This window comes from Alosa sapidissima, chromosome 4 (genome assembly GCF_018492685.1).
Source record: "Alosa sapidissima isolate fAloSap1 chromosome 4, fAloSap1.pri, whole genome shotgun sequence".
NCBI lineage: Eukaryota > Metazoa > Chordata > Actinopteri > Clupeiformes > Clupeidae > Alosa > Alosa sapidissima.
In genome coordinates this window covers 27,288,985-27,360,770 of record NC_055960.1, presented here as the reverse complement: position 1 = coordinate 27,360,770, position 71,786 = coordinate 27,288,985, and the positions used below count along the sequence as shown (strand labels likewise).

The following is a 71,786-nucleotide window of genomic DNA, read 5'->3' as shown; positions in this document are numbered from 1 at the left end:
CCCCATTAGAACTTCAGGATCAAGCTGCACATGCTATTGGTTACTGAAGATTCACACCATTGAACAGCACCTGAATGACATCAGGCAATCAACATACACAGTCATTAGTTGCCAAGAATCAGAACGCCGAGACACTCTGACATTTAGGGGAACTTCTTTGTTCATTATTTTTCCTTCATCATTAAGTCTATCATATTTATATTTCATCCATTAGTGTTCTTCTCTACAAATGTCTAATTGCCCCAGAATTTCAAAAAGATTTCAGGTGTACTCTTTTAGGAAAGCCCTTCATTTTATTGTCAAATGTATGCTTGGAGTTTTTCTTGTGTGTTTACCAACACACATTTTCACCATTTGAATGTGACTGCCCAATGTGTATGATTGTTAGTGGCTCAGTGGGATAATGCCTTGTACTGGTGTTTCTTAGGTTGAGTGTTCGAATCCCCATTAGAACTTCAGGATCAAGCTGCACATGCTATTGGTTATTGAAGATTCACACCATTGAACAGCACCTGAATGACATCAGCCAATCAACATTCACACTCATCAGTTGTCAAGAATCACAATGCCGAGACACTCTATGACATTCAGGGGAACTTCTTTGTTTACTATTTTTCCTTCATCATAAAGTCTATCATATTTATATTTCATCCATTAGTATTCTTCTCTACAAATGTCTTATTGCCCCAGAATTTCAAAAAGTTTTCAGGTGTACTCTTTTAGGAAAGCCCTTCATTTTATTGTCAAATGTATGCTTAGAGTTTTTCTTGTTGTGTGTTTACCAATACACATTTTCACCATGTGAATGTGACTGGCCAACATGTAGGATTGACAGTGGCTCAGTGAGATAATGCCTTGTACTGGTGATCCTTAGGTTGAGAGTTCAAATCCCGCTTGAAGCATTAATGTTAGAATACTGTTGGGTTGTGGATGTTAGCATACTACAATAGAATGCTGTTGGGTTGTGGAGGTTAACACACTATTACATTACAGCTACTTGTCAATATGGACTTGTAGTGTAACTGTATAATTATAGGCTGTTTTTCTTATTGACTCCGACACAGCTGTAGCCTATAATTATTTGTTATTCTTATAATATTTGTCATTTCTTATACATATTTAGTCGGCTCTTCCACTTGACAGAACAACTCTGTATCGGTTAAGGATGTCACGCATGAAACAATGCTGCAGAAACACGAAAATACGACTTTGAGTTTAGTAGGCTATAATTTTTCAGTTCCTGTTTATCTATTGCACGATGGGTAATAATTTAAAGGAATCGTGTTGCAGTCTTGTAAATAGTGACCCTGCAAGATCCCTAGTCATTGCAAAATCATAGTCTGTGACTTAAAACTCTACTACTTGTCTTTAGATGTGAGAGGGTCTGAGACTGTAGTCTTTCAAAAATCTTTTCCAAATCTTTGCAAATCTTTCCAAAGTCTGTCAGTGTAAGGAGGTGCTGTGGAGAAATTGCTGGATTGTTTGGCTCTGTCACCAAACCACACCCAGTTTACCTGCTGGGAAACCCTGTAGCTCCGGAGCAGGGGCTCAGACCAGGATAAATTGTTTGCTCGCCCTCAGTTCACTCTTTTGTTCATCTCAACCCAGCACTCCAGTGTGTCCTGCTTTGTGTGCGTCTTTGAGTTAACGTAAGTCATCACTTTAATGACCCTCACTATGACTTTTGTGATGTTTATCAGTTTGTAGAGTAGCTCTGCCATCATGTGTATAGTTAAGGTCTTTGTTTGTTGGTTTGGTGTGTTGGAGTCCCATGTGAGAGATGATTAGGTGATGTTGGTTGACTTGGGATGTCAAGTATTGTTTAGTTGTACCTTATATAGCCATATGATTTCAGTTTATTGTTCAAATGTCAATTGGTTTGTTTGTGAGTTGGAATCTGTACTGATTTACCCCATTTCACTGATTACTCCATTTTCTGTTTGTTTCCTCTTTGATGCAGCACACATACAAGTAAAGAACAAAAGAACAGATGAATTGAAACTCAAATAAAGTTCACTTGTGTTGCACCGAAACCTGCCATCTCCGTGTCATCACTTCATACCATTGAGCCTTCTGACCGAGGCTCTGCCTGCTCGCCACACACTCACTCTACCTCGACCCACATCGCCCCCTACAGTTCCTTCAGCTGGGTTGTGGAGGTTAGCATACTAGAATAGAATACTGTTAAGAATACTGTTGGGTTGTGGAGGTTAGCACACTATAACGTTACAGCTACTTGTCAGGACTTGTCGTGCAAGGCAAGTATAACTGCATAATTATAGGCTGTTCATCTTATTGACTCCAACACAGAACCCACCCCCACCCCCCTTCACCTACCACCACAAATACAATTCCATTCTGTGGGAAACACTGCCTTCCATTAACAGATAGCATAGTCCTGTAGAATAGAGTATTGTTAGAATACTATTGAGTTGTGGAGATTAGCGCACTAGAATACTACTGTTAGAATACTGTTGGGTTGTGGAGGTTAGCACACTAGAATAGGGTATTGTTAGAATACTATTAGGTTGTGGAGGTTAGCACACTATAACGTTACAGCACAGGGTAATCCTAATTTTATGCATCAAATTTATTCCAATCCAACTCAAAAGTTTTGAACAACACAAAGTGAAGGTTTTATCCAGATCAAAATCAAGAATAGATTATGTGATCTAATCCAATTTCAGGATCCTTGTTTCCCTTTGAACAAGCCATTTTCAAGATTTGATCCAATCCGATAGCCGAAATCCGGTAACTGAAATCCGATAACCGAAATCCAATCGCGTTTCTTTTGAACAATTGGGCCCAAACAATCAAAGCATATGTAAAACTAAAAAGCTATGCTACCTCATGTTCGTTTTGCTCGGACCCCGTAAATCACCGCTTGCGGTTATATTTATTATTATTATTACTATGAAGCAAGTCTGAATGAAAGCTATTGCTATTGTTTGCTATTGTTAGGGTGGAGAGAAAAGCAGCGTGAATCACCCAGTCAGAATATGTAGTTGAATACCTTCTTCTTTATTGTTTGGTGCCCTTGATGTAGCCTCTGTGTATCATCTCTGTGACATGCCGGCTCAATGCATGAAACATGAATGGGGAGACCACACACTGATTCCGTAATAATAAAGATAATTTATTAAATAAAGGTAAATTTAACAGAGACTAAATGATAACGTGGTGTAGTGCAAGTCAGTATAATGGAAGGAAACCAAAAGTGTCATGCAAAATCAGTCTAGGGGTTTAACAGCCAAAAGACAACGAAAGCCAAATGCCAGGAGGAGGAAGCCGCCCTCGCTGTTGTGGATGCAGGCGATTTATAATCCTGCCAATCAGGCACACCTGAGCACCAACACCTACTCAACAGGAACAGAGAAAGAGGGGTAGAGAGCACAGGCACACCAAACAGGGTGGGGTCTAAGACCTGCCAATATCCGTCACATCTCTCATAACAGTCTGTTTAGCTTTTGAATCATTGTAGATCTCCCCAGATCCCACAATGCAGTGCAGTTGAAGTGCAATTAAAAATGTACAGTAGGTTGTTGTATTGTAATTGTATAGGTTGTAATTGTATAGGTTGGATATCAGTAGGCTAAAATTCAGTAAACATTTTTATTGTGAAATAATCCTGAATACCTGAAATGTTTCAAATGCATGATGACACAAGGTTATACTTTGCATGGACACCGCCCTCTAACAGCTTTGCTAGCGCCAATAGGCTCATTCAACTTGTAGGCGGGTCAATATAGGGTTCAACGTCAAAAAAATTGATACAAAAGTTTTTTTTATGGATTCTGGTACTGTTGGACATGCTAAATAACATACTAAAAATCTAGTAAAATCTGACCTTGAGAAAGGGGTCATTTTCAAAATGGCCGCCAAAATGGCTGTCAAGAGGTTAGAATAGCTATATCTCAATTACTATTCAGCCTACAGGGGTGAAATTGATATCAAATGATGGTCAAATTAAACAAGAATAGGATTTTAAATGTTAAAATTGAAAATGTTTCAATGCTCTACCTTTTTCAGCCATAAATTAAAATCAATGCGTTTTAATACAGAGCAAATGCAATACAGGATTATTAACCATCTCCATGGCATAGAGGAAGATGGGACATGTCTTAACTAGTGTTATATCTCATCTGCAGGTTATATGCTTTCAGAAAATATGTAGTTTAGGATGTTTAATCTGTTTTTCCTGGACAAAAGAGGCCAACATGTATCCGCTTTACACTAGATTCGCCTATACAGAATAGAGGGCAATGTATTGTGCATTCATGGAGGAAGATGGGACATGTTTTAAATGGTGTTATATCTTATCTACAGATTATATGCTTTCAGAAAATATATATTTTAGGGTGTTTAATTTGTTTTCCCTGGACTTAACATGCCAACATATATCCCTTTTACACTAGATTCGCCTATACAGAATAGAGGGCATTGTATTGTGCATTCATGGAGGAAGATGGGACATGTTTTAAATGGTGCTATGTCTTATCTTCATATGCTTTCAGAAAATATATATTTTAGTGTGTTTAATTTCTTTTTCCTGGACTGTACATGCCAACATATATCCCCTTTACACTAGATTCGCCTATACATTATAGAGGGCTTTGTATTGTGCATTCACGGAGGAAGATGGGACATGTTTTAAATTGTGCTATATTTTATCTACAGATTATATGCTTTCAGAAAATATATATTTTAGGGTGTTTAATTTGTTTTCCCTGGACTTAAGGAATACTTTATGTACTATATAGGCATACATTGTATATTTGTGTAGATCAATAATTGTTGGCATCTATCATTAGGGGGGAGCTAATTAAACTGAATCTTAAACTATATGCATAAGTAGATCAGAAATAATTATTATATCATTATTCATCATCCTCTGACTCCTCTGAAAGGAACTTGTGTGGATTGTCACATTGTTCATTTTGACACGTTCCACAGGCAGCATTGCAAGGTAATCCATATCTTCTACACGAACAGCGGAGTGTCTTGCAGAAATGCACACAATTAAGAACAGTTGACTGTCTCTGTACTTGGATCTAACATGAAAGAGTATTTGATTGAGGTTGATTCCATTCCATTAATCAGTATCTGAAAGCTAAACTGAGGGAGCGGTACGGGAATGAATAATGCTTCAGATATAGTCAAAATTAGCCTCTGGTGTCTTTGAAAATGATGATCTGATACTTTAGTGTGACATATATGACTCAGTGACCGCTAAATCTGATTAAACATGAAAAACACTTTCCTAGGCTGAATAAAGCTTCATAGCCAAAATTAGCTTCTGGTGGCCATCTTGGATGCCATCTTGAAAATGACAAGTCTTTGAAAATGATGAACTGATACTTTAGTCTGACGTATATGAATCAGTGACCTCTAAATCTGATTAAACACGAAAAAAACACTTTCCTAGGCTGAATAATGTGTCAGATATAGCCAAAATTAGCTTCTGGTGGCCATCTTGGACGCCATCTTGAAAATTATAAGTCTTTGAAAATTATGAACTGATACTTTAGTGTGACATATATGAATCAGTGACCTCTAAATCTGATTAAACACGAAAAACACTTTCCTAGGCTGATTAATGCTTCAGATATCCCAAATTAGCTTCTGGTGGCCATCTTGGACGCCATCTTGAAAATGACCCCTTTACTGGGGTCAGATTTTACTAGATTTTTAATATGTTATTAAGTACATCTAAAGGTATCATAATCAGTTGAAAAACCTTTTGTATTAATTTTTTTGAGGTTAGGTGTTTTTTTTTTCATATATTGACCCGCCTATTGATGCAGATCTGACTTGATGTGACACATGCTGAGTTGAAAGCAATGCATACTGGGATGGACGCAATGCATACTGGTTAGAAATACTTGGCTCATTCAACTTGATGCAGATCTGACTTAATGTGATGCATGCTGGGTTGAAAGCAATGCATACTGGGATGGACGCAATGCATACTGGTTAGAAATACTGTCTGACTTCTGGCAGCCGGAGAGGAACTTACCACCGTGTCACCATGTCACATGACCTTATAATATAGTCTGCACCTATATCCAGTTCTTGCAGTTGTCTTTCCACGAACTGCACAAGTTGAAACCTGCTCTGATGACGTCAGTTCAAAGACGTGATAGGGCCATTTGGAAGGATTCTCCCTATGACGATTATGACAGGTTCCTCATTCTGTTTCCTTATGTTAGAATGTGCGAAAATGAACAGAAATCGAGGGAATACCTTCTTATATGTGATTTCTGCAAAAATGGTAGGCTAGCCTACTGAAAACGTTTGGATATTCTGTTATTTATGCTGTTGGTTAAATAGATAGACACGTATACGAAAAACACTTGATATTGAATTTATGGGCTACAATGCAGGCCTGTTAACTGTAGTTTATTTAAACTCATAGTCATCATAGCAATTTCAATTTAATTTATCAGTCATCATGCTCATTTTAATGAGTAAGAAGGAAAGTTCAACTTTGCACACAAAATTCTGCGATATCTCCTGCAATGTCTCCCACCAGTCACCTCAGGTAGACTGCAGCTGATCTGTTCAGGACAAGCTGCCGTCTGTTGTAGCTCCTCCCATCTAGCATTTGAAGTTTGCGTTGACGTATGAAGTCAGCCAGTCAGTCGCAACTCATCTCGAATGAGCCTAACCCCTTGCTGCGCTGTAGCCTTTGTAAGGATTTTGCATACCCCTCCCCCTTCGGAGGGGGCTACCCTATATAACGGCAGCAATCAGAACAATCAGAAGAATTGAAGTTGTAAAACTTGCCCTGGTTTGATTTTGGACCTTCATGTCCAGTGCTTCATCTGCTTTGGAGCAAAACAGTCTTGCGATGTGCTGGCTCCCCAGCCAGGCTGCGGATGTGTGCAGCTCTCTCCCTTCTAAATAGATGGGAGAGGGCTGCACACTTTGACGGCAAAATCCGTTTTGAGCAGGCACTCAGTGAAGTACTGGAGGCAGTCTCTGTTGGAGAGGTACCACATTGTTTTTAGTCAAGGTGAAGGCGACAGTTGCCAATATGACAGTGTTATCGTGGGGTAAGTCCAGCTATATGAAGTTATTATTTTGCTGTCACTTCGTCTTTTTTATAACCCAGAATGATGTACTTGGTATCAAATGATAGCTCTGTGTCTCCTTTTTTCATCTGACATGCGTGGCATATCTATCCGATCACGGGTCCGCGAGTAATTTAAACGAGAGTAATGGGTGTGCAGCGTTGGCTTGTGTACATGACGTTATTATTTTGCAGTCACTTCGTCTGTTTTTATAAGCCAGAAGAATCGATAAACATGGTACCAATGGATAGCCCTGTGTCCCCTCTTTCATCTGACATGCTTGCCATATCGATGCGATCACGGGTTCGCGAGTAATTCAAACAAGTAATGGGTGCGCAGGTGAACGCAGAGAAGTATAGACTGTAAATTTAATTTCATGATTTCTTTTCATTTTCATACTTGATCATTCAGACAAGTGTGTCTGAACTTTGGAAAGCCCCACTTCTGCTCTGTCATGCACTAAAGGTTTCATCTCGCTGCGATGAACGGTTCCGGAGCAATGTAACAGAGAAGAAAGAGTGTGTTTTTTGACGCACTTTGCGTCAATCGGATTCTAAGGGTTAAGTAGATAACAAACATATACAAACAACACTTATATTGAATGCAGGTACTACAATACAGGCCTGCAGGCTCATTTTAATGATTAAGAAGGAAAGTTAAACTTTGCACACAAAATTCTGCGATATCTCCTGCAATGTCTCCCACCAGTCACCTCAGGTAGACTGCAGCTGATCTGTTCAGGACAAGCTGCCGTCTGTTGTAGCTCCTCCCATCTAGCATTTGAAGTTTGCGTTGACGAATGAAGTCAGCCAGTCAGTCGCAACTCATCTCGAATGAGCCTAACCCCTTGCTGCGCTGTAGCCTTTGTAAGGATTTTGCATACCCCTCCCCCTTCGGAAGGGGCTACCCTATATAACGGCAGCGCACCCCACAATCAGAAGAATTGAAGTTGGAATTCTCCAGCCACCTCCCCAGTGGTCCTGGCGAGAAATTTTGCAAGTTGTAAAACTTGCCCTGGTTTGATTTTGGACCTTCATGTCCAGTGCTTCATCTGCTTTGGAGCAAAACACTCTTGTGATGCGCTGGCTCCCCAGCCAGGCTGCGGATGTGTGCAGCTCTCTCCCTTCTAGATCGGATATTTCAGGCAGTAAATGCTCCCGTTAAGAACCAAACCAGATTTTGTTCAAATCTACTGTACACACCTATGGCTACTGAAAAATGTAAGGTTCATTTAGCAAATGTTATTTTGAAGTGTTAAAAAACATTGTTGTTTTAGAATTCCGAACAAAAGTGGTAATAATTGGGGGTGTTACGATACTTTGTTCGAATTTGTCCATTTCTTTCCAACTTGACTGAAGTCATCCATACACTTGCGCAGACACCTGCACTATTGTCCAGCAGCAATTATCATTGATGTTCTGTCTCTGACTTGTTTCTAATGGTGGCTGGTATTGTTATGCCTGTCTCTCTACTGTATTCAACACTGCAGGGGTCAATCTACAGTTTTGTTAGCATAGATATATTGATATCAGAAGCAGCTGCCATTGAAACTTTCTTTGTCAACAGTGAGTTTTAAATTATACATTTACACACCTCAAGCATGTCTTGACTCTTTATAAACTCTTTGGGGGCAGCAGTGGCCTACTGGTTAGCGCATCGGACTTGTAACCGGAGGGTTGCCGGTTCGAACCCTGACCAGTAGGAACGGCTGAAGAGCCCTTGAACAAGGCACCTAACCGAACAAGGCTGCTCCCCGAGCGCCGCTGTAGCAGGCAGCTTACTGCGTCGAGATTAGTGTGTGCTTCACCTCACTGTGTGCTGACTGTTACACTAATTCACAGATTGGGATAAATGCAGAGACCGAATTTCCCTCACAGGATCAAAAGAGTATATATACTTATACTTAAACAAAACTCAGAGCAAAAGTAACATTTTGTTACGTCAATTCTTTGTTATGCTATGTGATGACACATCATATTACTGTAGGTCGTTCGATATTCAGTCCACCTTGCTTACATTTTCAAACTCGAAGATTTGTTTGTGTTCTTTCTGGATTTAAATGGCATGATGAACCGGGATGAACTTTACATATCAGCCTGTTATGATGAATGATAAGTTCTTTAAGGAATTTTGTGGCCACTGAAGGGCATCGGTAAGAATGCACTCTTGAAGATGTTCAAGGGGGGTCTTGGGTATTTATTAAATAATAAATCAGTAATTACATTATAATTGTATCTATTGGTGTGGGTGTGTGTGGTTTAGTTCTGGACGCAGACAAGACACAAGATGCATGAAATAACTACAAACTAAGCATGTGGATTCAACAGTGAAACATGGCGACCTCTCCCCAAACTTTCTGGAATATTACTGTACACGCTTCATTCACATGCGTGCACGGGAGGAGGCGCTCTCTGATTGGCTGATTCTATTATTACTAAATGTCAATCTGGCACTCATGTCAGACCCTTTGTCACAGCCGCCCCCAAATTTGTCCCATCAAATTTGTCACTTGCGGAGGGGCTGATAAGTGTCAGGAAGGTCAGGAAGAGCGACGAGGCGTGCCACGGGCCTGGTGTAGGTCTTCTCCTTCACCTTGATGACAGCGGTGCGGACTCGTCCGTCGGTCCCTGGGATGACGCTGGTGACCCGACCAACAGGCCAGAGGGCCCTTGGCAGTTGCGGGTCCACCACCATCACGACGGCTCCCGGCTGCAGCTGCGATGGGTCCTTGTGCCACTTGGACCTGGTCTGCAGTGACGGGAGGTAGCGCTGGATGAAGTGGCTCCAGAACTGATCTGCTAACACCTGAGCATGCCTCCAGCGGCGGCGGCTCAGCAGATCAGACTCTGTGTAGATGGCTTGAGGGAGTGAGGGATCCAGCCGCCCCATGAGGAGCAGATTGGGTGTCACGGGGTCCACATCAGCTACATCTGTGGAGACGTAGCCTAAAGGTTTCGAGTTTAAAACCCCCTCCACTTCTATCAGCACTGTCCTCAGGACCTCTTCAGGGACAGGCTGAGTCTGAATAGTGGTGTACAGTGCGGCCTTGACAGATTTCACTTCCTGCTCCCACACGCCCCCGAAATGTGGAGCACTTGGAGGGTTGAACTGGAATTGGATCTGGTACTTTACGAGGTGATCCTGGAGGGTGGGATGCATGGCTTTGAAGGCTTCTTGCAGCTCTCTAGAACCACCACGGAAGTTAGTTCCTTGATCCGATAGGAGCTCTGCAGGTTTGCCTCTCCGTGCAATGAACCTGCGGAGGGCCATTAGGAAGGAGTCTGTGTCGAGGCTGGACAGAATGTCCAGGTGCACTGCCCGGGTTGTGAGGCATTTAAACAGGATGCCCCACCGCTTTTCATGACGACGACCCACTTTCACTGTAAATGGGCCAAAGCAGTCCATTCCCGTTGAGAAGAATGGGGGCTTCATCAGCCGTAGCCTTGCTGGTGGGAGGTCTGCCATTTTGGGCACGGAAGGCATAGCTCTCCACATCTGGCAATCTGTGCAGGCATGCTGATGGCGCTTGACAGCTTCACGGCCTTGCAAGATCCAGTACTTGCGACGCAGCTCCGCAAACAGGCGCTCTGACCCTGGGTGGCGTAGACACTCGTCGACATCCTGGATGATGAGCCGGGTGACTTTGTGCTGAGGGTCCAGGACCACTGGGTGGATGGCATCCAGGTCCAGTTGGTCGCTGCGATGAAGCCTCCCTCCAACACGGATAAGACACACAGTGTCATCGTACTCTGGGGCTAGAGCACGTAGCCGGCTGGTCGTTGACACTGGCTTGCCGGCACGTAGCAGGTCAAACTCCTCCGGGAAGCTCTCCTGCTGGGCTTGTCTCAGAACTTCTCGCTCCGCATCCCTGTAGTCCTCGGCCGAGACACTGGCCTGGTCGGTGGCCGCCCCGTGGCGGGATCGCACAACAGCTTCGACCATGTCTTTGAGGGAGGAGAACTGGTGAGCAGTAGGAGACGATGAGCTCTGAGTAGTCGTGTTGAGGCAGCAGACTGTAGGTTTACGCAGCTCAGCAGTGTCCTCCAGCTCCACTGTGGCAGGTGTCATAGGCCAGAACTCTGGTGATTGCTGCAGGAACCCTGGGCCTTTGTTCCACCTACTGTCGTGGCTCAACTCTAGCAGTGTCTTGCCTCGTGTGATGTCGTCAGCTGGGTTATTAGCCGAATCCACGTACCTCCACGCATGGACATCAGTCAGGTCCTGGATCTCGGCGACTCGTGTCCCGACAAATACTTTATAGCGGCAGGAGTCAGAACGGAGCCAGGTAAGGACTGTGGTGGAATCGGTCCACAGCATGACTTCACTGATGGGCAAGGTGAGCTCTCGCTGCAGAAGGGAAGCCAGCTGGGCTCCTGTCAGTGCAGCGCACAACTCGAGCCTGGGCATTGACAGCTGCTTCTTTGGGGCCACTCGCGATCTTGCAGATAAGAAGGACACCTCTACCCGGCTGTCGGGACTCTTAGTTCTGAGGTAGGCTACAGAACTGTAAGCCTTTTCGGACGCATCTGCAAAGACGTGCAGGTCTCTCTTGCAGCTTGAGATGTCCAGCTCATGGCTCACGTAGCACCGGGGTAGGGAGATCTCTGAGAGATGCTGCAGCTCCTCTTCCCATTCCAGCCAGGGTTGCAGCACATCCTCAGGAAGTGAGGGATCATCCCACTATCTCCGCTTGTCCCACAAGTGCTGCACTAGGACTTTGGCTCGGGTCGTGAAAGGGACAATGAATCCCAAGGGATCGTACAAGCGGGCCAGGACTCTGTAAATGTTCCTCATGGTGGGTATAGGATGGTCTGGCATCCGGTACTTGTACCTCAAGGTGTCCGAGTTGCAGAGCCAACGGAGCCCTAGAGCTAGCTCCTGTGGGTCAGCACTGGACTCGTTGAGCCATAGCTCGCTGCTCTCTGACCTGGCTTCCTTTTGCAAATGGCTGATTGAGTCAGGGATGTTGCTGGCCCATTGACGCAGCTCGAATCCTCCAGATGCCAGGAGTAAGGTGAACCGTCGAGCTTCGTCCACAGAGGAGAGACTCTGGAGGCAGTTATCGACATAGAACGACCTCTCTATGGCCACCCGTACATCCTCATCTTGCTGGCTGTGGTCAACAACGTGTTTCTGTAGCGCGAAGGTAGCACAGCAGGGGCTACATGTTGTGCCGAATGGCAAGACCTGCCAGTCGTAGGTGTTTGGTGGTTTCTCTGTCTCCATGTTGCGCCACAGAAAGCGAAGCAAGGGCCTGTCTTCGGGGAGTAGCCTCACCTGATGGAACATGCCCTTGATATCGCTGCTTACTGCAACGGCATGTTCTCTGAAGCGCAGTAGGACACCGATGAGGCTGGAACTCAGAGTAGGGCCTGGCAGCAACAGCTCGTTCAGGTTGTCTCCTTTGTACACGAATGAGCAGTTAAAGACAATCCTGTTCTTGCCATTGTGGGACACCATGTGGTGTGGGATGTACCAGGATTCTGCTGCACTCTTGAGCTCCTCTTCTGGCACCTTGACTGCATAGCCGGCCTTCTCCAGCTTGTTAATCTCTGCACAGTACGCTACTGTGCGCTCTGGATCTTTGGAGAGGCGTCTCTCTGTGCTGCGGAGGTTAGCCAACACAGCCTCTTTGGGTGCATTCAGCTGTGGCATATTCTTCACCCGTAGGAGTGGAGTAGCGTATCGCTGGATACCATCTACGTCGATGCGTGTGGTCTTCTCTTCCAACAGGTGGATAGCATCCTGATCCTGCCTGGAACGAGTGACCAGCTTCTCACTCCTATAGGGGAGAACATCCAGCTGCCACAATCTCTCCACACTCTGCAGGAGCTCCGCAGTCGGGGAGAAGGTTGACAGGTGCATGCAACTCTGTTCAGTGGTCTGTGACTTCCTCTGCACAACTGGCCCTTGTAGTGTCCAGCCTAACCTCGTCTTCACCGCTGCTGGAGTCCCGGGGGGTCCCAGGCGCACTGGTTCCACTGGTGTGACGAGGTGAGGGTGGTCAGACCCAATCAAGAGCAGAGGGCGCTCACCATCTAGATCCTTGAGCGGGATCCCTCTCAGGTGTTTGTGCTTCCTTTGAAGCGCCTTCACTGGGTATGAGTGTTCGGCCAGACTCAACTGCTCGGCTGTAAAAGCCCGCAGTATCTTGAAGGACTTCTTCGGCTGGTCCACTGGCGAGATGGAGAACGACACAGTAGTGCCATGTAGGACTCTCCTCTCCGAACCATCATCTAGGATGGCATACGTCTCTAGGGCATGAGGGCCATTCCGCAGCAACACTCTGCTCACTTTCAGGAGTACCTGATTGCAGCCTGACCGCCTGTCCAAGTACAAGACGTCGTTGACGGTGGGTGTGCTCACAAAGCAGGCTAGGTTCTCTGTGGCAGGCTTCGCATTCCCATCATGCGGGGCAGACTTGGCGTTCACGTCATGCAGTGCCTGCAGGTGTTTGCCTTTGCACTTGTGACACAGCATCTTCAGACGACACTGGGCGGCCTGGTGCAGTCTGCTGCAACACCAGCATCTTTTGTTCGTCTTGATCCACGCCGTCTTCTGCTCCACTGTGAGCAACTTGAAGTTAGCACAATGGTCAAAGAAGTGCTGGTTGTTGTTGCAGTAGGGGCAATAGGCGGTTTTCTCGGCCTGCTTGGCATTGGAGGTTGGCGTGGCTGCTGCTGGGGCATTCTCAGGCTGATCCGTGGTGTGTAAGATGCTAGTGACTTTGGCACCCTTGCTGTCTTGGCGACGGTCAGTCCTGGACTTTGCCTTGCCCTTCTCCTCATGTTCCCGAGGCTCACACATTGACTGCTGCATCTTCAACTCGTAATTGAGCCAGTCAGAGAAGTGCAGGAGGGTTGGTATAGTGATGCGCTGCGGGTACAGGAACCTCTTGAACTCCGCCCTCATGTCGTGAGGCAACTTAGACAGAAGCCTGGATACATGTGAGCCACAGCAGAGTTCGGTCTGTCCGCTCGTCCCAAGCTGATTCAACAGGCCCACCAGTGATCTTACTTGAAGTGCGAACCTCTTGAAGCCTTTGGTGTCGCCATGTGCAACGCTCTGGGCATCCATCAGGTCCGCGATGTGCCTGAGAGCCAGCTGGTGTGGCTGTCCGTAGTGCTCTGTTAGGCTATCCATAGTATCCGTGTAAGGCTGAGGGGAGTTGGTGTATGAATCGGCGATGAGCAGAGCGTCTTCATGCTTTAAGTGATCGACCAGTATCTGGAACTTAAAACGCTCCGTTGCGTCCTTTGGCAGCAGATTCTCCAGTGCATCCTTCAACCTCGCGAACTCCCTTGGGTCACCTTTAGTGAATGGAGGGATTTTTGCCTTTGGCCCACGGTACACAGTCTCCCTCTGGGGGGCAGATATTGGCTCACCAAACTCTGACTCTGATGGAGTGTATGGTTGACAATACCCTGGGGTTGGTACCCTGGGTACTGGCGGTGGAGGTTGAGGCAGCACTGGACGCGACTGAACGGGGTGCATTTCCCTCAGGCGCGTCGTAAGCTCTTCAATTAAGTCCTTTGCCGGAGGGGCTAGCTGCTCCGCTTCCTCTGTTATCGGAGGTGGAGGCAGGGCTCGAAATTAACGATGTCCCGACGTCCCGGGGACCATAAAAAATGCTTCCGGGACACAATAGAATGATGTCTGGGACAACTCTGGGACAGTAGAAAAAATGGCAAAGCAAATTTCAAAATAGGTACTTTTTTCCTAAACTGTTCACATGGGAATCTAAACGTATCTTTCTCGTCTGGATAAAATGATACAACATTTGACCTGGCGTAACGGACAGCTGGCAAAAGCAGCGTCAGCCAGCTGATCTGTAAATAAGTGGTTTTGTAGCCTACACGCAGCCTTACAACACTGTTTAGGCTACTGCTCTTCAAATCATGGTAGGCTACAATGTTATTTTTGGTACAAATATAGTAAGATACCCAAATGGGCTGGGTGCTTGCGTTTCCTTAGGAATCCGCCATTTAATTGGTTAAATGAATATTAAGTGACGGCGGTAGGCCTAATGGGTCACTTTCCGATATAGAGGTTAACTTACCTAACTAGCAGGCAGGTAAATGGCATTTGTTTTCATGACAGACGAGATGACAGTCCTCTCTGACTAAAACGCTGCGTGTTTTCTGTCAGTGACAGACAAACGTCACCAATATCATGCTGAGCTAAATAGCCTACTGCAACTGCGATTTGACAAAACGATAGTGTTGCAAGGTAGCCTATAACAATGATTTTATTGTTATAACAGTTATTTAAGTTAGCATTTGACATTTCGCTGTGGCAGTTCTAAGGCTAGGGGTGTCCAAACTGCGGCCCGCCACGCACTTTAATCCGGCCCACCGAGCATTTATTAGTTTATCATAGATCCGGCCCGCCACGCACTTTAATCTGGCCTGCCGAGCATTTAGGTTATCATAGACTGCTCGCTATGTTTTCCATCAATAGACGACGTTGTGGCTACTGCAAACTGCTTTACACTCTTCTTAGAGAACGTTTACAATGTCAAAACAGCTTGTTACATCGGGATAGTTGCAGCAGATCTAACTCCGCTTTGCTACTTTATTTAATTGGGAACGCATTTGAGTGTGCACAAGAGGGTGAGAGCACGGCAGGAGAGTAGCCTATCTGACAGCTTCGTGGTAATTTCCCACGCTAATTGTTTTCACTGAGATCTGTGGCCATGACATCACACCAAACTGACATTGAAATTAAAGACACGTGAAAATAGATTATTGACGTAATGTTTTACAACCCTGTCAGTCAAAACGATGGACAATGAGAACGTCTAGTGCAACCTCAAAAAAGAGCCAAAAGCGCAATCTCTGAAAATGAGTGTTGTGTGAAACAGCAGATGATTAATGTTAATAAAATGGTGTTTAATAAATTGTTCAGATCTGACATGGTGGACCAGAACGAGTTAATTAAGTGATGCAAGTTACTGATTATTATACTGTTTATTATGTAGAATGGGAAAAAAACAAGAACTTGAATTTGGGACACTGGTGGTTAAGTCCGGGACAGTGCCAAGTAGAATTCGGGACAGCTTCGGGACACTGAGAAAAAAAGTTAATTTCGAGCCCTGGGTGGAGGCAGGGGCCAGTCACCGTCATCTCCTGGAGGCAACACATATGCACTGGGTTGAGCAGGCGGTGGTGGTGGCGGTCCAAAGGACTGGGACCAATCATTTTCCTGCTTAATAGGACGTAGTGTTGGATGTGGGGCAGACCACTGAAGAGAAGGAGGAGGAGCAGATGGCCATTGAGGCGGTAAGTGCGGCAGTGCAGTGCTGGCGTCGAGGCGCCGGTGCAGGTCCAACATCTGTTGCTGCATTCGCTGGTTATCCTCCACTATTCTATGCAGGAAAGTCATGACGTCAGGAACAGCTTCAATGATGGGCTGACTTTGTGGCGCCGCAGGTGTGCTCTGGTAAAGGGGGGCAGCTGGTTCAGGTAAGTAGACAGAGTGCTGTATTCTTGATGCCTGTGCTGCGCCACACTCTTCATCCAGAGCTGGAGGTGTGAGAGGCGTCATCCTGGCGAATCTCTCTGAAGCTCCCTCCATGCTATGATAGCGCTGTTGCCCTGGTACGTAAGCTGCATCATGAGGGGGGTAGTTGGACCGCTGTAGGGCTGGAAGGGAGACAGCATAATCCTCCATCCAGGCTGGCTGCCTTACTGTACGGCGGGGACGCACATCTGCAGGCGGCGGGCTCCTTCTCTGGACTGGAAACATCTTCAATAATCCTCGGTGACCACACTATCCTCGCTGGAGCCTCCAATTTGTTATGATGAATGATACGTTCTTTAAGGAATTTTGTGGCCACTGAAGGGCATCGGTAAGAATGCACTCTTGAAGATGTTCAAGGGGGGTCTTGGGTATTTATTAAATAATAAATCAGTAATTACATTATAATTGTATCTATTGGTGTGGGTGTGTGTGGTTTAGTTCTGGACGCAGACAAGACACAAGATGCATGAAATAACTACAAACTAAGCATGTGGATTCAACAGTGAAACATGGCGACCTCTCCCCAAACTTTCTGGAATATTACTGTACACACTTCATTCACATGCGTGCACAGGAGGAGGCGCTCTCTGATTGGCTGATTCTATTATTACTAAATGTCAATCTGGCACTCATGTCAGACCCTTTGTCACACAGCCTTTGCCATTGGTCTGTGTGAGTATATGTGGAAATGGGTAAGTGTCAGAAGAACCCTTAAAGCAACACCAAAGAACTTTTCCTCTGTCGCATGCACTATTTGTTTATCCAACACCGGCTTTGCAAAAAACAATGTCCACAGACAAGGTAGAATATGTTGCATGATTTTATGAAGGTACGATGTATTGCGACATCAGATGCATATCAAATTTGTAGTTTCTTATGTCTCATTCCACCGAACTACAGATCCGCTACCCGATCTGGCAAACTAGTGCGGTTATAGCTGATAGAGGGCCGCGAAGCGAATGCAGAAGTGCCGTTCACCCTGTTACAAGTTGATGAACCACTGAAACGATTTTGGAAATATTATTTTAAGGTACAAAAAACTCTTTATTGTTGCTTTAACTTGAAAAGCGATGCAGTCCAAAATGCATTCCTTATTATTCTAAACTAGAGATTCATCAGACTTAATATTTCACTTGAAATAGATTAGTCTTGATCTATTGTGTCAATAGTTTTAAGCTCATCACATGTGTTTCTCTTAGGGTTACTGCTGTGATCATGTCCTGGTGTCTGGCTGCTCTTTGATACTTCTATTTCACCTTTGCACAGAATGAACCTTGTCTTTATAGCATCTCGTATACGCTGGATCTTGAGGGCGTATATGATTGGGTTAAGGGCCGAGTTGATTTGTGAAACTAGGACTCCCACATAGAACACCTGGCGGGGAATTGTCGACTTTGTCCCATAAAAAGTAATTATGTTCATTAACTGAATTGGGAGCCAGCAGATGGCAAACAAAACCAGAACAAGAACGAGGGACCGGGCCAGCTTCTGCTCCTTGTGATAGTAGGAGTGGGACACTACACTGATGGTACTTCTCAGCTGACGGTGGATAAGTGTGAAAATGCTGCAGTACAGCACGGTCATAACCAGCATGGGGACAAGGAAGAGGGTATAAAAGCTGAAGTAGACCAGGTAGGACATGGACATGACGTTAAGGAACTGGCACTGGGTCCTGTTCTGGGTCATGGTGGTGCGGTTGTTCCAGCCCATGAGGGGAGTGAAGCCAACTGTAGCAGCCGTGAGCCAGCATGCAGTCACCACCCACCAGCAGCGTGAAAGGGTCACCGTGGTCTTGTACCTGTAACAGTCATACAAGAGTGTAAACTTTACTGCACACAAGGAACTATGCAACAAACACATTAGATTCAGGGAGCAACCCCTAAAGACCCTCAGAAGGTTTTACATTTAGAGAACATTTGTATAACATTCTCTAAATGTTTCATTTTGTGGAACCTTTAGCGGACGTTCCTAGAACAATCGGTAACACTTTACTTGAAGGTATCTACATAAGAGTGATATGACACTGTCACTTTCATGACACATGAACCCTAACCCTAACATGTCATGACAAAAACCAAATGACACTTAATGACAGAAGCATTATGTCATAAACGTTTATGGCTTGTTTATAATGTTTGACAGTGTCATGTCACTCTAATGTGGATACCTTAAGTAAAGTGTAACCGAACAATCTCTGAAAGTTGCTTTGTGGAACTTCCAGACAACCATATAGGCAATGTTACCTGAATGTTCTATTACTTACAGGGAAGCTACACCGGGCGCGTAACTGAAGCGTTTCTTTTACGTTGCTACTGCTGCAACAATTAGCTTCCACTATAATCAATGGAAGTAGCTACAGTACACCAGACATGATAGCGGCGCGCACATTAGGGGAAAAAATAGACCAGAGTTATGCGCCCAGTGTAGCTTCCCTGTTAAGGTAACATTTTTGGAACCTTTAACAAATGCTTTATGAATAGAACCATATAGTGGCACCTATAGTTACAGCACAATTGGCACAAATGCCTGTGATATTTTTGCTTTCCAGCATGCATTGCAAGATTTAGTTGCCTCAAATATTTCAGTCTTAGTTTGGCTTTTAAAACACATTTTCCTTGTTTTCTACTCATGGCATTTTGAACAACACAAATGTATTATTAATAGATATGTATTATGCGCCGGACATTTCATAACATTTCATAACTAAACCACACCCAATGTGGACTGGACAAACCCTGAAACTATTCGCCAGTGACCATGCGTTTTAGATTGCCAAAATATAGCCCTACATCTGGAAAGGCAACTTATTCAACTACACAATAGCACACAGAATAACAGGCTAAATAGATGTCTGGTATGTTAACATAATACATTAAGAGTTATTCAGCTACACAATAGGATAAAAAAACATACCTGGGAGGCTGAATAGGCTAAATTAACATAACAAGTCAACGAGTCCAACAAGCAAGTTACCGGTAGGGAAGTTAGCATATAGTTGTCACAAGCCTGAAGCGCCGCCTCGTGGCTGTCGACAGTAATGTTTACTCCTTGGTTTATGTCAGTCAGTATGAATTAACATTTATACTGGCTAAATTACATAAATATATAAGTCACAGGACCAGCCAAGCTATGAAAAAAGTGTGATTAATAGTCCAGAAAATACGGTAACCTCAAGGTCCTGTGGACGTCAGATCTGGTTGCACAGAAACTGTCTTAAAAATGTCTAAAATTATTAAATTAACGCAAATTCAGCAAATCCCCGCAAATTCTGGGCGACCTTGCAATTTTGTCCAAACACCACAACTTTTTCGCAAATTTGACCAATCATCGTAGTTTCCCCGTGAAATTTCACCTACCACAACAGTCCCTTGCGCAGAATATTGAGCCAGGTTCCACACAGACATGGGCATTATTTATTTATATATATTTTAAATACATATTTAATTACTTATTCAATTTTGTAATTTAATTTTGTAAATTGTATTTTGCAGGATTGGAAAAAATCAGATGTAGTTTTGTAGCAAAATGCGTTGAAGGGTTGTATTTAGAGTATTTAATTCCAGTGGTGGAATGTAACGAAGTAGGCTACAAATACTTCGTTACTGTACTTAAGTAAATTTTCCACGTATTTGTACTTTACTTAAGTAAAATTTATAGTGCATACTTTTGACTTTTACTTCGTTAAATTTTACAGCAATTATCTGTTCTTTTACTCCGCTACATTTCTACAACACCATCGTTCCTTTTTACGATACATTTTATGATCAGTTTTTTTTTTCTCTCTGACAAACACGTTTGTTTTACCGGGGGGTTGCTACCAAAGATTCTGGAGCGCTACGTGCATTCTTAGAAACATAAGCTTCTAGTCTAGACCTGGCAAAGCGTGAGCTTGTAGCCATCTGCATTCGGTAGGCTATATTCACCAGACCCATGGCTACACTGTACATGCAACTGTGTTCTTTGCCTTTCTCTGTCTGTTATCTGCAGCGTTAGGGCCTCCTCTCCGATGAGATTGCTATCCGCGGATCAGCGAAGTTACAGGCTATGCCCATGCTTCTGTCACACGTCTGATCATTTGCGGCACAAATGAATGGTAGACTATTAATGAACCGGTGGCCGGAAAAAACGTAACATTTTCCAGATTAGGAAATATTCCTTAATTGTGTGTGATTAAATAAAGATGCATAGCCTACAATTGGGGGGTAGTAACGTGAGCGCTCATTCAATGTCTATGCGTCTGCGCAAGTGAAACTGAACTTAATCATAAAGACACCTTTCTAAGCAACTTTTCTGTTCAATCAGCATAATTGGCATTACGATTCACCCGACGTTTCCCTTGTCTACCCCGTTAAACTTCAGGCTCTCGTGTTTTGCTGAATGATATTACTCAGCAGATCACCCTAGTAGATAACCAGAACTAGATGTTCCGCATAGCGGTACAAAATATGACCGCCGCTCAGTCCTGTACATCCGTTCCGCGAAAATAAATCACACTTCAATTTGTCTCCATATTTTACTCCATCCCCCACTCTTGAAACTTTTGTGTATGCTTGTTTGGCATGCCTGAGTGTGTGTGTGCGGCTGCACAGAAAGTACCCTACTGGTGCTGAAAAGGTGAATAGATTGTAGAATAGCCAAAGAAGATGTAGCATTGTTATAAAACCTTTAAAATCTCTAAACAATTACAAGTAGGGCAGTTCATCACAGTTCATCCATTGCAACTGGATTGATGAAAGGTCACTTACACCTGTAGGCTACATTGTATTTGGGAAAAGCAAAAGATATCAGCATAATGTTATTTATTTATTTATTTATTTTTTATGTATTTTTAAACATAAACATCTCTGTCAGTTCCATGCCGTTTTCAACAGCTATCAAAAACAAAGGTCATTTTTGGATGGATGGATTTTTTGTGAACGTTTCTTCTTCTACATAAGATTTTAGTCATCTTTAGTTCATGTAATACTTTATTGTCAATGCACAAATTAAGTAACAGTAGTCTGAAACGTTATTGTTAATGCACAAATTAAGTAACAGTAGCCTAGTCTGAAACAAAATGCTGTTTTACATCTAACCAGTGGTGCAAATAACTGACATGTCCAAATGGGCCTTGATGAAATGCGTCGCTAGACTGTTCATACACATTTTAACGGGCCAAAGTTGAAGAGCTTTTGTCCGTTATTGTTAGTGCAAATATAGGCTGATTCATGTTCCCTTGCATTGTTTAACTGAGGTCCATGGCTAGTCTGGCTTTCATCAGACCAAGCTCAATCTTTTAAGAAATCAAAAAATAAATAGCGGGCAGATCAGGCTGGGTTCACCCAGCCTAGTCCATAGGCACCCGATATTGTTTAATTTTCCGATTGAGATATACACGCTCTGGCTATTCTAAATGCAAAAATGCATCAGGGAGTTATGACAAAACGGTAACTAACAAACTAAATCCTAATAGAAAGCTGTTAGCTTCCCTAAGCTACAGGTAGGATTATAAGGTAGGCCTATTTACAACATAAATTGTCAATAGGCTATGCTGGCGACACAAATAAAATCTCCTTTGGAAACCAATGGCTTACGCCTTACAGTATCAAGCGGACTTAAACTGTCATATCGTGGCGAAAAGTTGTAATAACATTCACGCAGCTCCATGAGTCAAGGAAAGCGAGAATGAAGTAGCCACTTCTAAATGGGACCCACTACACAGTAGCTTAAGGTGTGTTGCTAAAGCAGCCATAATGAAATGAAGGTGTCATTGTTTGGATACTTCACACACACGTGCTTTTTAATTTCACAGACTACAACTACCAAGCTGGAATCAAAGCACAAGCACCTCTCACACCCTGCACGCACTTAAAACAAAATAAACAGGCGTCTCAGTCTCACGCATGTAGCCTATAGGCAAAACTGTATCAGACCGGTGTAACGTTGGTAAATCTTCCATTGCACAGAATGATTTTGTAGCACGTGCAATAAATGACAGTCGAAAGATACAAACAGTGCTGCTATACATTTGCTTGGTATAACCGCATTTATAGTTTTCTACAAATGCAATAAATCAAATGCCTCCATCACTCAACCAACGCTAACGGTAACATTACCTAGGTCCTTATTGATATTACAAGATTAACGTACCTGCAGTAAAAACCAAGCATGTCCGATAAACATCCTCAGATTTATTTCGGCTTCAAGAAGAAATGTGAATTACACTTCATGTGAACATCGTCCTATCCTTATTAGATGTTCGCTGCGGTAAATTACAGTCCTTGTATGAAGCGTCCATTGTTTTTTCCAACCCACTTTTAACTTCCAACAAAATTACGTCTCACTGCAACGATGCGCCATCTAGTGGACAAACGACTACTTCTCGCCAATACTGAAAATGCAGCCATGATGATGATGATGAATATTTATTTTGGCTTTCTTTTAATCCTACTGATTTTCATTTTTTACCGGGGGGGGGGGGGGCAAATCACAAATGAGTTATTATGAGCCAGGTTGATGTGGGCCCTTGAGACCAACATACCATAAAAGATTCACAGAGAACTGTGTCTGCCCTACCCTCCTTTCGGGGGTCCAGTCCAGCGGGGGGGCTGCAGATGAAAACGAAAAATGACGGTTCCATGCTATCCATGTGGGGGTACATGCCCACCAAGTTTTGTGTACCCCGGTCTCTCAGTGTCCCGGGAATCCTAGTTGGTGTACGTCACTAAATGTACACATAAATGATTTTATTGTAAGCCCCCCCATGAACGAAAGTACACAAAACTTGGCATGCATTCAGAGGGTGTCATAATGATCCTACACTTTTAATTTCGTGCAGTTTTGACCTTGTCAGCCAGAGATATTGAGATGAAAACACCTAATTTTTTGCTTTTTAATTTTTAACTAGGTGGCGCTATACATGAAATAAGTGGTAATGGGATGGGTTGACATGCCCCCTTAAGACCAACATACAAAAAAAAGGTGGACCTCCTAGGCCCTACGGTTCTCGAGATATTCACAGAAAACTGTCTCCGGCCACCTACAGGCCAGTTGGTGTATAGTAACATAAATTAATTTATTGTGTGGCCCCCCATGAACGGAATTCCACAAAACTTGGCGTGCATACAGAGGGTGTCATAATGATCCTACACTTCCAATTTCGTGCAGTTTTGACTATGTTAAGTCTCTGATACCTTCAATTATACCACCTCATTTTTACTTTTTTGTGTTTAACTAGGTGGCGCTATACATGAAATGAGTGGTTATGGAATGGGTTGACATGGCCCCTTGAGATCAACATACAAAAAAAAATGGTCCTCCTAAACCCTACGGTTTTCGAGATATTCACAGAAAACTGTGTCTGCCCTACCCTCCTTTCGGGGGGTCCAATTCAGCGGGGGGGCTACAGATCAAAACGAAAAACGATGGTTCCATGCTATCCATGTGGGGTTACATGTCCACCAAGTTTCGTGTACCCCGGTCTTTCAGTGTCCCGGGAATCATTGACGGAAATTTGGGCATGCGAAAAAGAAAAAAAAAAGAAAAAAAAAGAAAAAATCTGACTAAACCTATATGACCGCCGCTTCGCTGCGCGGCGGTCATAATTACAGTCTCTAGAATTGTAGGTCAGAATGTAAACTGGGCCACAGATGGTAAGCACAATTGCATTAACTTAAAACTATCTAGTCGAGTATAACCTAAAACTAGCTTAATTAAAATGCCACAGCCCATACTGATTTTTCCTTTTAGAATATATATATTAAGAGAATAAATCATTATGCAAATACTTTTACTTCTAATACTTAAAGTACATTTAAAAGCAGGTACTTTTTACTTTTACTTAAGTAGGGTTGTCATTGTGGTACTTTTACTTTTACTAAAGTAAATATTTCTCTGTGTATTTGTACTTTTACTTAAGTACTGAGTTTCAGTACTTCCTCCACCACTGTTTAATTCCTTCGTAATATGTATAGCACAATTTACAGTTTTTTGTAGCCAAGTTGCTTAGCTTACTTAGATAGAAACATCTGACATGCATGACAACTTTAATGGTATGTTACCGACGTGACTGTGTTGATCACCGATGGTGTAACGTAAGGATTTTATTCATGGACTGCTGTTTTCATGAATACATGACTGTTTATAAGATTTTTTATAAATGTGTCTTAATATTGTTTAGCTTGGCTGTAGGGATGGCTGCTACGATTATGAGGTTTTTGGGTGGCTAACTATGATGGGAGCTCCTACACCTAAGCCTACTCGTCGACACATCATTTTCTAAGGGGGTGTTTTGTCTTTACGCAACGGCAGTAGCCTATGCACGGTGTGTAAATGTATGCATACACTGTTACGCTGTCATGAATCAATATTTGCTTGTAAACTGGTATGCTATGTATGGTTTACACTTAGTGACACTTAGTGAGCTCTGAGACTAATGTTACCTCTCCAAGCAATATTGGAGTCCTCCAGTGACAATAATACTTTTAGTGAAAAGAGTAATGGTTGGTGGTGATTAAGATTATGTGGAAGTAATGTAAAATAAAACTAAACAACCTATTCACTATCAGACCTGTGATTTTTTTGTTATTTTAGATGGAGAGAGAGAAGTACGTGCAACTGAGGTGAAAGCAGCCGACTGCTGATGGCAAACATGACCCCAAGGACCACGATGGCATGGACATGGAACATGGATGGGTAGTTTCTGGATGAAGAGGAAGACATGTGCTAGAGGAGGAGAGTAATCTCCCATCATCCTCAGCTGGGTAAGCATGTTTGTGTGTGTGTGTTCGCCCAACTGGGCGTATGCACATTTCTGGTTGTGATGGAGTGTTGCTTATAACAATAATGACAGGGATTATAGTGATAATAGTTTGATTAGATTTGTAATTCAATTTCTAATTTTCTTATCTGACAATTTCTTTATTTTGAGCTTGGTCAAGTCCCATGTCAGGTAGAAAGCATACACTTTGCCTATCCTTCTAACACAGACAGGGACACCAACTCCAGTAGCATTTACACCTCATCGTCTGCTAGGCTTAGATGCACACACACACACACACACACCACGGATCTGGTGTGAATGTGTCGTTAGTGTATCACCTTATTTGTAGGGCAAATGATATCGATAATTATATATTGTATTGAATTATATGCTGTATGGTTGTTAAATGTTTTAATTGTTTATATTTGTGAATGTTAATATGAATTGATGCTTTGTTCATCATGTTAAAGTATTTTGTTGATCTTTGTTATGCTGTTGTCTCGTCATTCTTGTAGTTCTTGTAAACATATGTTTGTTATTTACCTGAAGTTGTTGTTCCTGATTATTTAATGAAATTGTCTTAGACTTATCTAAATAAAATGATTTATTTCCTCTTTCGTAAACCTAACACATGTGCCAGTGTCTCTTATTCTTGTTTTCATAGTAGAATAAAGCACACGGAGAAGCAGTTACCATCTGCCTAGTCTTTATTTCAGCCTTTATCTTTCCTCCCCACAATTGATTTAGCCTCTTCAGAGTACAGTAAGACATCCTATATTTAGCTATGCATCTTGTTTTGATGGTAAAACATCTTAAATTATTATACATGACCATTATATCTGTGTATTTTTGGTCAGATGTCAAACCAGGAAAGGAAAACATCCTACTCTTTAAAAGTTCTACTTGTTACTGCAACTTGCAGTTATGAGTAAATTAATCATAACTTCTGAACCAAAGGTGATAAATTGATTCTGTTTTTTTTTCACTGAGGAGAACACAACACTGTCTATCTTTCACACACTATATCTACAATAGACATTGGGTGAAAAGTAAGATTCATCTTGACAAATTGATATTTTCGTGTTTTTGATGTTGAATTTTGAAGGTATTGTTTAAAAACAATGTGTGTTATACTCAAACTTATTAACTATGATATGTACCATTTTAAAGGGCTAGTACTCCTGATTACAATGGTGGGTATATCTTATCTCTGCCATTAATAACACTTTATTTTAAGGTTCACATGTTAGCCACCAATACATACCTAATTAATTAAGTGACTTGTAAGGCATGTGTTAGGCAACATTAACCATTTCTTAGGTGTGTATTCACAAATTTCTTGTTCATAACGAATTAGGCCTTTACTGTAGTATTGATATAATCTTAATAATGACCTTGTAAGCCTTGATCTCTACATACTAATTAATAGTAAGTACCAAAATAGAATATGTATAACCTACTTGTATACTGTCTGAATAAATCCCAAATAGTAGGAGAACAGTTGTAGAATAAGCAAGTGTATGGCTCAACCTCATTGCTGCATTTCACTGCCCAGGTTGCTGTGTGAAATTGCACTTAATAACTGGGAGATTGGCTCCCATTCTAAAGTGGAAACTGGTTCCTTGGTAGCAAGCACATTATCATCAGTAATACCTCTGCAGAATGTACTTATTAGAATTGGTTCCATATTCTAAAGTCAGGCATTATTATTATTAAGAATTATATGATGGGAACAGTCTAGACTATAACTCCTGGTCAATACAGACATTCTTTACCCTTAATACATTGCTAGTGCATACAATGTTCCTTCAAAATATGGTCCCTGTACTATAGTAGAGGCTGGGTGCAGCAGTCATGTTACAGCAGATATTAAGAAGTCCATTGAGGACCTAAAGGCAAGGGGATACCTTCTCCCAATACTGATAAAATACTAGTCCACTCCGGCAAGTAAATAGCAAATGTTCTTTTGTGTGATTTCTTTACTGCTACTGTAGTTTTCAGGCAAATAGGCCTGCTGTGTACAAGTTTTTGATATGTGGTAGGTGGGTCCCGTTTCAAAGAAGACCACCACAGATGTGTTGAATGACAATTCTTTTGCCCTTTTTATTTGTTTAAAAGACGTGTTTTTATCCTGTCAATTCTAGTTAAAACTAGCTTTTGCTAGTTATGCACATTGTCATACATTAAACCAAAAAAATGGTTGTCTACTATTTGTAGTTGGATGCAATATCTAGAGTAAAATGTATACCCAGTAGGGGGCGGTAGTTGCCAATTCTTCTGACGAATTGTATATAGTTAGCCTACTTCATTAGTACTTTCCTGCGTGAGTTGGAACTCGCTCTTTTTTACCCGAGGAGGCTACGAGAGAAAGCATGTTAAGCTGTTGTGTATATTAAGAACATTTCCTGGTAAATAGCTTTTCCACACAGTAGTTGAGTGAGTTAAAGTGAGTGTTTAATATGCTGTTAGAAACGTGATATGTTTGTGCTATAGGTGCTAATGAAGTTTGAGGATTATTCGTCCACATTTGCTGTAACTACTATAATTTGCTGTAACTGCTGAAGATGTAAGTGAGATCTTGAAACTACTTTTTATTTTGATATTAGACATGTTAAGTGTTGTTATCCATTTCTAAGACTGTGTGTATGTTTGTTTGGTTTTAGAAAGTACTGTAAGCCCACTGCCGTATTTTAGTTAGAGAGAACAAAGCTTCAACATTACCAATTCATGCTAACGTATTTTGGTTGAATGCCAGAGACTATTTCTGGTTACTAGCTGCTACCTACACACTGGTGAATAAACTTAAAGAAAGAATCCTAACTCCTTTGTGTCCTATGTGGTTGAACTTCCATAGGCTACATCTATTAAGGTCTGAACAAAATCTCTTTCCACTTCAGGAAATTACACAAACTCAGCCAGCTGCTAGCTAGCTAGCCAGCTAACTAAACTGTTTAAATTATTAAAATTTACCTCGGGATGACTAAAGTCTATCTATATATCCATCTATCTATCTACCTGTGCGCACACCTTGGAAACTAGATGATAATGATGGTGGTAGTTGTGAATAGTAGCAACCAAAGTCTGCAGTACCATCACAGAGGCTAGATAATAGCAGAGCCCGTGTACATTCTCTGCTACTAGTGTTTCTTAATGCAGCTTCTGCTGTGTAACGTAGTTAGCGTTAATCGTTTCACAACAGCGACACCTCTGTTCAAGAGAATATTGCAACTGGTGTTGTGACCACGACGCGCGAGTATAAATGGTTACGGCGCTTCTGTGACGTCACATTGTTGCGCTACCGGTCGGGTGCGTCGAGTATGTGGAACGTTTAACATTCATTCCTACTGGCGCGCCTGATAGTGACTGCTGTTGTCGCGGCAAGCTTAGGCCTATGCTCCTGTCTCTACATAGGCACGGTGTAGACTAGACCTACATGCTATGTCGCTGATTTTCTGTAATAAATGCAGCCTGTAGCATAGGCTACTTCGGCAAACCCAGACCGGTCGTGGCATCAGTTTCACTTTTAAAACGCAACAGTGTAGCGAGAGGGAGAGTGCGGGCTATTTAATTTGCAGCATGACAGACGAACTCCCATTGTGAGCGCAGTGGCATCTTTAGTAGGCCTAACATTTTTCATTATTATTTTCCCCCAGCAATCAGTACAAATAAGCATCGGTAAATATAACAATTAATCAAGATAGATTTGGCCAAAAGTGGGCCCCCTTTGCGGTCGTGGGCCCGGAGCGACCGCCCCCCCGCTCCCTTTGCTTATGTCCATCAGCTATTTATTTGACAAAACTCAGGGTTTTTACTAACCAGCAGTCTGTCTGCCAGCTCTTTATTTTGCTTATATCTCAGGTCTTTATAGCCTAGAAATCTAGACGCACCCTAGCGGCGGCAAATTAATTTGCTCAGCCTGTACGTCTAGTAGCAAACCATAGGGATTTCTATTGGCTGACACCATGGACGTCATCCAATCACAGCGCTCTATTTTGTTAGAGAGTCTTAAGGCGGGCTTAACAGGATGACGACAGTCCTGCGACAGTGAACAACAAGGAAGGTGGCAATGGCGAACGAAGAGCGGTTGTTTGAATCGGCGTTGGCATCAACTTTGGAGGAGTTGGACTTGTGCTTTTCTTTGAAAGTTGAGCAACACAATGCACTTAAGTCATTCCTTTCGAAGAAGGATGTATTTGCCGTTTTGCCGACCGGATACGGTAAAAGTTTACTTCCCCGTTCACTGTTTTCATCGCTCTGGCCACGTCATCCTGCTCTTTGTTCTGATTGGTCGTAGTGTTGGCCTATTGCATGCCTAGGCAGTTTGAAAGACAATTCTCTGCCCGCCTCTTGGATTAAGCGAAGTGAATGGGTCGATTCCAGACTATACATTTCAATGATATAGGATGGCCCGCCAGGCTAAGGTTTTTATGTTTGTTTTGCTGATAGATCAGGACATAGGAAACACAGACACAACCAGGTTTTGAATGATGAATGGTGGTAATTCATTTGAATGGTGGGCAAAGTAAAGGTAATTTAGGAACTTGGTAAAATCAACTTGCCAATTTAAGATCATGGGCAAGATCTTTAGCGAAAACATTAATGAATTAGCTCAATACTACCCCATGCCACACAATAGCTATAATTTATGCACAAGAACTTGCCAGACTCTGAGTGAAGAAGATCACCACAAAGCAGAAGGATAGGCAGCTGTATTTTCACTTGACTTGGCTAACACTGTATATAGCACAGCGGTTCCCAGTTTATTCTCGCCTACCACCACCTTTATCCTGACTTGGCTCGTGTACGGTACCCCCGTCCGACACATAAAAACGCAACACATTCTAATGATACATTCCAGGCATCATGTTTAGTTAGCCACCCTACATGATAGCATGTATTCCTGTCAAACTGGATGGTGGTGTTTAAAGAGAAACTATGCAGTTTTGGCAATTTCTTCACTGTTTTCTCGCTTTTTGCTTGCAGGTTTCTCTGCAGAGCTCCCCCTACAGCTTCAGAGTATATATTTTTTTCCACACTCTTTAATTGGTTAGTCTGCCGTTTTCACTTTCCCTGTTCCTCTGACAACGGTTTATGACCGCCGATAGCTAAGCGGTCATATAATCATACTGTATAATGATTGTCAAAGTTTTTTTTTTTTTCCGTCATCTACTTCCTGAAATTTTGGTCAACAATACCCGGGACACCGAAACACCGGGGCACATGAAATTTGGTGGGTATGTAGCCCCACTAGACTTTTACGGAAAAAATTTGTTTGGTCCCCGGGGGCCACTCCCCCTACGCGCTGGGCCCCCCGAAACTAAATGCAGTTTTTCCTAAATAACTACCTGAACCGTGGCACCGAGGATGAAGACATTTTTATGGTATGTTGGTCTCAAGGGCCCACATCAACCTAGCCCATAATCACTCATTTGTGATTTTCACCCCCCCGGTAAAAAATGAAAATGCAATATCATTCTGCTTTAATCGCCCCTCTCTTCAGTTAAGATGTTCAGAACTGCACCAAATTTTATGTGTATGATTAACCTGGCATTCTCTGGGGGTATGGCAAGTTTCGTAGAATTTCATCCATGGGGGGGTCTAAAAAAATGTAAGTTATGTGTACATTTAGTGACTGTACACTCATTGGCCTGTAGATGGTGGTGCACACATATACACACGCACACACACACACAGGCACGCACATACTATCGGCATCGGCAATTAGAACGGCCGATACATAATTACAAATTCAGTAGGATTAAAGGAAAACCAAATATTCATCATCATCATCATGGCTGCATTTCCAGTAAAGTCAAAGTCAAAGTCAGCTTTATTGTCAATTTCTTCACATGTTCCAGACATACAAAGAGATCGAAATTACGTTTCTCACTATCCCACGGTGAAGACAAGACATATTTTACCAATTTAGGTCCACAGACAAAAATAACATTCAAGTAAACAAAAAAGTAAGTAAATAAGTAAATAAAAAAGTAAGTAAATAAGTAAATAAGAGGGCACATATAATAATGAAAAAATAAGAGCAGCAAAATGTGGTTGAAATTGTGCATAGACAGTCAATAAAAATACTAGTGCAAATTCAGGCCAATAAAAGGCTTGGGTAGTTCTGTTTGACCTAAGTAAGAAGAAAGTGGCATAGTGGTGCAAGTTATGTAAGAGCAGCAGAAGTGTTGTGTTTTCAGGACAACAACACCAGTTGTAAAGTGTACAAGTGTGCAAGTGTGCAAGTGGAGTAGTGCAGGCGGCCATTTTGGGTCCAATGTCCAGGATGTTATGTAGCTGAGGGTGGAGGGGGGAGAGGAGGGAGAGAGTTCAGCATCCTTACGGCTTGGTGTATGAAGCTGTTGGTGAGTCTGGTAGTGCGGGAGCGCAGGCTTCTGTACCTCTTCCCAGAGGGCAGTAGATCAAACAGATTGTGAGCGGGGTGACTTGCATCACTCACAATTTTGGTCGCCTTGCGGGTGAGGTGGGTGGTGTAAATGTCCTTCAGGGAGGGGAGTGAAGCACCAATAATCCTTCCAGCTGTGTTCACTATGCGCTGCAGGGCTTTCCTGTTGTATTCAGTGCAGCTTCCGCCCCACACAGCGATACAGCTGGAGAGGATGCTCTCGATGGTGCCTCGGTAGAATGTGGTCATGATGGCTGGTGGAGCACTTGCTCGCCTGAGTTTCCGCAGGAAGTACAGGCGGCGCTGAGCTCTCTTCGCCAGTGATGCAGTGTTGGTGGTCCAGGAGAGGTCTTCACTGATGTGCACCCCCAGGAATTTGGTGCTGCTCGCTCTCTCCACCACAGCACCGTCGATGGTCAGTGGCAGGTGTTGGGTGTGACCTCTCCGGAAGTCAACAACAATCTCTTTGGTCTTGCTGACGTTCAGCAGGAGGTTGTTGTCCCTGCACCACGTGGTCAGATGGTCGACCTCCAACCTGTATTGAGTCTCGTCGCCCTTGGTGATGAGACCCACCAGAGTTGTGTCGTCAGCAAATTTCACTATGTGATTGTTGCTGTAGGTTGCAGTGCAGTCATGCGTCAGCAGGGTGAAGAGCAGCGGACTGAGCACGCAGCCTTGGGGGGCCCCTGTGCTCAGTGTGATGCTGCTTGAGGTATTGTTGCCAACACGTACTACTTGGGGCCTCTGACAGAGGAAGTCCAGTAGCCAGTTGCAGAGGTAGGTACTGAGTCCCAGTTTGTCAAGTTTGCAGATGAGTTGTTGTGGTATTATGGTGTTGAATGCAGAACTGAAGTCTATAAACAGCAATCTCACATATGAGTCTCTTTTTTCCAGGTGGGTGAGGGCTGGGTGGAGGGCAGAGCAGATTGCATCCTCTGTAGACCGCTTGGCTCGGTATGCAAACTGGAAGGGGTCCAGGGTGGGGGGGAGAATGGCTTTGATATGTGACATGACAAGCCGCTCAAAGCACTTCATGATGATGGGTGTCAGTGCCACAGGGCGGTAGTCATTGAAGCAGGATGGAGCAGTTTTCTTCGGCACAGGTATGATGGTGGCAGCTTTGAAACATGATGGGACGATGGCTTGCTTCAGGGAAGTGTTAAAGATGTCTGTGAAGACATCCTTAAGCTCCCCTGCACAGTCCTTCAGCGCACGACCTGGGATGTTGTCTGGACCTGTTGCCTTACGGGTGTTGATAGCAGCAAGTGTCCTCTTCACGCTGTCGGCAGAGAGGCACAGGGGCTGCTCATGTAGAGGGGGATGGGTCTTCTGTGGGCAGGTGCTGTTTTGTGCTTCAAAGCGAGCAAAGAAGCGGTTCAGGTTGTTGAGCAGAGGGATGTTGCTCTCACAGCTCTGTGGCGCGGGCTTGTAGTCCGTGAGGGCCTGAATGCCCTGCCATAGGCTTTGTGAGTTCCTGCTGTCTTTGAAGTGGGTGGTTATCTTGTGAGTGTATTCCTTTTTTGCTTCCTTGATGCCACGGGACAGGTTGGCTCTCGCTGTTTTCATGCCAGCTTCATCCCCAGCTCTGTAGGCTTTGTCTCTGGCCCTCAGCAGCCTGAGGACATCCCCTGTCAGCCATGGCTTCCAGTTAGCCCGAGTGATGATGTCTTTTGTGTGGGTCACATCATCGATGCACTTGGTGATGTAAGAGGTTACAGTGTCTGTATACTCCTCTATGTCTGTCCGGTTGTTGTAAGTGGCTGCCTGCTTAAACATTTCCCAGTCTGTTGTGTCAAAGCAGTCTTGAAGAGCATCGGAGGCTCCCTCAGGCCACACTTTTACCTGCTTACGAACCGGTTTGTTCGCTTTTACCCTTTGTCTGTATGCGGGCATTAGCATAACAGTGATATGGTCTGAAAGTCCAATGTGGGGGAGGGGGGTGGCTTTGTATGCTCCTTTGTGTGTAGTGTAGACCAGGTCCAGGATGTTATCTCCTCTTGTTGGAAAATCAACATGCTGGTGTAGCTTTGGAAGTACAGTTTTGAGATCAGCATGGTTAAAATCTCCAGTGAAGATGGTGAAACCGTCTGGGTGTGCTGTCTGTTGTTCACTGACAGCCTGGTACAGTTCACTAAGAGCCGCGTTCTTATCGCTGTTGTTGTTGGTAGGCGGGATGTATACTGCGACTAGCAGAATCGCAGTAATTTCCCTTGGCAGGTAAAAAGGACGGCACTTTATGATCATAAACTCTGCCAGTGGTGAGCAGTGTTTGCATACTACTACAGTGTCCCGGCACCATTCGTCACGGATGTAAACACAGATTCCTCCTCCTCGTGATTTACCTCCCTTTACAATGGCCCTGTCTGCTCGATAGCATGCTAGCTGCTCCAGTTGTACAGCAGAGTCCGGAATGTTGTCATTTAACCAAGTCTCAGTGAAGACGAGCACACAGCAGTTACTTACTGTCCGGTTCGTTGATCTCAGCAGTCGTATGTGATCCATTTTGTTGTCCAGTGATCGTACATTTGCCAGGAGAATGGATGGTATTGCTGGGCGAGTTGGGCTGGCCGCTAGCCTGGCCCGGACGCCTCCGCGCTTGCCCCTCTTCTGCTTCCTCGCACACCGCTTCCGACGCTTTCTTTCCGGGGGAGAACGGAAAGTATATTGGCGATACGTAGTCGTTTGTCCACCAGATGGCGCATCGTTGCAGTGATACATAATTTGGTTGGAAGTTAATCTAAAGTGGGTTGGAAAAACAATGGACGCTTCCTACAAGGACTGTAGTTTACCGCAGAGAACGTCTAATAAGGATAGGACGATTTTCACATGAAATGTAATTCCCATTTCTTCTTGAAGCCGAAATAAATCTGAGAATGTTTATCGGACATGCTTGGTTTTTACTGCAGGTATGTTAATCTTATAATATCAATAGCTATAGGACCTAGGTAGCCTACAATAATGTTACCGTTAGCATTGGTTGAGTGATGGAGGCCAATTTGATTGCATTTGTAGAAAACTATGCGGTTATACCAAGCAAATTGATAGCAGCACTAATTGTATCTTTCGACTGTCATCTCATTTGCTTATGACCATAACCTAGGCTATAGACAAGTGCTATTTCAAGAAAAAGTCCTTGTATATGGGTCTAGAGGCATTTCTTAGTCAAAGTTGGGAACAGGACTTTTTATCATAATTAACATGTGCTGAATCCAACTAGCCCTGTTCCCAAGCAGATTTTTTCAGTTTTTGACCATCTAATTAGCATAAACAAAATGGCTGCCAAAATGGCGATTTTGGGCACTTTCTTCGGACGGGCATCATTATACCATGTAAATAAATTAATATTGTTCACATCTGTGCATCTCAGAAATCTCCCGTGGGCAATAAATAAAAAGTAAATGCTATGAAAAATATAAAAATGCAAAAAAAACTATTATTATACTAATTAGCCTTATTATCACCTTATTATACTCTTGACTATGTTTACGGTCCTCTTTGGCAAAGAGTGTGGCCTGACTTCATTGGTAAACATCTTCTTCGTGGTGGGTGGACACATGTTTGGAGTTTAAAATCATTGGAGTTCCTTTGAACTAATCACGAACAACCGTAGAAATATCAGTATGTTTATATGTATATAATATATGTTTAAGTGTAATAAAGTGTGTACATTTATAAATATAAATAGAATACTATGGGTGGGATAGGGGCAAAATGTTCGCTTCCTTGTTGTCCCTGTGAAGGTTGCCATCGACATGGACACCTCATTAGGCACAGGCAAGGAGGCACCGGGGGGGAGGGGGTGTTGATGGAGGGGTGTGAGGAACCAGTGATGCGCTGAGAAGTTTTCACCATCCTCTGCCGTCCTTTCCAGTCGGAGGCAGAGCAGTTGCCATACCATACTGTGACACAGTTGGTGAGGATGCTCTCAATGGTGCAGCGGTAGAGGTTTAGAAGTTCACCAGGATCTGAGGAGAGAGGTTATGTTCTTTAGTCTCCTCAGGAAGAAGAGATGCTAGTGAGCCTTCTTGATCAAGGTAGAGGTGTTGAGGGTCCACACAGAGAGGTCCACACAGATGTGGACACCCAGAAAGATGAACTGGTGACATGCTCCTCTTCAGTCCTGTTGATGAGGATGGGGCTTTGTGTGCTAGCTTTTGACTTCCTGAAGTCCACAATGAGGTCTTTGGTCCTCTTGGTGTTGAGAGCCAGGTTGTTGTCGGTGCTCCGCGATGTTAGGTGCTGGACCTCCTCCCTGCAGGCTGTCTCATTATTGTTGCTGATGAGAGCAATCACCATAGTGTTGTCTGCAAACTTGACAATGGTGTTAGAGCCATGTACAGGTATGCAGTTGTAGGTGAAGAGGGAGTAAAGGAGGGCTCAGCACACGCCAGTGTTCAGGGTGAGGGTTGAGTGGGTGAGGTGAGGTTATCTAATCTAACAGACTGCAGTCTGTTGGTTAGGAAGTCCAGAATCTAGTTTCAGAGGGAGGTATTGATGTCCAGTTCACTGAGTTTGGTGATCAGTTTGGAGGGGATAATGGTGTTGAATGCTAATTTTACTAACACAAATGTTATGAAGAAATATGGGTAACACTTTATGGTAAAGGTACATGAATTATCATGAATTCATGCATGAATTAACTCATGATTTATGCATTACTTCATTCCTTTATATCCTATGAATCATCAGGAATTGACATGAATTCATATACTCTCATTCATGATGACCTCATGTATGAACAACACATTAAAGCATTAGGTGTGATGGGTATATCATTATGATTTATGATTTCTTAAGCATGATAATCATGATTACATGAATTTTAGGATAATTGCTCATGCATTCATCATGTCTTTGGCCCCTCAAATAAAGTAGTGAATAATGACATGTGTTTAGAGAACTCCAAAGTTATGTTCAAATCAGAATTTGAGCAGTGATGACCACATTTTTGGCAGAAAAATAAAGTCATGATCATAATGATGTGCCCACCATACCTAATACTTTAGTAATGTGTTCATGTATGAGGTCACAAATGACAAACTATGAACTCAGTAAATTCCTGATGATTAATTAGATATTAATGAATGAAATAATACATAAATCATGAATTAATTAATGTACCCTTACCGTAAGTGTTACCGAAATGGGTAAAGGCCTGTGTAACTTACTCCGAGACTACATACATTACCAACCCAATTCGCTTCAATTATGTAAATGTAATGTAAATCAGGTTTTATGGTTTTTAAGTATACTTGGGTATACAAGGAATTTGGTCTCTGCATGTATCCCATCCGTGAATTAGTGAACACACAGGTAACACATTGAAGCACACATTAACCTGGAGCAGTGAGCTGCCTTGCTACAGTGATGCTCGGGGAGCAGTGAGGGGTTAGGTGCCTTGCTCAAGGGCACTTCAGCCGTGGATGTGGGCATGGGAGACTAGTGCTCAACCTTTCCACCACCCACATTTCTACTACTGGTCGGGGATAGAACCGGCAACCCTTTGGTTTCAAGCCTGAAGACCTAACCAGTAGGCCACAATTTTAAACTTTACATTTCATCACTACACATCTTTCTTGACCCTCAAAAAACATAAGTCTCATTCGTCAAATACCGTGTGCCTGCTCAGTTATAAAATTTTAACAATTACATTTTTCAAAGGTTTTTTCAGGTAATTAACATGGGCATACTAGATTTTTTTTTCTGTATCCTTGATCTATTGACCAAGGAAGATTTCTGTGAACAATATGAATTAATTTACATGGTATAATGACATCCGCCCAATGAAAGTGCCCAAAATCCCCATTTCGATGGTCATAAACTCAAAATTCAGCTTGGGAACAGGGCTAGTTGGATTCAGCACACCTTAATTATGCACACCTTATATGTGCCTCTAGGAAGCACATATCTCAAAAATATCACCTGTCTACTACTAACAGGAGCTAAGTGAGTTAGCCACAACACGTTCGCTACGTGATGGTTTTTTAATGGAAAATATATAGGCTACCTGAAAGATAACCTGTCTATGATGCATCCTAAACACCGGGCTGGGACATTTCTGCTCAAAGTCTCAAAAAGCATCTGAGTCAACGTTCATTCCCAAACACCCATATAGGCTACTTCAACCCTCTATTTTCAAAAGTGATTCAAGTAAGGAAGAGCATGGCCCAAAGTAAAGTAACTAGGACTGAAACTACATAAATTCGTCAAAGTGAATAATTTGTGTCAACTCGCCGCAATGTAGATTTATTAACGCACCCGTGATGATCTACATCTCCATTTAAACCAAATGTTTTAGAGCGCACTTGAAAGATGTATCCAGGGCAGGGCTGTACCTACACATATTTGTACGTGCTACAAAAATCATTCTTTGCGATGGATGATTGTACGTTACACCGGTCCGATACAGTTTTGCCTATGGCTACCGTGAGACTGAGATGCTTTTTGTTTGTTCGAAGTGCGTGTTTAGGGTGTGAGAGGGGAGTCGATGTGCTTTGATTCCAGCTTGGTAGTTGTAGTCTATGCGATTAAAAAACACGTGTGTGTGAAGTATCCAAACAATGATAACGCTTTCATTATGGCTGCTTTAGCCACAGACCTTGAGCTACTGTACAGTGGGTTGGGTTCCATTTAGAAATGTCCACTTCATTTGCGCCTTCCGTGATTAACACAGCTGCGTGAAATGTATTACTACTGATATGCAAAACGATTAACTTTTCGCCAAGAGGTGGCAGCTTTTTAAGTCCGCTTGATACTGTAAGCCATTGGTTCCCAAAGGAGATTTTATTTGGGTCGCCAGCATAGCCTAGTGACCATTTATGTTGTGTAATAGGCCTAGCATAGGGCCTACCTTATATAGTTTGTTAACAGTCACGGTTTTGTCATAACTCCTCTATGCATTTTTGCATTTAGAATAGCTCTGAAACCGGGGGGCGAACACGTCGCAGGGGGGGCGCCAGTGCGTGGATATCTCAATCGCAAAATTAAACAATATTTCTATCGGGTGCCTACCATGGACTATATACGACGGAGTATTAGGGCCACACATGAAGAAAAAAATATTTTTGCCATGGCGAGATTAAACTCAACATGTTGACTTTAAAGTCGCCATGTCGACATTAAACTTGACATTTCGAGAATAAAGTTGAAATATCATATCTACTTTAATCTCGACGTGTCGACTTTAAAGTCGACATGCTGACATTAAACTTGCAATACAGTTTAAACATAGCATACACAGTTTAAGCTAGCCTACACTAACACACAATATGTTACATGAATAATGGGCTTCAAATCAAATAGGTGTTATTTCTACGACGGAGTATTAGGGCCACAGATGAAGGAAATGTTTTTTTGCCATAACGAGATCAAACTCGACATGTCGATTTTAAAGTCGCCATGTCGACATTAAACTCGACTTTTCGAGAAAAAAATTGAAATGTAAGATCGACTTTAATCTCGACGTATCGACTTTAATGTCGCCATGTGCAGAGAGTGACGGCCTGTGGGTCATGAAGGGCAGTTATTTGGATGTGCAGTGGCCTTACCCACGTAAAACAGAGTGAAATAACATTTTGTATAGAAACATTATATCATTGGATACATATATTTTTCTAGCTATTTAGCCTAAACGACATAGTGCATAGTATTTCCATAACCGCAAGACAGCACTTCACGATGACGGCAATGAGTAGTTAACAGACAAGACGCAATCTATCGGAATATCTGCAATCTAGCAATCTGTGTATGAGTATGATGATAAAATGTGTATGAACAGTCTAGCTACGCATTTCATGAAAGCCCTTTTAGACACAGTTATTTGCATTGACAATAAAGCTGAATATCATATGAACTAGATGACTAAACTTATGCATATGTAGAAGAAGAAACATTCACAAAAAGCATGACATGACCTCTCTTCTTGATAGCTGTTGAAAACTGCATGGAACTGACAGGGATTGTTTTGTTTAATAATAAATAAATAGATAAATTATTAAATAAATAAAACATTATGCTGCTACCTTCTGCTTTTCCCAAATACAATGTAGCCTACAGGTGTACCTTTCATCAGTCCAGTTGCAATGGATGGACTGTGATGAACTGCCCTACTTGTGATTGTTTAGAGATTAGCGGCCCGCACACACACATTCCAAACAAGCATACACAAAAGTTTCAAGAGTGGGGGATGGAGTAGGTTGGATCGGACAGGCCTGCCCCCACTGCTTAAAAAAATCCTAGATGAAACACTGGAACTCTGGATTCCCAGGGTATCATTAAAGGAAAATTCCGGTAAAAGTCCCTTTTCTGGTTTGTTTTGGATGAACTAGAGTGGTGGACACCGAAATTTTGACGATTGGTCCTGTCTCAACCTTTCTGACTCGTTTTGAATCGCCTTTGACTACTCAGAGTGGCTGCCAACAGGCATACTGTAGGCTACTCAAACATGTCCTAAAACAACCCTTAACGTTCGTTTTCTTAACTGCAACTCACCGAGTGGTTAGTGGTGTTGACACTTAAGACAGGGCACAGTACAACATACACTACAACAACAAATAAATAGGTATGCACATTTAAACATGAAATTGAATTATATTTAACAAATGAAACAGACTTCCACACATCCAGCACTTTACATTCAGCTTATAATTTTGCTTACTATTACTGGTGAAGTGGTATTTGGATTACTACTGTAATCATGATTAACTTTTTTGTATGAAAATTCAATAGAAAACTGGCAACCTTTCAATGGTCATTGGCCATACAGGCCCCACCTTACCTGAGAGGGATGGCCACACGTAGGAACCGATCCACTGCAATGGCCAGCTGGGAGAAGACAGATGTTTGGGTCAGAACAATTACCACCGAACAAAAGGCCACACAGCCATGGAAGGACAAATGGATCCGGCCATCTCCCAGAATCCGCATTGGCACCACCACGGCCCCCACCAGGAAGTCGGCTACGGCCAGAGAGGCGATGAAGCAGAAGGTGGGCTGCCGCCGCACGGCACCACACTTCCACAGTGCCCAGATTACCAGCAGGTTACCAAGGCAGCATGCCACACCGATCAGGACCTCAAGCACGGTGTAGACCAGTTCTGATTTGCTTGCCATAAAGAGATGTTGAGAGGGCCAGAGAGACAGAGATGCAGTGTGTGGGGAAACTTGAGAGTAAAAAGGGAACAGTGAAGACAAAATATACAGAATGTGCAAGGAGGAACATGATTTACTTGATTACATCAACAGGAAGGCCTTTTCAGTTCACACATCCTGGGTTAGTAGTCTTGACCAATAATGTATGATCACACCAAGTGCAAAGTAAACCCTTTTCACAAGGGCGGCCATAACTGCCATAACTGATTCAACAACTGTTGCCTACTGTCACACAACAACAAAAAAAACTAAATATTTGTTATATTTTTTGGGGCTTTTATTCCTCTAATCAGGGGAGAGAGTGACATGAGGCGAGTGGGAGAGATATAGGGGTGGGATCGGGAAATGATCCGGGGAGGACTCAAACCCGGGTGCCTGTGGCCACGAATAGCACAATATGGTTCGGGAGCTGTAACCAATTGTGCCACAGGTAGCACAGATATGAACAGATTTGTGAAGATGCAGGAGGTCAGTCAGCTGAGACGTTCGAGTGAGTGAGCTATTGTCCAAGCTCTAAGGGGTTTGAGTGGTGTGGGTTTTCCTCCTGTTCAACTAAGACAGGACATACATCTTTTCTGAATGCACTCAACTTCTCTGTCAATAATGATCGCAAAGTAAAAGTAAAAAGTAAAAGTAAAGTCGCAAGTGAACTGTGACCATTGCATTTAACAGTGAAAGTCAGCTACAGTATACTAACCCCTCAAAACATTATTGCCTGCATTTCCCCAAATAACTTGTAATCCTGCAAGAGCTACAGTACATGTGTGCCCATTAGGAATGACGATGTTTTATAGTTGTGTTGATGTGCTGTGTGTGAATTTGAATTTGAAGTGGAATTAAATGATGTGGCAAACATATTTAAGCAATACTGATCATGTTAACTTTACCATAACTTACATGCTTGTAATGCATGCATGGCTTAACTCATGTATGCATGAGTTAAGCCAACCTTATTTATCCAACCGCAACCGCATTTATCTTGTCCGTTCTTTTGTGTCATGTTTCACGACCTCTCTCCACATCCTACAGTATCAGTATTTTGATATTTTGGAAAGGGTGTCATATTGAAATCATACATTTGCTATATGCTATTGGAGGCACAGTACCTAACCTTAAGGGGAACCTAAGGAACCTGGTTAGAGGAAATAAGGAAGTTTACTTGTTAAACTTTAATTTCAATACAGATAACAATGTTCAAAAATACAGTATTCGTAAAGAAAAGGCTTTTTAACTATAAAAAGTAGTGTGCCTTTGGAATCTTTTGGTCGAACCAACTCTTTTAAGGCAAAATAATCCTTATGTCTCAATCATGTCAAGAGGCATAGAAGCTGAAGCATCAGAAGGAGGAATGAGAGGTTAAATTAATCCAGTCGATAAATATCAAATTGCAGATCTTGCAGAGACAGGGCACTGGAATTCCAATCTTAATTGTTTTTCTGGCAGTGAACCAAGAGATGCGATGTAACAGATATGATGGAGACAACACATTACTTCACATATCACATTGTTACACACAGAGCTAAACCAGCATGAAGATGAAGTGTCTAATATGAGCGAAGAGGTGGCTCTTTATTGTTTGTGGATGTAGTGTTTTGTTGTTTTTTCAATCAAAGCCTTGTCCAAATAATTGATGTACAGGAAAACCAGTGTCTGCATCTCAATTTCTAATGACCTTGAATGCTGCACTAATGTTGCACTAATTTTAACTTCCACTAAATGTCATTGCATCATTGTGGCTATATTATCTATATTATCAGCCTAAAGTGAGATGAGGGAAGGGTGCATGAAGATGCCATTTGGGCAGGGACAACTTTCACATACAGTATAAGCGATGGCTCAAGAGAGAATATTGTACAAGACAAGTCATTTTTTTCCTGGACATTCTCTGCAGTCAGGATTCTTTAGATCATCTCACCTCTCTCTTCGTCAGTTATTTAGCATACAATTTTCCAGTTTGTAACAAGTGAACAGTGAGTTATACTCTGCATAATATTTTTTTGTTTTTTTGAATATGGGGGGGGGGGTAAGTAGATTTTTATCTATATTTCTATATCTATCTTGTGTGTGTGTGTATGTGTTGATGACGAAGTCTTGAAAGTTCAACTCAGTAAAAGTGAGACATTTATGTTATGGCATAAGAGAAACTGGAACTGGATTAGACTGGATTAAATTGATTTGCCCAGAATTCACGCAACATCCTGTCAGACAGAAAGCCCATCCTGAGAGCCATCTTAGTTCTCTATATGGCTGGTGAATTATTGCATGGTATTCTACAACTTTCACATTCAGTATAAGCGATGACTCAAGAGAGTATTATTGTACAAGACAAGTCAGTGTTTTCCCAGAAATTCTCTGCAGTCAGGATTCTTCTCTGCGTCAACTCTGCACTCCCACCACCACTGGCATGGACATCAGTCTCTTCACAATCCCTCTAAGTAGACAAGGTGCTGTGTCCCTCATGGACATAAAATATACATGTCTTATAAACAAGAGTGATAGCTCAAGTGACTTTTATTTGGCTGTGAGCGTAAGTATATGTAAGACTTGGAACAGTGAATACTCTTGCTTAATTAAGTTCAGGGTGTTTGAAGCTGTCAGAGTGAGAAAGAATTTGGGGACACTCTTTAATTTAACAAAATTGAACACTCCTTTTTTACACACAAAACGTACAAATATATATATATTTTTTTAAATCAGTGACTTCCTCAAGCATATCGCAATATGGAGGGACTCATTTGGTTTTATGTGTATGGAGTCGGCCATTCACCCAGACCACTATCATTGGTAGACCTACTCTCTGGACCCCACTGATCATGTACACCAGGTTAATATCATAACTCTCCGCCAGAAACAGTTTATTAAGCTGGAACAGTCTGCGACACACAGCACACGCAGCTTGGCGAAGTCGTAAGCCATGTGTAACGGGTACCGTAGCAACGGCACCGTGGTGAACAGATTGACTCCTGTAACACAGGAGAGAAACGAGGAGACAGCGTGTCAGGGTCAAGCTCTCTGCAGTAATTTATTTAAGAATCTTCTTCAGCAAATACATCTCTATTGTTAATAATCTTTTTATGTTTCACATATTGCACATTCAATGTCTTTTTAACATTACAATGAATTTCAGTGTCCATGTCAATACAAAATCCATAGTACAATAAACCTCTAAACACCAACTGAAAGGTAAAGACAATGGTAATATTCACCAGCTATGTTTAGGATACTTGGAAACTTCCATTCACCGTGTATTATCAGTATCTGGTGAATACAGTACTGCAAATCATGCTCAAAACTAACTTCATGTCATTTTAAACTCTAACCATTCTTGTGTAAACTCAATGAGCAACAAAACATTTCCAACCGATGGTGGGGAGCTAACATACAGTGAGCTAACCAACACTCGTTACATTGCAAGCTCATAAAATATCTTCGCGTGTGTACGCACGTGGGACAGTGTGTGTGTGTGTGTGTGTTAAGCTAACTTGCCCTCTCGTTTCAAACTCGTTACAAACAAAATCATAAACAGACTCTATGAAAATGACTTAACTAAAACAGTCCACTCATCTCCCAAACACATTTCAGTATGGCTAAATCCTAGTTCTGAGGTGTTTTTGTACATTTACCCACCTGTAACACAGGAGAGAAACGAGGACACAGCGTGTCAGGTTCAAGCTCTGCAGTAATGAGAACAATTCACACTTCACGCAGCTAAGCCCCATCACCCGACCCTGCCCCCTGCTGGCCCCGAGCAAACACCACACAATTCACTTTGCAGAAATTACATTGAAAAGAAAACCCTTGGGATACTTCGCTTCCAAAATAATACACAATAAATTGTGTTCAAATAAGAGACAATAATTCTGAATATTATTACACAAATACACAATACAAAAATACAACACTTTTGGAGGTCGTCACACATGCACTGCGGCCTCTGCTGCTGCTGTCGGTCGTGCAGGGTGTGGATGAGGCCAGTGAAAATATTTCTCTAGATCTCGGCCGGTAATTAGCCGATTTTCCCATATCACATTAGGAACGCTTGCACACATCACAGCGGAACCCTGCGCTCCGCTAATGCGATTCATTTAGGACATTTGCACTGGGCACATTTTCTCCAGGGGTTAGCTACATGTCACATGGACGATGTACAATGTGGACAGGCACACTGTGTGTGTGGGTGTGTGTCTGTATAATGGTGACTGCACATTTGTTTGTGACAGTGTTTGGTGTGGTAATGTCTAGGCTAGTTGTTTGATTGTGCGTGTGTGTGTGTGTGCGTGTGTGTGTAGGAGAAAGAGAGAGAGAATGTTCATGGTACTTTCTTCCAGCTCAACTGTCTGTCTATATACATTTTCAGAACAAGCAATGATAGCTTTACTCTTGCACATGGTATGACCATACACATGAATGCAATACAGCAATCCCAGATGATAAACACACATTTAGCCATTTTTGTTGGTTCTCTTTGCTAAATGTATTTGTTTGTTTTGTTCATGAATTCATGGCACCAGTCATTACCATGCACCACAGCCATGCACCATCCGTGCCCCCCACCTCCCCATCACTCATGCGGTCAATAGGCATGGATCCTGTGCTCTAAGAGTCCCTCTGGGATCCTCTAATGACTTCCTGTCCCCATTTACACTTATCAATCTCTGAAATAATGTGTGTCATGTTCGCATTTTGCCTTTCTATGGATGTGTTTATAGGCTGTCATTTGCACTGGAGCGTTTGGGTGTGTGGTATTGCTAGATGGACATTAAAAGGAAAATACTAAGCCGGATTGGGAAACAATAAGATTACATTTTGTACATTTTTTTTTCTGTATCTTTGGTTTTCAGACAATACAGCATTATTCACCATCTGCCTGTGTGTCTCTGATATATCACTGTGGAAAGGGTCTAAATGTGATGGCACAGAACAGAAGCATAATATAAATGTTGGTATTTCATGCAATGCTGCTGCTACATGCACGCCGTGTGTCTGCTGTATAACATCCTTTAAGCTGAGTCTGACTCAACTTTCTGCTAGAGGAAAAAAAAAACAGTGAATGCACTTTTATTTTATCACAATTAAGTGACATAATTACATGTCTATTTCTCCATCTGATGACCAGAGCACCAACTGAGCAACCACTGTTTTTTTTCTAGATTGCCCCCATTGATGTGTTTTGTGAAGACCCTATCCTCCAATGACTTCAGTTGCATTGCCCCAAAGTATTTTTACTTAAGCTTTACACTACTCACGGCTACGTCTCAGGAACTCTTACAAGAAGCTTACTGTATGTCTGGTACCACTAGAAGTGTAGGGGTGTGTTAGCTTCATAACAAGAGGTTTCAGTCCAATTAGGAATTAGCAGTGACTCCAGGGCAACGTAATTAAATTAATATATGATTGACTCATGGAAAATAATTTTTAATTGACATGGATGTCTAAGAAATCCTTGTTTCCAAAAAGACCCGGAAACGACCAATCAGCAAAATATGATTTCCAACCTTCCTATTTCAATGAACATGGGTGCTCATGAACATGCCCCTAGAGTGAAGCACTGTAGCTGCATGGCTGCAGCAACTCGAGCTAGGTAGAACCAATTGTTTTTGTACCGACAGTACTCGTGACTTTGAGAAAGAAAGATCTATGTAAAACATTGCCGGAATTCTGAAGACACCAGTATCCATACATCCAAGCTGATGATGTTATCTGACTGGTGGGAGACATGTGAGAGCTGGCTGGGCTTGGTTGACTGGAGATAGAGAAAGAGAGAGAGATACGGTTAATCGCTTTTTAATCAAAATCACAATTTGAACTAATGTAATCAGCTAATCGCAAAGGCTGCAATTAATCATGCAGCTTGTATCTCTCTTGTGTCAATGATTAATCTTGTCACATTTGTGGTGTTTATATTGCACTGCCTTGTGTGACAGGCAGTGAAGGTCACCTATCAGGAGTGCTGTGTGTCTCATGCACTAGGCACGCTTACCAATCAGAAGAGAAATTTAAAATATTGAACTTAAGTGAGTGATTTTTAGCATGGCATGCAATGCTTAAGTATATCCAAGTTGTGTCTTGGCTGTATCAGAGGGATTATTTTCTAATTTGGCACAAGACAGTGCCACTATGTTAACCCAGCATGGAATATATTTTGAAAACTCTTCTCAGCAATGTGTATAGTAGCTCAGAAAGACTATCTGTATCTTCATCTGATACAGGTTGAACTCCAAAAGAGGTATAACCATAGAACAGTGTTTCTCAAACTTTTTCAGACCAAGGACCACTTAACCAATAAAAGATAAAAAAAACTTCACGGACCACCTCTAAAAAAAAAAAAAAACAGTAGACCTACTTCAAAAGTATATTACACAGTATAGGCCTACTCACTGAACCACCTTGCTAATTGTCTTTGCACCTTGCTTATTGTGTCAGAGGATTCATATGATTTAAACTGGCGTAGCTTACATAGGCAGTGTTGCAGAACCGTTTGGATTTACATACAAATTGGTTCAATATTGAAAAATATTATATTTTACCAGGTCTGCTCGCGGACCACTTGGGATAGCTTACGGACCTCAAGTGGTCCCCAGACCACGCTTTGAGAAAGACTGCCATAGAACATGCAAACCAATTAATAAAAAATTTAATGACTCAGCAAAACGAGATGAGAGAACTGACAAGTGACTTCCAATCACTCAGCCCCCATCGTCACGCATCTTCATATAACACCACAGCAGGGGCAGTATATGGCAGTTTCACAGATGTGTGCCATTTTCTCATTGGGTCAGCTTCATTAAGATGTCTGGTTTCTGTTTATTTCATTTATTAGCGTATGCTTTATGTACAGTGTTTTAGTAAAAAAATAGGAAGGAATATCTGCACACAAGCTCCCCTTCTTTTTGTTTATTAAAGTTACACCAAAAATAAAGAAGTATTGGAATAATGTGGTCAGTTCTTTTAGTTTTCGTGAGAACCCTACAGTAGCCGCTGCATTTTGTATCATCTGAAGCTGTTTGATAGCCTGGCGGGCCATCCTATATCATTGAAATGTATAGTCTGGAATCGAACCATTCACCTCGCTTAATCCAAGGGGCGGGCAGAGAATTGTCTTTCAAACTGCCTTGGCATGCAATAGGCCAGCGCTACGACTATATCCGTATCCGGTCGGCAAAACGGCAAATACATCCTTCTTCGAAAGGAATGACTTAAGTGCATTGTGTTGCTCAACTTTGCTCAACTCCTCCAAAGTTGACGCCAACGCCGATTCAAACAACCGCTCTTCGTTCACCATAACCACCTTCCTTGTTGTTCACCATCGCAGGACTGTCGTTATCCTGTTAAGCCCGCCTTAAGACTCTCTAACAAAATAGTAGGCCTACTGGCTACATTTCAGCACTCCATGAAATTATAAAATTTAGGAAAGCCTGTGAAAAGCCCATTGCAGTAGTCAAACCTGGAGATGAATGCATGAATACGTTTTTCTAGATCATGTTTATGACATTAGTCCTCTAAATTTTGGAGGGACTTAGGAAATGTGCCAGACAGTAATGATACATTTACAATGTGAAGCACGTCTGCAGCTATGAGGTGATGAACAGATTTAAACAAACTGGTAGGTAGAGTTTGTTGTGGAACATGTGGAAGAGTTGAGGTTCTGTACAGTTTTTATAAGAGTCTCATAGTCTATCAAACTAAGCTTTCACATCAAGTTAAAGCGAAAGGCGCATGTAAAACACAAATATTTTGAAGGCGCACTGTCATGAAATGTAAGCAGCCCTTATCAACGAGTCCCAGGCAATTACTCTTTCGCAGGATGAATATCCTTAGGATTTTTATTCAGTCATTCGATTATTGGATTAAGTGTTGCTTTTTTCAGGCTATGTTTCCGATTGTAACCCCTTGTCAGTAAATAGTGAAAATAAAAAACTAAGTGTAAGACTTTGTTTTGTCGTTGCTTATGAGCGCGGTGAAGTTAGTTTTAAGTTGGATATTTGATTGGGTGAAACCGTTTATTCTTCACCAGGATGCCTATGAGTTCAAATGATATAGTGCAGATGCATTAAGGCTATACTCTGCGACTGCTAGTCACACAAACATTTTAGTAAAGCAAGGTTTAGTGGCATGCTTAAGCCATACGCTTTAGACCATGCATTTCAGGGGCCGTATTCACAAAGAATTTTAAGGCTAAAAGTAGCTCCTAAGTGGCGAATTTAGGAGCAACTCCTAAAAATAATGGGTGTGTCACTCCTAACTTTAGGACTCCTAATTTTTTTCACTAAAAGTAATTCACGAAGCATTTTAGACCTAAAAGTAGCACCTAAGTCTGGGACAGCCTAAAAGAAGTCGAGAGGACTCCTAACTCACTAAGACCTATTCACAAACAGCTTTTTGTGGCATTTCACGTTGCGATGTTTTGAAATGGGTATGCGCAACATGAGCTTCCAATCGCGAGGGAACAATTTTGCATTGTAGGCATAAAAGGGATGCTATAACGCCACCAACAACAACCAAAACTACTCATTGTCAACATGTAAATTAAATGTAACGTTTCATTGTGAATCAAATTAAAATGTTCTCCTCTTTGCAAACGTAGGCATATGGTGACAGATTAATTTAATAATGTTGCAAAGATAGCCTAGCCTACTGCATCAATCCGTAGGCCTATGTTTTATTAGGCTACTAGGCTATTTGTTTTGCCTTACTCTTTATTCATTTAGGCTAGGCCTTTTTATTCAGTTATTCATCATCTTCCGTCCTTCGCACTACTTGTGTAGCGCACGCATTCTCAGACCTGTCACCTGTCACTCATCATCGTAAGGGAGGTGTTTGGAATCATTCCCGCGTTACAATCATCAGCCAATCAAGGTGGTCACTTCAGTCAAGCTCGTGCATGAGTAATGACGTCATCCATAGCAACGAAGACTCACTCTTAGTTTAGGAGTTGTCATTTCTCCTTACTAAGAGTAGGTCTGAAAGGCTTTGTGAATAACTTTTAAGAGAAAACTCCTAGCTAAAATCTTTTAGTGCGATTTAGGAGTACTCCTAGTGGTAAGATAAAGGCTTTGTGAATACGGCCCCAGATCCTCAAGATAAGGCCCTTTAGCTAATTTCTCAGATGTATAGACTAGAATTCAGTGCTGTGCCAACTACTCAATATGTCTAGCAGACAGAGCTGTATTACCTCAGTACATTTTAATTCAAGTGACATCCAATCCACGTACCTGAGAGTCTGAAAGTAATGCAACTGTCCAACTATTGATTTTCCAGTCACTTATCAGAAAATGGCTAAGGTCCAACCTCACCTAGCCAATACTCTCTCTCTCTCTCTCTCTCTCTCTCTCTCTGTCTCTCACACACACACACACATACACACACACACACACACACAGAGCTGTGTCCACAGGAGCTGTGGGCGGCTGCTGCTGCTAGCAGGCAGGGAGGAAGGGATAGCTGCCTCCTCCAGATGTGCGTCTCTGGTCTCTCTCCATCAGGGAGCTGGTGCAGCAGAGCAAAGCCAAGCCGGGGTTGGAGGTGGACACGTCGGCAGAGTGGCTATCCATCCCATCCATCTCATCCCACGGATCCCTGGGCTGACACTCCACCACAGGAGAGGGGGGCAAAGAGAACTAGTGCTGGTGAAAGCATTCTCTCTCTCTTCCTTAGTTTTTACTTTTATTTCTTTCTCTCTATCTACCATACTCACTTATTCACTCACTTTCTCTCTCTCTCTTCCACACATTTGCTCTAACTTAGGCACCTAGTCACTCTCTCCCTCTCACTCACTCCCTTCTTACCCCGCCCACTCTCTCTCACTCACTGTCAATCTTTCTCATTCCTTCTCTCCACCTCTCTTTCCTCAAACAGCCCACAGACAGAGAGGGAGAGACAGAGAGGGAGAGAGAGAGAGAGAGAGAGAGAGAAAGAGAGAGAGAAAGAGTGAGTTCCCAGCTGCAGTGGGAAGCAGGCAGAAGAGGACATCATGCTGCCCTGTTCAGAGCCCCTGCTTTCGTTCCCGCTCCTACTTGCTGTGACCGAACCCTGACCTGATGGAGGACCCTTCCACACTTCCGGCCGACCTGGACCGGCTGCGTCCTCCCCGGGGGCTGGCCGCGGGCACCGAGATGTCCTCCCCGCAGCCTGGCATGAAGCCGTGGGAGCACGTGGACATGATGTACATCTCAGTGGAGAGCAGCATTGCGCTAGCGTCCGTGCTGGGCAATGTGCTGGTGGTGTTGGTGGTGGGGGTGAACCGGGCTCTGCAAGACCCCACTTTCTGCTTCATCGTCTCGCTGGCGCTGGCCGACATTGCCGTGGGCGTACTGGTCATCCCGCTGGCCGTGGTCATCAGCCTGGGCCTCGAGACGCAGTTTTACACCTGCCTCTTCCTCTCCTGCCTCCTCCTCATCATCACCCAGAGCTCTATCCTCTCACTGCTAGCCATCGCCATCGACCGCTACCTCAGGGTCAAGATCCCCACCAGGTGAGCCTCTCGCATGATGCATCAGTCATGCTTGCCTGTTTTAGCTTAAACCTAGTATCGGGATAGCCCCCCACATGATGCATTCTGGCCTGTTTTTAACATGCTTAAACCTAGTGAATAGCCCCCCATATGATGCATGCTTGCCTGTCTTTGGCATACTGACACTGCTACCTCAGCATCCAGAAACCCACCAGTTGAGCGCTCCCCATGCATGCCTGTGTCTGCTGTCCTCATATTAACTGGTTCCACAGGGTCAAGGTCCTCACTAGGTGAGAGCCCCTGATGCATACCTGCCTGTCTCTAAGACACCAGTTTTAAGCATCTCTGACATGCTTTCAAAGCACTGCTGTGTCTCCAGTAATGTTTTTTATTAGTCTTGTCGAACAGAATTTACCATGACATAAAATGTGTGTATTAATTTAGCTTAATTTTATGTTGAAAATCAAAGCTGTGACATTAAAACACATTAAGTGATTTTGCGTAAATAAATGTAAAAAAAAACGGTTCCTGTGTTATGTAAATTTGGTGTGTGAAACAACAGGGGTTCGGAGTATATAGTTTTTCTCTCTGTGTATTTCCTCCTGGCTTCTGGAAAGCCATTTCTCTTCTCAGTTTAATGTGAATCAATGACTTGGACATCAGGGGCTTTTAAGTAAATTAAAACGTCTCTCTGGCTTTCTCAGGCAGTCGTTTCTATGGTCAGCGTGTTTGTGTTTTGGCAGATGTACTGGCATACTCTTTTGCTTGTAAAGTCAAATGACAAAAAGACACATTTCTCGTACAAAGCAACTGACAAAAGTGCTTCTTTAAAATCTATTTTGCCATGCATCTATTTTACCACGGAGGGTTGTTGTGAAATACCGCATGTTGAATCAACGATTCAAGTGAACCATTAAGATACTACTAATGGGTATTAAGAGTCTCCAAAGCTGGAGCCTATACTGGACGCAGTGACAGTAGAAAAGATATGACCTCTTAGTACATAATGCATTATATAGTAATAGAAAATATTATTTTCAGAATTCTGATTAATATTAATACAAAAAGACCATAAGCGTTAGGGTTGAATGAGTTCATGAGAGATATATTACATTTATGCATGAGAAATATATTAAATGGGCAAACTTAAAATTATATGGCAAGCACCCTTCTTACTTGGCACACACGCTGAAGTAAATTAATGTCCTCTCCTCTCAAATCAGTTTTAACATAAATTACACATACACAAGAGATCAGTGAACTTATCAGAGACATTACAATTGTATTCTTTTTGCAGATGCATTTATGTCATTTACAGGTGTGAAGTACAGGTATAGTGCAGTTGACACTCTTTTGGTGTTATTTTGTGTGTGCTTCTGGCTAACACTATTGAACTTAGTATTAAAGGTGAAGGTCGGAGTATAGGTCCTGCATTTGTCCAAAGAGACTTTCAAAGGCATCATACACTGGTTGGAAATTGAACTGAAGTCATCTGTTTTTATAACTTAACTTATAAACTTAACTTAAAACCAATGGAATTGGATTGTCTCCTTTTTTTATCCCCCGCTCCATCTTCCCTGTCCCATACTATCCACCTACCCCTGTCTGCAGGTACAGCAGCATCGTGACTCAGCGTCGGGCATGGCTGGGAGTGTGTGTGTGCTGGCTCCTCTCGGCCCTAACAGGTGTAGTGCCCATGTTTGGCTGGCACCGGCCACTGCAGGGCAACATGACCTCGGACCTGATAAAATGTCAGTTCACCTCGGTCATGAGCATGGACTACATGGTCTACTTCAACTTCTTTGGCTGGGTGGTGGCGCCGCTCAGCATCATGATCATCCTGTACGCCGAGATCTTCCGCGTTATTCGCCGGCAGCTTAACCTCCGTGCCGAGGCCACGGCCGACGCCAGCAAGTACTACCGCAAGGAGCTGAAGCTGGCCAAGTCGCTGGCGCTGGTGGTGTTCCTGTTCGCCCTCTGCTGGCTGCCGCTGCACATCATGAACTGCCTGCTCTTCTTCTGCCCCACCTGCCCCATGCCCAAGAGTGCCATGTACGTGGGCATCTTCATGTCGCATGTCAACTCGGCCCTCAACCCGTTGGTGTACGCCTTCCGCATCCAGCGTTTCCGTGCCACGCTGGTCCAGATCGGCCGCAGATGCATGCTGTGCAAGGCCACCAGTGCCAGCGCGCCAACTTTCACAGAGAAAGCCGTCGTAAACCCGTAGAAAACTCATACTCCATACAGCACACAGCTCTAATGGCCGCACACAGAAGACAACAGGATGCACAGGACTCTATGCTTCAGTTTTCAGTTGTGGAGGTTGAGGGGTCATGTCACGCATCACGCTAGCTCTTCAAAGGACACTCAAGTGCAGTGAAAGCATTCTGTTGAGATCTTTGTTTCATCTTAACAGTGTCTCCGTTGTTCCATTTTCTCATCTGTGACAGAAAGAAACAAAAAAGAAAGGAATATACGTCAATGTGTCTAATAAAACAACTGCTCAGCCAACATTTGGAAAAGTCATTTGGAAATGTCTTTTTTAACCATTTCAGATGTCTACCATTACATAACTTGGTTTACTTGGTGTATCTTTCAACAGTGGTTGAAAATTAAAGTATAAATATATCTAAAACACTTCAAATGTCCCTAATTTGAACACATTTACATTATTTCAAGATGAATCGTGATAATGCCAAAAACAATAACAAAATCAAATCAATCCGTGAATGTGTTAGGTATAGTTATGATAAAAGATAGGACAAGAGACTGCTGGTTCTCTAGACGGCAGGAATATTCCCTGAGGCACAAAGGAAGACATTACTGTAGACTATAAATGTCATGTGATGTTTATGGGTGGAGAGAGGTATTAGTCATTGCAATGCCATTCTGCATAGGGCATAGATATGATGAGCCTAATGAAAGCATTAAAATGATGATACAGTGTCACATTTCCTTGTAATTGCCTAACAGTTAGCTCCCAGATATTTATCTGCATCCGGTAACTTGCTGCCTTCAGCTTATCAACTAAATGATCTGGCCGGCATGCCTTGGGCAACAATGAAACGTTTTCATTTTTTTCAACAAGAAAGATGTACATTACCAAACATATCAATTTACCACAATGTTTTCTCAGACAAAGTGCTTTGACCCAGAGATGTGGTCAGGACAATCACATCACAGTGTTACAGTCAAGAAGTTCTAACACTCTTTATACAGGAAAAATTTCCTTTTCTACTTGTGGCCGGTGTTGAAAAGGCTCCAAATTTGCTTTGGTGAAAGCTAGATCCATTTCAATTCTGGCCTGAACGGAACACAGTGCATTTGGCCTCTGATTTAAGGTGGCCTTAAAACAGCTCTTTTGTTCTGCTTTATAACTCCTGCACAGTCATCACGCCAGTGCTTTGATTGGACAGTATTTCACACAGACTAGCATAGTGCACTGCTCTGTAGTGCTGTTGCCTCTCACTGTATCCAGGCAAAAGGCATACTGGTTATCACATCCAGATACAAGTGCTACTCCTACTATTGTTAAACAGGGATCCTACTTCACTAGTCCATATTTTTACATGATATCACATGCTAAACATATTGAATTTTGAATATTTTATTTTTACTTAATTTACTTTATTTTTTATTTTTTATTATTATTTTTATTTTCTTAATTATATTATCTCTCTCTTGTCTTTTTATGCTCAGAGTGAAGAGAAGGGCATAAATTGTGATTCTTTTATTTTATTTTTATTCAAGTGTTATGTATAATTCACAGGCGTGCTAACGTACCCTGTGTTTCTGTTTACATGCCTATGTGCTGGAAACTTAGTGGTTGGTGAGGAATGGGGTTGGGGCTGGTCTGGGGTGCAATGTTTGTTGTGTTGAGTGTGAATGTGTTTGTGTCTTGTGTTTTGTCTAGTATGTATTTTGTTATTATTTCAAAAAAGGGCATGTCATGTATTGATGGACCCCCTTGAAAACGAGATGTTTCATCTCAAGGGGCTATCCTTAATAAAATTGAAATTGAATTACTAAGTTTAAAAAGAGAAAGATTAACAATGATATAATTTTGTACATTGGTGACTTTACACAACAAATTATTGTTGTATTGTGATGTAGCCAGTACTCCTGTTATGCACTTTGTAGCTCTTATGAGGTCTCTTGTTCAGTAGGCCTACAACTTGAGCTATTTAAGTTATCTTTCCATTAATGAGGAAAAGTCAAGTGTTTTGAAAAGATAAATGATTCATGTTTCATTTTATACTATTTTAAGTACAATGACTAAAAAAACAAAAATGGGCTTACAGTATGCTTGTTTTGTTTCACCTCATATTCTCATGGCTATGCGAGACTACCTCATCAGGCTGCTTTTAAATCTTAGCTTCGCAAAAAAGGCTAGCAATAATAAGGCTAATAATAAGGCTCTGCTTTGGGTATTGGGAGGATTTACACACACGTCAAGCGATAGCAGATGAGCATTCTCATTCATCTCAATGGTAGCTGTCCAACATGGATCATAAGACGTGGATTCAGTAGGAAGTCCACAAACCGAGTCCTGACATCTCCGATTGGCTGTGCACTGACTGTCAGATACAGTATACAGTACCAATCAATGCTTTGCCATGGCTGATTGGGAGATAACTCATATCATATCACTCATAACTCACTGGGCTGAAACATGAGAGATATGATAAACAAAAGCACTTTGGAAAATACATTGTATAAAGAGACATGTTCTTTGGGATGGAAGTCTGCAGGTAAACTGTGTCTTTCTAACAGTAGGCCTATAATTCATAATTAGTTTTACAGCATCTGAAGCTAAACCAAACTGATCTTCCACTATATATTCACCAGCACCCTCCAATCTCCGATGATACGCTGTAAGAGGCTTATCAGTAGCACCAGTACACCCCCACAGCCCAGATGGATGGAGGATCAGTGAGGGAGACGGGATATGGACCCCCCTCTCTGAAAGACCCTTGGAAAGGGTACAAGGACCTAAGGCCTGGATAAACACGAGTAAGGTGTAGGATGAACATATGTCCATATTTCAGGCAGACAGCCAAGGTTTCAAGCCCTCTATATGCCCTGCGGTTAACTGTGCTCTTTTCTGAGCATTTGTTCTCCATTTTGACAACTGTCACACACAGGAGCAATGATGAATATCATGCATTTAGGCATTCTGTAATGAAGGGTGATGGTCACCCTATTCCTGGGACAGAACAAGTGTAACCATAACCACCCCCTTACACACAACAACTCCAGTGTGTCCAGAACAGAGAGGGGTAAGACCACAAGGTCCAGCCTTATTCTATGTGTTTAAAGATTTATTAAATTGGGATAAAATATTGGGTGTTCAAAATGATGGTAATCCAATGACCATCTCAGATGCACTTACTAGGTTACATAATCTTATGCAGTTATCCTTACCCACTAACCCAAAACCTGTAAAAGTCATGTGACCATGATGACACATTCAGCCGTACAGTTCTGACCATGCTGCATTTGCATTATGCACACATTTTCAAAGAAAAGCACACTCCCATGTGCGCACACATACACACACACACATACAGACACACACTCCTCACCCCTCTTGCATGGGATTTTAAACAGGTGTGTTTGCCTGTTAATCCTTCTCATCTTCTTAGTGAGGTGTCAGGTCCTAATTACCCTGTCCATTTCTCACACTCTCACAGGGCACATGCACAGATCACCTCCACAAGCTTCACTCCGACACAAAGGCAGCAACAGCACATAACGTGTCACAGCCGCTGGTGGTGAAAGGCAGAGTGATTTATCCTGGAGCCAGACGACTTCTGAACATAGCCATCAATCTCGACACACTGTCATTGGAAAAAAAAGGACAGTAAGGGATAAGGACGATAAATCCACCGAATGGACACCTGCCATTAAACAGCTTACGACACCTTCTGACTGTCTGCGCCAGCACCAGAGTACGAATGACAGAAACCTTCGCCTCAAAGGGAATTTAGTCATCACTACTTCAGTGTTCCTCAATCCAGGTGTATATCTTTCATTTTTTCCCCACCAGTTGAAAGGCTCCAGTCCTCCAGGAGGTTGCCCTGCCGAGATGACAGAGAACGGAGAGACTGATGAGGTGCGGGCAGAGGAAGGAGTGGAGTTTGAGAATGAAGAGGCCATCTTGATGCACTTCCAGCGCTACACCGAGTCCCGGGCCGCCCTGCCCTGGAGTGAGCGCACTCGGCATGAGAAAGTGACCTACTACCTAGACCGCATCTTTCTCGTTTTCATTTGCATAGTTGTGATGATATTTATGGCAGAGGCTATCTATAAGATGTGGTATGTGACCAATGTGAAAGCGATTTACAAGTTTGTGGCGGACATTGTGACATACTTTCTCACACAAGAGGAGGATGAAGAATTAATTGAACTATAATATGTATGATGATTAGAAGCAGGTAGAAGCAACTGTACTCCACATTCATTGTCAATGTATTTAATTCAATGTATAACTCACTGTTAATTAAAACATCTTTCAAAATCCAGGAGAAATCAAACAAAGGCCTGTAAACAATCTTTGAACCACTTTAAATGAAACACACACTTAGACAAACAAACTGTTCCGTTATAAAATGACAGACAGGGAAAATGCACACTTTATTAGAACAGTAAAATGGGGGGTGGGGGGGTATTTTGGATTATGAGGAAACCTGAGAGGTTAGAAATGCATTGTTAGAAATTTGTTGTGGCTCTTTATTTCATTCTGTAGACCCTCATTTAATGATCATATACATTTGTCACAGAATGGGAATATGATGATATGTTGTGTAACATCATCACATAGAGTGTGATGTGTCAGATGATATAAATGCATAGAAGTATATGTACTTTCCTCTTCAGTCTCTCAAGTCAATAATAACAGTAACTACCGCCAAAGCAAAGTTATGTGGTTTTCACAGTATATTTCATTTGAGTTAGGCTGCAGATGACAATGAAAATTAGACAGCCTTAATTTCAAGTCATGACTACTATGGCTAGATCACAATGTAGTTTTTCTAAGCTTTTAGATACATGGAGTGTTAGTGAAAAAGCTAACTATAAGGCTTGGCTAACTTCAAAATTCATTTATTTCTGAAGCAGTGTTAACTTTTTTTCTTATGTAAATTAGTCGAAGAGAGAAATTGACTTTTAAATTAACTCACATAATAGGGAGTAATTATTTGCCTTTTTTTCTTCTGGCCCTCTGCTCCCATAACTTTCTTCTTTTTGGGTCACGGGTGAATTGTGCAACCGTTTCCCGCTTTCCAGTCTTCCACTGCAGCCATACGCGCAACAGTTGGGCTTTAGTTTTTTGCTGTGAATAGCCTATAGTTACCTTGTTACCCCTACTTCATTATCTAACTACATACTTTTCGTAAAATATCTTAGTTGCTCGTGGATAAATACTACTTCATATGAATTCAATTGCCACATTCCAAAGTCTAAATTCCAAACCGCCAAAATGTTGTCAAACTGGACTCTGTCTTGACTGTAGGCCTAACCTAGTGTGGAACCTGCACACACCCGGACTCGAACCTGCGAACAGCAGCACCTGGGATCGGACTCGAGCGTGCTGACAATCAAGCTAGCGTTCATGCCAGCAGCACTCTTGAGGCACCGGGGAGTGAGGTTTACCAATGCACAGCTAAGCTAGCTGGCATCCGTTACCTTGTTACCCTTACTTCATTATCTAACTACATACTTTTCGTAAAATATCTTAGTTGCTCGTGGATAAATGCTACTTCATATGAATTCAATTGCCACATTCCAAAGTCTAAATTCCAAACCGCCAAAATGTTGTCAAACTGGACTCTGTCTTGACTGTAGGCCTATGTATAACCTAGTGTGGAACCTGCACACACCCGGACTCGAACCTGCGAACAGCAGCACCTGGGATCGGATCGGGGCTCGAGCGTGCTGACAATCAAGCTAGCTTTCATGCCAGCAGCACTCTTGAGGCACCGGGGAGTGAGGTTTACCAATGCACAGCTAAGCTAGCTGGCATCCGTTACATATGCCTCCACGTCCCCCCAAATACTACTTCCCCCATAATCACTGCAAGCTTCTCCTGACTATCATGGTAGTGTCATTCGACTTGATGCAGATCTGACTTGATGTGATGCATGCTGTTTTTTTGTAACATATTGATAATGAACTACAGTTGCATGTGATGTCACGGCGCTTCATCTCTAACTAATCAAAATGACAATTTGCTTTGTTTTTATTTATTCAATTTTGCAATGAACAGTTAGTTAACTGTACATCATTAAAAATGGGTGTCTCAACTGTAGCCTACCGTCTCCATATGATAGATAGATAGATAGATACTTTATTGATCCCCAGGGGAAATTCAATGGGTACAGTTGAGACACAGTTGAGACAAAAATGCACCTTATGTTTATGAGCTAATTGTGGAAAATTTTAACTATTTATTGGTATTATTGATTGATAATATTTTAGTCTACAAGCTAAGGAAGCGTGACACTTCAGGCCTAACACTTACTGCCAGCTCGTCATGTGAGTAGGAGCACAACTCAAGTTACCCTAACATAAAGGTAATCACCACGCGCTTTACATTGCGCTTCGTTAGCACAAAACATTTTTAAGCCAGTCAAGCAAATTGCCATATTGATCAGTTAAGAAATGAAGCGCCTAGCTGTAGTTCGTTAATATGAACAATGCAAAACAATTAATACTGGTTCTAAAAATATATTAGGCTATGACCACTAGAAGCAGGTGACCCCAATGCATATGAAAGCCATTTAATTAACTTCCCGATGTGGACCGAGACTTTTCCTAAAAAAACGAGCTATGTCTACAGAAGAATCCAGACAGTGGTAGAATCCCATCGAACCAAAGCATCAACTCCTCTAAACTCTGGAAAAGCAACCAGTAGGGGGTGGTGAGATTAGTTTCCTCGCCTTCATCAGCAGCGTCCGTTCTTAGACGTCACTTCCACAGCAAACTCTCCCTTCCGGAAATCACAAGCAAGCGTGACCTACGTTTCGTGTCTGTAACAGGCTTAAAGTAAGTTTATTTAACTAATTAGTAGTTTGACTTAATTTTGCCCATTAATTATATAATTTAAACCTCAAATGTAATAGTAATAATATTATTGATGGTATGTGACCACTATGGCCTTTTACAGTCGAGCAGCAAGGGCTCAGGAGCTAGGGAGGTAACACGTCAACGTGACAAGCACCATCTTGTTCTCCCGTTGGAGCACACAATATTAAATGCTGGTTTGAAATGTACATAATAAGTCGTACATTTGCCAATGAGATTGTTCTGTAAGTTATGGTTGCCCAAGGAAATGTGTATTTACATGCCGCCCATGTTCGGTGACACTGACTTTTTAGCTAGCTATCTGTAGGCTAACGTCACTTCACTACATTCCATTACGGTAGCTAAACAAGTCCTTATAAGGTGAACAGGCGGCCTTTAGCTCTTCATCAATCAGATGTCATGAGAGTGTAGTTGTTGATTAGGGTCATATAATAATGCAATACGTGTTTACACCGTATGTTTTACACACATTCAAAAGACGGTGCGGATGTATAGCACACGCTCAAGTCAAAATGAACTTAATTAGCAAGATTGCTGGCAGGTTGATCTGCTAATGATGGTTTGTGCAGCTAACGTTAGCTAGACAGGTACCGTTTGATGTGATATTGATGCACCGTCGCTTCGCACGATCCAACCGGTGCATCTATGTCACCATTTATGAGTGTGTCGGGTAGGCCTAGTTTAAAATGTTGAATTCTGGTATAGCATAATCGCAGTAAATTATATTGCGTGCATGACGTATTGGATCTGTTGGATATTTTGGATATTTGACTCTGGAGGTCATCTTGAAGGCAGTATTATGGATAATAACCAGGTGTTTTAACACAAATTGCATGGATTAACCAATGCAAGCAATTTTAACATCTTACGGTATGGGCTGGGTGGGCGGGCCTATGACCCCAAAGTCAAAGAAGTTTGAGAGAGGTATAGTGTAAATTACATTTTGTCATTTCCTCTCCCTACAGAATGCGTTACGTGGCCGCTTACCTACTGGCAGTACTTGGTGGCAACAACAGCCCCTCCTCCAAGGATATCAAGAGCATCCTCGGGAGTGTCGGAATAGAGGCCGATGATGAGCGTCTTGACAAGGTAACCTAGGTTTTTATGTTTTTAAATTTCGAAACCTTACACTCATCAGGTAAAAGTTTAGTGTAAGATCACAGAGCCCTCAAATGCGCTCAATTCATATCTGTGATCATATCTATGCAGTTTACTGTCCAATACAATGTATTTATTATTTTTATGAATTGAGATTGTTCCATGTTCTGGTCATTCTTTTTTTTTGTATAATGTTTGCAGTGATCTGTGATTTTTCTATGGTAACTTAAAGGGACACCAGGCAAGCCTGATGCTTTTTCTCTATGAAGCTTACCCTAGCGTTGGTACGTGTCAATACGTGTGCGAGTCCTCGCTCGGTCTGAAGCTCCTTTCCTTTCCTTTGCATCTTTGGTCAAGGGTTTTCGCTGCTTCTTCGCCAGCTCTGCCATTATACACACATTTGCAACAATCGCTAGCGTTTTGTTAGCCTGCCTCTGTGCTGGGGATGCAGGATGTAAACTGATCCTCCTTTTCGCGATGTCTGTGAGACTGAAGGTTGGCGGGTCGGATACACCGAACTTGCAAGCGGGATATTCTTCCCACAGGCAGTAGAGGCGGGCAGGACAGTCTTTGTTCGCCCTGTAATGAGTCATTTAACCATATACCGACTTACGAAGATGATTAATTAACACTAAAACATTGCCTGGTGTCCCTTTAACTTAATCTATGGTGATTTTAATTATGATAAATGACTTGTGTTGTGCAGTGTTTAATATCCGAATTGTTTCAACAGGTTATCGGTGAACTTAATGGAAAAGACATCAATGAAGTCATGAACGCAGGTAAATGAAGAATGTGTCCAATATATTTCTGATGTGTTGGGACATTAACAACTTCATTTTATCAGTTATGACTATTATATAAAATATGTGTGATACATCTGACATTAGCATTAACCCCAATTTGTACTGATTTAAAATACCGTGGAAAGGTTCCAATGGCCCACTTACCATGACTTCTTTTGCACTTACTTCAGTGCAAACATGATCAGTTAACTTCCTCCTGCCCAGACCAGTAAAGAAGCAAGGACACCCCAGCCAGACGGCCTTTCCAAAACTAGCTGCTAGCCCTCTTCCTACCCACTTCCACTCTGTTTGCACGTTCACATGGTGGGTCCGCAGATTTTTCATGTAGATCTCTGTTTCTCAAGGTCCCTGAGTAGCTTGAGTTGCTGCATCCAACAGTTAGAGTTTCCAGGCAGCTACAGTGCTACACTCTGGGGGAATGTTCATGAGCCCCCATGTTCATGCTCTCAGAGTGTAGCACTGTAGCTGCCTAGCTGCTTTAGCTGTTGTCTGCAGCAATTCAAGTGAAGTCAAACAGATTAGGTTTTTTTCCCCCATACCGACAGTACTCAGTGACCTTGAGAAACAGAGATCTATATGAAAAATGGCCGGATTTCTCCTTTATGTGCCACCAAAAGCAAGTTGCGGGGAGTGAATTGGGTAGGGATAGAAGCTATAATGTCCCAAGGAGTGAGTCTGCATCGATGCTCACTTGGCAAGTTTTTACATGTCCGTGCAGCACCTGAACGTTATTTTTTGGCCTGCATAGCAGTATTTGTTGCTAATAAATGCAATTTATGTCATTACACAGAAATGGCATAATGTGAAAAATGCCAAAGATAGGAAAGAAGTAGACGTCGATAGCATAAACATTTACGGGTCTACTTATTACACCGTATTTAAAAGTTGAGTACTTATAAATTAAGTATGAAATACAGCTCCACATGCATAATAATGAAAGGAATAAAGAGGGAAGGCATTCTTTATTCACTAGGGTACTCAAAACTTAGTTTTTGTGGTGTTTTTAATATTTATTGTATTCATTATTTAATGAAACGATTCTGCCGTCAATTTCCTCTTTCCGTCGAGAGCACCCCAAAGTTAGGCACTCATACCCTGTGATTATACCCTGTTCCATAATGAAAGTGCCCTCGGCATCTGTGAAAAGTCATAAAGTTCACTCTAACGGAGTGGGGAACGCCTGGTTTCAGGAAGGGCCTTTCTATCTAGATCAGTGGCAGGTAGTAACCCAGGGGTTCCCAAATTTCAGGTGACCCCACGGTTGGGAAACGATGTAGTATGGGGGCATCCGTGTACATGTAGTATGTAACATGGGGGCGTCCGTGTACATGTAGCAGGTAACATGGGGGCATCCGTGGCCTACTGGTTAGGGAATCGGACCGAAGGGTGGCCGGTTCAATCCCGGACTGGTAGGAAAAATGTGGGTGGGGGGAGTGACTGAACAGCGCTCTCCCACATCCATATCCACGGATGAGGTGCCCTTGAGCAAGGCACCTAACCCCCAACTGCTCCCTGGGCACCGGATCAGGGGCTGCCCACTGCTCCGGGTGTGTATGTGTGCTCCTAGTGTGCTCACTGCTCTGAGGGTGTGTGTGTGTGTGTGTTTGAATGTGTGTACACTGTGTGTGTGGGTACACTACCCCCGGATGGGTAAAATGCAGAGCACAAATTTCCCCTTTGTGGATCAAAAAAGTATCAATCTAATCTAATTTTATCTAATCTAATCTAATCTAGTAACCTCATTCTGATGTGCTCCTGTTTTTTCAGGTCTCTCAAAGTTAGCCTCCGTGCCAGCAGGTGGTGCTGTCATGGCCTCTGCCGCAGCTGCAGGTGGAGGTGGAGCTTCTGCAGCTGGGGAAGCCCCTGCCGGTCTGTATCACCATGTTTTGTTAATTGAGGACAAAATTAATTGTTAAATAAGGAAGATCATAATATTTAAGATCAGAGTGCATTATATTTGTTATAGTGTTATTGTTTGTAATTACTGTGAGCTGATATTTTTGTTTGTTCTTCTCCACAGCGGAAGAGAAAAAGGAGGAGAAGAAAGAGGAATCAGAGGAGTCTGATGAAGACATGGGATTTGGGCTCTTTGATTAATCTTTCTTTTTTTGATAAAAATAAAAACAAAAACAGAAAATTGCAATCTGTTTTGTGGTCTTGTCTTGACATAAAGTGTTTATTTATGTTTAGATTTATGGTTATAATAGGATGAATCAGTCTCCTTGATTCCCTGATCTATCTCCCTGAAATGTAGAAATTTGTGTGACCCTACACTTCAAAGTATGGAAAAAATAAGCATTTTATTTCATAATGTGGGTTTTATGCCTAGTCAGGTATTGAGGTTGTCAGCATAACTACCTTATGAAGGTGAATATAAAAGAGACACAATGATGTGGAGAGGAGCAGCGATGTGTTTCTTAATGGATATCAATCTCAACTGACCTATTTTGTTAGAAACTCAGCAACGTATATCCTATGTTGTACTGCTAGTTTGTTTTTTAAGTGTCAAAGTTAAATAAGGTCATGAAAACAAAAACTACTTTGACAGATATCTGGTAATTAAAAGGGCTATTACAGCTGTTTAGGAATCAGTATTGAGTGTTTGATGCATGAGAATGGTGGGAGTGTATATATATATATATATATGTGTAATTCATTAGTTCATATTTCATATGTCAGTTAATTCATTAGTTGTCTGGCTAACACAATTGTTGCCTTGAACAGCCACCTGGGGGGATTCCAAGTAAGTGGTAAATCACCTAATAGAAGAGCTGTATGGCTTCATTCTCCAAACAAAATAAATGCCATAGGGCTTGTTGTATACCACTTACTCTGAGTTAAACCACATACTTGGAATACCCCCCAGGCCAAACTCCTGTTAAAAACAAACAAACATAAAAAAAACTGCAACCCACTATTGCACACAATATGCAGAAATAACAGTGGAGAACAAAGCATAATTCTGTAAGGCTACTTAGTGTGCTCGGCTCTCTAGTGAGTGGCCAGCTGCATTCATGTCATTTGTCAGTTGTCCTGTAACGTGCTCTACCAAAATAGTCAGCACTTGCAACATGGCATGCCCTGGCAAAGGAGAGTCACACTGACCAGTGCAGTGTCCAGCAGCCTTGAACACAACCCTTCTCTGCAGACAGGGGTAGAGATAGAGAGGAAGGCAACTCGAGTGCTGCCACTGGACCTCTTCTCCAGTCCTGTCTGGTCCCCTCACACTCTCTCAGATGAAGTACACAAAGAACACAGGTGAGGAGATTACACTGAAAATGGTCTTTAACGTAAACAATGTATTTGCTTATCTAAAAAATACCCTATATGCGGATATGTATTAGTACACATATACTGTAAGTACATACTAAATTCATGATCTGACCGGTACACCATGAATAGAAACTGATTCCGCCAACTATTTTCTTTAATTTGTAACTTCTGTGATGGCTTTATGAAAATAACTTTTCATTTATTAAAATATATATGTCCTACAAATTTCACTTTAAGGACAGTTGGAAAGGAAACAGGACAATTTTCTTTTTCAAGTGTTATGTTTGTGTTTCAACTCTTGTTTTGCAAGAGACTAAATGTGTACATCCTTGGTGTCTGTAAAAACGTTTCAGACCATACGAAATCCCCAGCAGCCCTGATTAGGCATCTGCATTCATATGGGCTTTTGGATAGAGCCACAGATGGAGACGGAGAGACCTTTGAGGAGGTGGACGACGAGGTGGCAGAGGTCGAGGAGCCAGAGGTCAAGGTGAAGGGGCAGGAGAAGAGATCGTCTGAGGAGGGAGGGAAGCCCACATTTGCTGACATTGATTGGCCACCAGAGGGAGTCAAAGTGGACTCTGTGGAGTACTACCGCAGACTGAAGGACCTGCCCTGGAGCCTCCCTGCCCTGGAGCAGGCGCTATACCTCAGCCTGCCTGCGTGGGTACAGGCAGGTGGGTGCTTTGGCCTCTCCGTGCTATGACACAGGGCCCAGTACTCACTGGGCACCGATCCACCACTTCTGCCCTCATTCAGAGTGTCTGCCAGGTTTCCCCTAACATGTTGCTCAACACCGGAGCATTGTAAATGTGTCTTGTCTCTCTTTCTCTGAGGAGATACATTATATTGGCGTACCATATACAGATCACACATACTGCATTGAATTTTATGTTCAATTGAACAAAACTAGTAAAATAGAAAAAAGCTAAAGAGCTACTTAAAAGCTGTATGCACATTGTACTATTGTGTTTAAGAGGATAAGTTGGCTTAGTGTAAATGAATGAGTGAAGGCTGTATTCTTTGTAGTCCTCATGTACACAGCACATGACCAGTGTCTCTTCTCTTTGTGTGCTCCTTTAGCTTTGCTTTGTAACCTTTTGGGGCATGTGGTCAAATCTGATGTGCCAGGCTTTTCCTTCCCAGTGCGCATGATGTCCTACCTCCTTCTCCCCTACACTTTACCAGCCTCTGCCATCTTTCAGCTCAACTACAGGTGATGGCTACACTCTCAATAATTAATTGACAAAGCCATAAACTAAAACCTTTTCATATCACAAGAAGACAAAGTTCAAATGCATTTTAACTTGAAGTCTGTTAGCGATGTTATCAAACCTGCAGAGGTGGAAAGTAACGAAATACATTTACTCACGTTACTGTATTGAGTAGTTTTTATGTGTATTTTGTATTTTTTAAGTAGTTTATAAAATCGGTATTTTAAATTTTACTTGATTACATTTTGAGCGAAGTATTGTACTTCGCTACATCAAAAATCCCATCCGTTACTTGAGTAAACAAAAAAAGTTAAGACTAACGAAAACAGAAAGGGAGAGAAAAGTAATCCCGCCCTAAACCACTAGCCTAGTGATAATGATCAGCATGTAGCCTACAACAGGACATGAATCAAGCTGGCGCCATGCAGTCTTTCTGAAAGTGATGGGAGATGGAGCTGGATCACAAAATGCATCAGATTACATGTGTAGCCTAACCTATGAAAGTGTATTTTCCGCTATTTCAATGGGTTGTCTCAGTTCGTTTTAGCACTAATGATAGCGGAGATATTCAAGCAAACACCATGGGATTTCGTGTTTTGACGTTTGTGCTCACCTTTCTTTGGAAAGAAGTTTATTAGCAGTTGTTTTGATGTCTCTCTTTTTAATAACCTGACTTGGCTTTCTTGGAGAAAGACATTGCACCAGCAGCACAACAATTAGGTCCACTACTAGCGATGCTCAACTAAATAAACAAAAGATAGACTACCTTATGAATCGTGAAGGCGGACTAAACCATTTAGCTCTTTGGCAAGGGAGAGTGAGAGTGACCTTAGACAGTTTTCACTGTTTTGTATACAGAATCCAGTCAGTCAAACTTTACATTTCGTCTGACATTCATTTTGACATTTAATTTTGAAGTTAAAATATTCAGGTAAAATAAATATATGGTGGACATATAGTCATATATATTTTCAGTAATTAACTTAAACTTCCAGTGAGTCTATTCGAAATTTTCACCACACATTATATTAACACACATATAAAAAATCCAAAACATAAGAGTTATGTGTATTAAAGTGGAATGACACAGGAAAAAAGTATTGAACGTGCCTACTGAAATTTCTTCAATACTTTGTGGAAAAGCCTTTAGACAGCTTCAAGACATTTCCTGTATGACAAAAGGTATTAGTCACAGTATCAGGTGTGATTTTGGTCCATTGTTCTAAACAGATTCCAGGGGTCCCTCTTGTGAATCCTGATATTTAGTTACTTCCAGAACTGTTTAATTGAATTTAATTGAATTGGCTGCCTTCAAGTCTTTCTGGAGCTTTCTCCGAGTGGTCCTTGGCTCTTGGAATTGACTATCCTTCTGACTCCCTGGTCAGAAATATTGCGTGGCCGGTTGATGATGCAGTGATGTTTCTTCCACTTGCAGATAATGGCTCCCATGCTGCTTACTGAAGATTCTGAAGTTTTGAAATGCATCTGTAACCAGTTTCATTGATATGTTTTGCAAAAATAAGGTTGCAAAGGTCTTGGGAGAGCTTTTTGCTTTTATCCATCATGAAATGTTTCTTGTGTGACACCTTGGTAATGAAAAACCTTTTTATAGCCCATCAATATGTAGGCTACTAACCAAGCTTATATTAATTTGCACAGATAGAAAGGATAACTACTCTAACTACTTACAGATTCCAGCTCGTTCCTTCCCTTTCCTTGCCTTAGTGCTTTTTCTTAGCTTGTTCAATACTTTTTCCCTGTGTTATTCCACTTCATTACACATGACTACTTATGGAGTTGTTTGGATTTTTTATGTGTGGATTACCTGAGTTATTAATGCCTGGTGAAAATGTTGTGCCCCCTGTATTCCACTTTTCAAGGGCCCTCTCCTCCATTGGGGTCCTATACTTCCCACTCTCCCCCCTAGTTCGACGCCCCTTTAATCTGCTGAACCTTCTGCTCATTTCCAAATATAAAAAAACTCTCTGCAACTCAACATTAGCCTGCCTGCCTCAGCTGCCTGTGAGGGGCTTTTCAGTTGTGCTGGATTACTGTTCATTGCAAAGCGACGCAAGGATGAGTGCAACTAACTTTGAAAATCAACTACTGCTCAAACTTAAAGGAGAACTCCGGTGATTTTTCACATAGATCTCCATTTCTCAACGTCACCGAGTACTGTCGGTATGAACAAAACTGAAACAATCGGTTTTACCTAGCTCGAGTTGCTGCAGCTACAGCGCTACACACTAGGAGCATGAACATGGCTGCCTTAGCTGCTGGCTGCAGCAACTCGAGCTAGGACCAAAGTCCTTTTCAGGCAAGTACCTCCACTCCACTCGGCGGCCATATTGCAAAACTTTTTGGGCACTTATCGTGCATCTATTTCGGCAGAAATGCGTGTGCGTAAGGCTTCACGACACCAATCTTGCTCCAGCAGCGAGATCACAACAGATGATTGGCACGATGGCACTCAATGTATTTTACAACACACCACATGATTGGCTCAATGTATTCACATGTCAACGTTTTGCTGCGGAAGGGTTGTGATATTTTGTATACAACTGACTAACCCCATGCATTACTATGGAGGATTTTTTGAGTGCTGTATCTCCTCATTAGAAAGTCTCTGGTAAAACTGGTTGTTCTGGTACCCCCCCCCCCCCCCCCTATAAAAAAAGTAACTAAGTAACTTTTACTTAAAGTACATTTTAAATGAACTACTTTTTACTTTTACTTAAGTACATTTTCAGATCGTTATTTTAACTTGTACTTGAGTAATATTTCATCAAGGTATTGGTACTTTTACTTGAGTACAATATTTTCGTACTTTTTCCACCTCTGCAAACCTGTATATGGTGATGTACAGTAATTCCTCCTTGTGAAACACTTTGCCTCATAACTATTTTTCTCAATCCTAACACTCCTGAGTACAACACTCCCAATATCCTGCATGCTTTAGATATGCTGGATGTGTCAGACTATAAATGATGTGCCACCAATTTACATCAGATGATGGCAAGTACTGTATCTTTGCTTGTACTCTAAAGATTCATGCGCTTGGCATATTGGGATAAAACCAATTTGCTGAAGTGTTTCAAAGGAGTCCAAGAGAGCGTCCATTGGAAGAGGTGGAACAGAAAAGTCCAGGAGAAAGCCCATTGGCTGAGCTGGATCGGAGGACTACAGGATAAATCCCATTGGCCAACGTGGGTCACAGGGCTCCAGGAGAAAGCTCATTTGCTGTGGTGGGACGTGAGGCAGGTTGTGCGGCTTCTCGTCAGAGTCTCTGTTTCCAGTCTAAAGACAATGCTCCCTGGCAGGTGAGGCCTCTTAATCACTCCAAGTGCAAATCATCTTGAAGCTCTCGACACATTCCTGGTTCTTTCAGGGAGCAAGCAGAAAAGAGCTCAAATAAAACGCTGTTGACAGTTCGACTCCTGCCAAATGCAGTGTGTGTTAATCTAATGACACTTGAGGGCACCTTGAAGGCAATCTCTACTTTGCCCTTTTGATTGCCAAACCCAGATAAGTTTCCAGCTAGTTATGGTTCGCTGTGTGTATTGACAGGCAAGATAGCTCATTGAATTTACTTTCATTTGTCTCTGTTGTCTTTGAGTTTCACTTCTGCATTCCAGGTTGCCGTCCCTTCCATTTCCTTTACTGCATTTTCCAGCTGTGAGCCTCCAGTGGCTCCAATCCATCCCTCTTCCCTCCATCCCTCTTCCCTTCATCCCTCTTCCCTCCATCCCTCTTCCCTTCATCCCTTTCCCGTCTCTGTGCTCCCTTACTTTCTTTGCTCCTTCTCTCTTGCTGCGGATTCTCCCCTTACGGTTCCTCAGTTTTGGATCAGCGCCACAGACAGAACCCGGCCCTGCGAGGGGCACCATCCAAAGAAAGCGGCACTCCGTGCTGCGGTTCCACCTCTCCACCACCTCCAGCGCCTCCAACCTGGACCCCCTGGGCCCTTCCTCGGACACCCCCTGCCCCCCAGAGCCCCCCCGGGCCTTCTCCCTCCTCATCAACCTGCAGCTGGAGGTGGATGAACAGCCAGAATTCTACCCTGTTCTGCCTCAGCTGCCAGCCCCCCTGGAGGTCCAGCTCAGTCCAGAGGAGGTGGAGGATGAAGGCCTCTGCTCCCCCCATATCTCCTTCCTGGGCGTCAGAGAGGAGGATGTGAGAGATGAGGACAGTGATGTGGAGGACTCTGGGACATCTGGGATAGCTCCTCTTCATAGTCCTCCCATAATGACCTTTGCCAGTAAACAGTCTCCGAATAGCATTCAATTACATGCATTAAATATCACTGAATAAGTATTGAGTGCTGGTATGTCTAGAACTAAGAGATAATAAACATCCCTCTGACTTAACTGGAATATGAAGTGTATACATTGTTTCTCCTTTATCAAAAGAAAGCAACCATAATGGTGAAACCATTGTGAATGCAGCTTGTGTTGAAGGTAAAGCTGCCATTCTAATCCCAAACACTTTTAATCAGTCAGTGAAATACTCCCCATGGCCATCTAGCTGTCAATTCATTGTTTGTACACAAAATACTCTGGTGTTTGTACAGTCCTGTCTCTGTAAATGGAAAACAAATATAGTGGCTCAGATCAAGCTGTAAACAATGTCAATGAGTCAACTTGAAGCTTCAGCACATAGAATTAAAACTAAATCACGCACTGCATCTTTAAGAATTGCTTTTTGACAGTTGAAATGGAGAAAAAGTTTCACAATTTTCATCACAAGGTACATGTCAGTCATAATTACCCCAAATTAAATTGTTTTGGTGTTATTTATTCATGTGTACAGTCAGAGGTCATCATCTGATTGTTTTTGTTTCAGTCTTACAGGAGAACCAGACATTGCACAAGAGCTTGCCAGAGGGGTAGGCGTCTATGACAACCTGCCAGATCGGTTCCATGTCTAGGAGTTATATAATAACATTGGGATGTAGTCTTCCAGACCTCATG

General features: G+C 42.4%; 4 protein-coding genes across 6 annotated transcripts; 3 read left to right on the top strand and 1 right to left on the bottom strand.

Annotated features, from left to right (window-relative positions):
- Positions 1-17,536: 17,536 nt before the first annotated feature.
- On the bottom strand, positions 17,537-40,951 carry LOC121706798 (adenosine receptor A1-like). The gene is made up of 2 exons (XM_042088824.1): positions 40,518-40,951; positions 17,537-18,393 (listed from the first exon to the last, which is right to left on the bottom strand). Exons 1-2 carry the CDS (start codon positions 40,850-40,852, stop codon positions 17,739-17,741), a joined length of 990 nt encoding a protein of 329 aa, XP_041944758.1. The 5' UTR covers positions 40,853-40,951; the 3' UTR covers positions 17,537-17,738.
- A 9,845-nt stretch (positions 40,952-50,796) lies between these two features.
- LOC121706796 (adenosine receptor A1-like) lies at positions 50,797-53,781 on the top strand. Its single transcript, XM_042088822.1, has 2 exons — positions 50,797-51,362; positions 52,953-53,781. Exons 1-2 carry the CDS (start codon positions 50,929-50,931, stop codon positions 53,566-53,568), a joined length of 1,050 nt encoding a protein of 349 aa, XP_041944756.1. The 5' UTR covers positions 50,797-50,928; the 3' UTR covers positions 53,569-53,781.
- Positions 53,782-60,237: 6,456 nt separating this feature from the next.
- rplp2 (ribosomal protein, large P2) lies at positions 60,238-64,472 on the top strand. Its single transcript, XM_042088829.1, has 5 exons — positions 60,238-60,386; positions 61,391-61,514; positions 62,257-62,305; positions 64,097-64,198; positions 64,350-64,472. The coding sequence occupies exons 2-5, from the start codon at positions 61,392-61,394 to the stop codon at positions 64,424-64,426; spliced, it is 351 nt and encodes a 116-aa protein (XP_041944763.1). The 5' UTR covers positions 60,238-60,386; position 61,391; the 3' UTR covers positions 64,427-64,472.
- LOC121706795 lies at positions 64,471-71,189 on the top strand. 3 transcript variants are annotated; one of them, XM_042088821.1, is made up of 6 exons: positions 64,471-64,884; positions 65,478-65,587; positions 65,956-66,279; positions 66,749-66,818; positions 69,864-70,136; positions 70,452-71,189. In XM_042088821.1, exons 2-6 carry the CDS (start codon positions 65,566-65,568, stop codon positions 71,125-71,127), a joined length of 1,365 nt encoding a protein of 454 aa, XP_041944755.1. In that variant the 5' UTR covers positions 64,471-64,884; positions 65,478-65,565; the 3' UTR covers positions 71,128-71,189. The 3 variants fall into 3 exon arrangements, with proteins under 3 accessions (XP_041944755.1, XP_041944753.1, XP_041944754.1); XM_042088819.1 differs by having other exon boundaries at positions 66,686-66,818; XM_042088820.1 differs by lacking the exon at positions 64,471-64,884 and having other exon boundaries at positions 65,416-65,587; positions 66,686-66,818.
- Positions 71,190-71,786: the final 597 nt, after the last annotated feature.

What these genes read in the sequence shown, in the direction of transcription:
- LOC121706798 (XM_042088824.1), bottom strand. Translation starts at nt 40,852, where the DNA reads ATGGCAAGCAAATCAGAACTGGTCTACACCGTGCTTGAGGTCCTGATC. An exon ending in CGTGTGGCCATCCCTCTCAG is followed by an intron (nt 18,394 to 40,517) that starts GTAAGGTGGGGC and finishes TGACTGTTACAG; the next exon opens with GTACAAGACCACGGTGACCC.
- LOC121706796 (XM_042088822.1), top strand. Translation starts at nt 50,929, where the DNA reads ATGGAGGACCCTTCCACACTTCCGGCCGACCTGGACCGGCTGCGTCCT. An exon ending in AGGGTCAAGATCCCCACCAG is followed by an intron (nt 51,363 to 52,952) that starts GTGAGCCTCTCG and finishes CCCTGTCTGCAG; the next exon opens with GTACAGCAGCATCGTGACTC.
- rplp2 (XM_042088829.1), top strand. Translation starts at nt 61,392, where the DNA reads ATGCGTTACGTGGCCGCTTACCTACTGGCAGTACTTGGTGGCAACAAC. An exon ending in ATGATGAGCGTCTTGACAAG is followed by an intron (nt 61,515 to 62,256) that starts GTAACCTAGGTT and finishes TTGTTTCAACAG; the next exon opens with GTTATCGGTGAACTTAATGG. An exon ending in AGCTGGGGAAGCCCCTGCCG is followed by an intron (nt 64,199 to 64,349) that starts GTCTGTATCACC and finishes TCTTCTCCACAG; the next exon opens with CGGAAGAGAAAAAGGAGGAG.
- LOC121706795 (XM_042088819.1), top strand. Translation starts at nt 65,566, where the DNA reads ATGAAGTACACAAAGAACACAG. An exon ending in GCCTGCGTGGGTACAGGCAG is followed by an intron (nt 66,280 to 66,685) that starts GTGGGTGCTTTG and finishes GTGCTCCTTTAG; the next exon opens with CTTTGCTTTGTAACCTTTTG. An exon ending in ATCTTTCAGCTCAACTACAG is followed by an intron (nt 66,819 to 69,863) that starts GTGATGGCTACA and finishes TGTACTCTAAAG; the next exon opens with ATTCATGCGCTTGGCATATT.